Source organism: Leptodactylus fuscus (genome assembly GCF_031893055.1).
Source record: "Leptodactylus fuscus isolate aLepFus1 chromosome 2 unlocalized genomic scaffold, aLepFus1.hap2 SUPER_2_unloc_1, whole genome shotgun sequence".
Lineage (NCBI taxonomy): Eukaryota > Metazoa > Chordata > Amphibia > Anura > Leptodactylidae > Leptodactylus > Leptodactylus fuscus.
Genome location: NW_027439802.1, coordinates 545714 through 615665, shown reverse-complemented (window position 1 = coordinate 615665; position 69952 = coordinate 545714). Strand labels below are relative to the sequence as shown.

At 51.5% G+C, this 69952-nt stretch overlaps 2 protein-coding genes across 2 annotated transcripts; one reads left to right on the top strand and one right to left on the bottom strand.

The window, feature by feature from the left end:
- Positions 1-27083: 27083 nt before the first annotated feature.
- On the top strand, positions 27084-47668 carry TPP1 (tripeptidyl peptidase 1). Its single transcript, XM_075261156.1, has 13 exons — positions 27084-27168; positions 29215-29295; positions 33363-33502; positions 37012-37162; positions 37497-37618; positions 39273-39451; positions 41065-41263; positions 41441-41629; positions 42704-42776; positions 42877-42997; positions 43080-43238; positions 46192-46326; positions 46845-47668. The coding sequence occupies exons 1-13, from the start codon at positions 27158-27160 to the stop codon at positions 46977-46979; spliced, it is 1695 nt and encodes a 564-aa protein (XP_075117257.1). The 5' UTR covers positions 27084-27157; the 3' UTR covers positions 46980-47668.
- A 2926-nt stretch (positions 47669-50594) lies between these two features.
- ILK (integrin linked kinase) lies at positions 50595-65244 on the bottom strand. Its single transcript, XM_075261141.1, has 5 exons — positions 65118-65244; positions 61486-61607; positions 61042-61141; positions 52331-52461; positions 50595-52249 (listed from the first exon to the last, which is right to left on the bottom strand). The coding sequence occupies exons 1-5, from the start codon at positions 65158-65160 to the stop codon at positions 52100-52102; spliced, it is 546 nt and encodes a 181-aa protein (XP_075117242.1). The 5' UTR covers positions 65161-65244; the 3' UTR covers positions 50595-52099.
- Between the last annotated feature and the right edge of the window lie 4708 nt (positions 65245-69952).

Here is a 69952-nt window from a genome sequence, read left to right as displayed (position 1 = left end):
GTTTATTCTGACGGGTTTACACAATACCATTAACACAGGTGACTTTATTTATTTAATTTTTCTTCCTCCCTCTAATTTTTCTTTCCACTTTCCATAGGTTTTCTTTAATATATATATATATGCTTTATACCAAGTTCGGCAAAGTTTGGTTTTAATGGTTGGATTATGTCTTTGTGGTTTCTGTATGTTCATTGAAATGTATCATTGTGTTATTCAGTTCAGCTGTTTAGTCACCGCTTGTGGAGCCAGAAAGGAGGAGGTTTTACCCAGCACAATTGACTATGACTAAGATAGCTTGACTATCGAAACGCGTCAGTCTCATTTTTGCCCGAGCGTGACTGGCGTTATACCATCCGTCACCATGATTTCTATGTCCACTTTCAAGCTGTAATTTTTAAAGAAAAGATATTTTTTCAAATAAAGAAGATTTGTTTTTATAAGGCATGCTGGATCCTCATCTGTTTGTATGCAATCATCAGTGTTTCACATTCCCAGCCGGGGGAATTCATTACGTGGACCCGTGCATCCGTTTATTATGTGAGTGTTCATATTGAAAAAGTTTTCCCTGCCATTATGTTTAAATGCATATTATAGACACATGGTTGTAAATCGGAGGCTGTATTTCCCTTCCCTCATTCCCTAATATGCATGATCTAATGATCAGACTATAATAGACGATACAAGACAGAGAGATGAGCGATCTAATGATCAGACTATAATAGACGATACAAGACAGAGAGATGAGCGATCTAATGATCAGACTATAATAGACGATACAAGACACAGAGATGAGCGATCTAATGATCAGACTATAATAGACGATACAAGACAGAGAGATGAGCGATCTAATGATCAGACTGTAATAGACGATACAAGACATAGAGATAAGCGATCTAATGATCAGACTATAATAGACGATACAAGACACAGAGATGAGCGATCTAATGATCAGACTATAATAGACAATACAAGACAGAGAGATGAGCGATCTAATGATCAGACTATAATAGACGATACAAGACACAGAGATGAGCGATCTAATGATCAGACTGTAATAGACGATACAAGACACAGAGATGAGCGATCTAATGATCAGACTATAATAGACGATACAAGACAGAGAGATGAGCGATCTAATGATCAGACTGTAATAGACGATACAAGACACAGAGATAAGCGATCTAATGATCAGACTATAATAGACGATACAAGACACAGAGATTAGCGATCTAATGATCAGACTATAATAGACAATACAAGACAGAGAGATGAGCGATCTAATGATCAGACTATAATAGACGATACAAGACACAGAGATGAGCGATCTAATGATCAGACTGTAATAGACGATACAAGACACAGAGATGAGCGATCTAATGATCAGACTATAATAGACGATACAAGACACAGAGATGAGCGATCTAATGATCAGACAATAATAGACGATACAAGACACAGAGATGAGCGATCTAATGATCAGACTATAATAGACGATACAAGACACAGAGATGAGCGATCTAATGATCAGACTATAATAGACGATACAAGACATAGAGATGAGTGATCTAATGATCAGACTATAATAGACGATACAAGACACAGAGATGAGCGATCTAATGATCAGACTATAATAGACGATACAAGACATAGAGATGAGTGATCTAATGATCAGACTATAATAGACGATACAAGACAGAGAGATGAGCGATCTAATGATCAGACTATAATAGACGATACAAGACAGAGAGATGAGCGATCTAATGATCAGACTATAATAGACGATACAAGACACAGAGATGAGCGATCTAATGATCAGACTATAATAGACGATACAAGACAGAGAGATGAGCGATCTAATGATCAGACTGTAATAGACGATACAAGACATAGAGATAAGCGATCTAATGATCAGACTATAATAGACGATACAAGACACAGAGATGAGCGATCTAATGATCAGACTATAATAGACAATACAAGACAGAGAGATGAGCGATCTAATGATCAGACTATAATAGACGATACAAGACACAGAGATGAGCGATCTAATGATCAGACTGTAATAGACGATACAAGACACAGAGATGAGCGATCTAATGATCAGACTATAATAGACGATACAAGACAGAGAGATGAGCGATCTAATGATCAGACTGTAATAGACGATACAAGACACAGAGATAAGCGATCTAATGATCAGACTATAATAGACGATACAAGACACAGAGATGAGCGATCTAATGATCAGACTATAATAGACAATACAAGACAGAGAGATGAGCGATCTAATGATCAGACTATAATAGACGATACAAGACACAGAGATGAGCGATCTAATGATCAGACTGTAATAGACGATACAAGACACAGAGATGAGCGATCTAATGATCAGACTATAATAGACGATACAAGACACAGAGATGAGCGATCTAATGATCAGACAATAATAGACGATACAAGACACAGAGATGAGCGATCTAATGATCAGACTATAATAGACGATACAAGACACAGAGATGAGCAATCTAATGATCAGACTATAATAGACGATACAAGACACAGAGATGAGCGATCTAATGATCAGACTGTAATAGACGATACAAGACATAGAGATGAGCGATCTAATCATCAGACTATAATAGACGATACAAGACACAGAGATGAACGATCTAATGATCAGACTATAATAGACGATACAAGACAGAGAGATGAGCGATCTAATCATCAGACTATAATAGACGATACAAGACACAGAGATGAGCGATCTAATCATCAGACTATAATAGACGATACAAGACACAGAGATGAGCGATCTAATGATCAGACTGTAATAGACGATACAAGACATAGAGATGATCGATCTAATGATCAGACTATAATAGACGATACAAGACACAGAGATGAGCGATCTAATGATCAGACTGTAATAGACGATACAAGACACAGAGATGAGCGATCTAATGATCAGACTGTAATAGACGATACAAGACAGAGAGATGAGCGATCTAATGATCAGACTGTAATAGACGATACAAGACAGAGAGATGAGCGATCTAATGATCAGACTGTAATAGACGATACAAGACACAGAGATGAGCGATCTAATGATCAGACTATAATAGACGATACAAGACACAGAGATGAGCGATCTAATGATCAGACTGTAATAGACGATACAAGACACAGAGATGAGCGATCTAATGATCATACTGTAATAGACGATACAAGACACAGAGATGAGCGATCTAATGATCAGACTATAATAGACGATACAAGACAGAGAGATGAGCGATCTAATGATCAGACTGTAATAGACGATACAAGACATAGAGATGAGGAATCTAATGATCAGACTATAATAGACGATACAAGACACAGAGATGAGCGATCTAATGATCAGACTATAATAGATGATACAAGACACAGAGATGAGCGATCTAATGATCAGACTATAATAGACGATACAAGACATAGAGATGAGCGATCTAATGATCAGACTATAATAGACGATACAAGATATAGAGATAAGCGATCTAATGATCAGACTATAATAGACGATACAAGACATAGAGATGAGCGATCTAATAATCAGACAGTAATAGATGATACAAGACATAGAGATGAGCGATCTAATGATCAGCCTATAATAGACGATACAAGACACAGAGATGAGCGATCTAATGATCAGACTGTAATAGACGATACAAGACATAGAGATGAACGATCTAATAATCAGACTATAATAGAAGATACAAGACTCAGAGATGAGCGATCTAATGATCAGACTATAATAGACGATACAAGACACAGAGATGATCGATCTAATGATCAGACTATAATAGACGATACAAGACACAGAGATGAGCGATCTAATGATCAGACTATAATAGACGATACAAGACATAGAGATGAGCGATCTAATGATTAGACTATAATAGACGATACAAGACACAGAGATGAGCGATCTAATGATCAGACTATAATATACGATACAAGACACAGAGATGAGCGATCTAATGATCAGACTATAATAGACGATACAAGACATAGAGATGAGCGATCTAATGATCAGACTATAATAGACGATACAAGACTCAGAGATGAGCGATCTAATGATCAGACTATAATAGACGATACAAGACTCAGAGATGAGCGATCTAATGATCAGACTGTAATAGACGATACAAGACACAGAGATGAGCGATCTAATGATCAGACTCTAATAGACGATACAAGACTCAGAGATGAGCGATCTAATGATCAGACTGTAATAGACGATACAAGACACAGAGATGAGCGATCTAATGATCAGACTATAATAGACGATACAAGACATAGAGATGAGCGATCTAATGATCAGGCTATAATAGACGATACAAGACACAGAGATGAGCGATCTAATGATCAGACTATAATAGACGATACAAGACACAGAGATGAGCGATCTAATGATCAGACTGTCAGTCTGCTGAGCGGTGTATCTAATCTTATGTGTCAGTCTGTCTGCTGAGCAGTGTATCTAATCTTATGTGTCAGTCTGTCTGCTGAGCAGTGTATCTAATCCCATTATCACCGGAGGTCTCTCTTGTACTCACTTGTAGTCTGGTGGTCGAGGTCTCGGTGCCGCCTCTCTCCTCTCTCAGGTTTCTGTGTTGTCAGGTTGTCAGGACTCTTGTACTTGGTGTCAGTGCAATAACTGAAGCTTTTCCTTCTATTCATCAGTAACTAAGGAGTCGAGTTACTGGAAGGAACAAAAGCCCCTCCAGGTGACACCTCCGCACATCACACATCAGCGCTCTCCTGACAACACCCGTACATAGGCTGTCACCACATGGAGGGTCACGCACCAAAGAGACAGCCCCTACCTGTCATCACTAAAGAGACAGCCCCTACCTGTCACCACCAAAGAGACAGCCCCTACCTGTCACCACCAAAGAGACAGCCCCTACCTGTCACCACCAAAGAGACAGCCCCTACCTGTCACCACCAAAGAGACAGCCCCTACCTGTCACCACTATAGACACAGCCCCACCTGTCACCACTAAAGAGACAGCCCCTACCTGTCACCACTAAAGAGACAGTCCCCACCTGTCATCACTAAAGAGACAGCCCCTACCTGTTATCACCAGCCCCCCCTCATATGTCATCACTGAAGAGACAGCATCCACCTGTCATCATCAGAGATAGTCCCTCCCCTGTCATCACCAAAGAGACAGCTAATCACCTGTCATCACCAGAGATATCCCCTCCCCTGTCAATACAAAAGAGACTGCCCCTCACCTGTGCTGTCCTAATAGACCACCCCTCACCTGTGCTGTCCTAATAGACCTCCCCTCAGCTGTGCGGACCTAATAGACCGCCCCTCACCTGTGCTGTCCTAATAGACCTCCCCTCACCTGTGCTGTCCTAATAGACTGCCCCTCACCTGTGCTGTACTAATAGACCACCCCTCACCTGTGCTGTCCTAATAGACCACCCCTCACCTGTGCTGTACTAATAGACTGCCCCTCACCTGTACTGTCCTAATAGACCACCCCTCACCTGTGCTGTACTAATAGACTGCCCCTCACCTGTGCTGTCCTAATAGACCTCCCCTCAGCTGTGCTGTCCTAATAGACCTCCCCTCACCTGTGCTGTCCTAATAGACCGCCCCTCACCTGTGCTGTCCTAATAGACCGCCCCTCACCTGTGCTGTCCTAATAGACCGCCCCTCACCTGTGCTGTCCTAATAGACCTCCCCTCACCTGTGCTGTCCTAATAGACCTCCCCTCACCTGTGCTGTCCTAATAGACTGCCCCTCACCTGTGCTGTACTAATAGACCACCCCTCACCTGTGCTGTCCTAATAGACCACCCCTCACCTGTGCTGACCTAATAGACCTCCCCTCACCTGTACTGTCCTAATAGACCACCCCTCACCTGTGCTGTACTAATAGACCGCCCCTCGACTGTGCTGTCCTAATAGACCACCCCTCACCTGTGCTGTACTAATAGACCACCCCTCACCTGTGCTATCCTAATAGACCTCCCCTCACCTGTGCTGACCTAAAGACCACCACTCACCTGTGCTGTCCTAATAGACCTCCCCTCACCTGTACTGTCCTAATAGACCACCCCTCACCTGTGCTGTACTAATAGACTGCCCCTCACCTGTGCTGTCCTAATAGACCTCCCCTCACCTGTGCTGTCCTAATAGACCTCCCCTCACCTGTGCTGTCCTAATAGAACACCCCTCACCTGTGCTGACCTAATAGACCTCCCCTCACCTGTGCTGTGCGAAAAGACCGCCCCTCACCTGTGCTGTCTTAATCGACCGCCCCTCACCTGTGCTGACCTAATAGACCACCCCTCCCCTGTGCTGACCTAATAGACCGCCCCTCATCTGTGCTGACCTAATAGACCGCCCCTCACCTGTGCTGTGCTAAAAGACCACCCCTTACCTGTGCTGACCTAATAGACCGCCCCTCCCCTGTGCTGACCTAATAGACCGCCCCTCATCTGTGCTGACCTAATAGACCGCCCCTCACCTGTGCTGTATTAATTGACCACCCCTCACCTGTGCTGACCTAATAGACCGCCCCTCACCTGTGCTGTCCTAATACACTGCCCCTCACCTGTGCTGACCTAATAGACCGCCCCTCACCTGTGCTGTCCTAATAGACCGCCCCTCACCTGTGCTGTACTAATAGACCGCCCCACACCTGTGCTGTCGTAACAGACCTCCCCTCACCTGTGCTGACCTAATAGACCTCCCCTCACCTGTGCTGACCTAATAGACCGCCCCTAACCTGTGTTGACCTAATAGACTTCCCCTCACATGTGCTGTCCTAGCAGACCGCCCCTTACCTGTGCAGTGCTAATAGACCGCCCCTCACCTGTGCTGTACTAATAGACCACCCCTCACTTGGGCTGACCTAATAGACTGCCCCTCACCTGTGCTGTCCTAATAGACCTCCCCTCACCTGTGCTGACCTAATAGACTGCCCCTCACCTGTGCTGTCCTAATAGACCGCCCCTCACCTGTGCTGACCTAATAGACCACCCCTCACCTGTGCTGACCTAATAGACCACCCCTCACCTATGCTGTCCTAATAGACCTCCCCTCACCTGTGCTGTCCTAATAGACCGCCCCTCATCTGTGCTGTCCTAATAGACCGCCCCACACCTGTCCTGTCGTAACAGACCTCCCCTCACCTATGCTGACCTAATAGACCACCCCTCACCTGTGCTGACCTAATAGTCCACCCCTCACCTGTGCTGACCTAAAGACCACCCCTCACCTGTGCTGTCCTAATAGACCGCCCCTCAGCTGTGCTGACCTAATAGACCGCCCCTAACCTGTGTTGACCTAATAGACTGCCCCTCACATGTGCTGTCCTAGCAGACCGCCCCTTACCTGTGCAGTGCTAATAGACCACCCCTCTGCTGTGCTGTACTAATAGACCGCCCCTCATCTATGCTGTACTAATAGACCGCCCCTCACATGTGCTGTCCTAGTAGACTGCCCCTCACTTGGGCTGACCTAATAGACTGCCCCTCACCTGTGCTGTCCTAATAGACCGCCCCTCACCTGTGCTGACCTAATAGACCACCCCTCACCTGTGCTGACCTAATAGACCACCCCTCACCTGTGCTGTCCTAATAGACCGCCCCTAACCTGTGCTGACCTAATAGACCACCCCTCGACTGTGCTGTCCTAATAGACCACCCCTCACCTGTGCTGTCCTAATAGACCACCCCTCACCTGTGTTGACCTAAAGACCACCCCTCATCTGTGCGGACCTAATAGACCGCCCCTAACCTGTGTTGACCTAATAGACTGCCCTTCACATGTGCTATCCTAGCAGACCGCCCCTTACCTGTGCAGTGCTAATAGACTGCCCCTCTGCTGTGCTGTGCTAATAGACTGCCCCTCACCTGTGCTGTACTAATAGACCACCCCTCACCTGTGCTGTACTAATAGACCACCCCTCACTTGTGCTGTCCTAATAGAACACCCCTCAGCTGTGCTGTACTAATAGACCACCCCTCACTTGTGCTGTCCTAATAGAACACCCCTCACCTGTACTGTCCTAATAGACCGCCCCTCAGCTGTTTTGTCCTAATAGACCACCCCTCACCTGTGCTGTCCTAATACACCACCCATCACCTGTACTCTCCTAATAGACCGCCCCTCACCTGCGCTGTGCGAAAAGACCTCCCCTCACCTGTGCTGTCTTAATCGACCGCCCCTCACCTGTGCTGACCTAATAGACCGCCCCTCACCTGTGCTGTGCTAAAAGACCGCCCCTCCCCTGTGCTGACCTAATAGACTGCCCCTCACCTGTGCTGTGCTAAAAGACCGCCCCTCACCTGTGCTGACCTAATAGACTGCTCCTGACCTGTGCTGACCTAATAGACCGCCCCTCATCTGTGCTGACCTAATAGGCCGCCCCTCACCTGTGCTGACCTAATAGACCTCCCCTCACCTCTGCTTTAATAATTGACCGCCCCTCACTTATGCTGTGCTAATAGACCACCCCTCACCTGTGCTGTCCTAATAGACCGCCCCTCATCTGTGATGTCCTCATAGACCGCCCCTCACCTGTGCTGTATTAATTGACCACCCCTCACCTGTGCTGACCTAATAGACCGCCCCTCACCTGCGCTGTACTAATAGATCGCCCCACACCTGTGCTGTCCTAATAGACCTCCCCCCACCTGTGTTCACCTAATAGACCTCCCCTCACCTGTGCTGTCCTAAAAGACCGCCCCTCACCTGTGCTGTACTAATAGACCACCCCTCACCTGTGCTGTCCTAATAGACCACCCCTCACCTGTGCTGTCCTAAAAGACCGCCCCTCAGCTGTGCGGACCTAATAGACCGCCCCTAACCTGTGTTGACCTAATAGACTGCCCCTCACATGTGCTGTCCTAGCAGACTGCCCCTTACCTGTGCAGTGCTAATAGACCGCCCCTCTGCTGTGCTGTACTAATAGACCGCCCCTCATCTATGCTGTACTAATAGACCACCCCTCACATGTGCTGTCCTAGTAGACTGCCCCTCACTTGGGCTGACCTAATAGACTGCCCCTCACCTGTGCTGTCCTAATAGACCTCCCCTCACCTGTGCTGACCTAATAGACTGCCCCTCACCTGTGCTGTCCTAATAGACCACCCCTCACCTGTGCTGACCTAATAGACCACCCCTCACCTGTGCTGACCTAATAGACCACCCCTCACCTGTGCTGTCCTAATAGACCTCCCCTCACCTGTGCTGTCCTAATAGACCGCCCCTCAACTGTGCTGTCCTAATAGACCGCCCCTCTGCTGTGCTGTACTAATAGACCGCCACTCACCTGTGCTGTCCTAATAGACCACCCCTCACCTGTGCTGTCCTAATAGACCTCCCCTCACCTGTGTTCACCTAATAGACCACCACTCACCTGTGCTGTCCTAATAGACCTCCCCTCACCTGTGCTGACCTAATAGACCACCCCTCACCTGTGCTGACCTAATAGTCCACCCCTCACCTGTACTGTCCTAATAGACTTCCCCTCACCTGTGCTGACCTAATAGACTGCCCCTCACCTGTGCTGTCCTAATAGACCACCCCTCACCTGTGCTGACCTAATAGACCACCCCTCACCTGTGCTGACCTAATAGACCACCCCTCACCTGTGCTGACCTAATAGACCACCCCTCACCTGTGCTGACCTAATAGACCACCCCTCACCTGTGCTGTCCTAATAGACTTCCCCACACCTGTGCTGACCTAATAGACTGCCCCTCACCTGTGCTGTCCTAATAGACCACCCCTCACCTGTGCTGACCTAATAGACCACCCCTCACCTGTGCTGACCTAATAGACCACCCCTCACCTGTGCTGTCCTAATAGACCTCCCCTCACCTGTGCTGACCTAATAGACCACCCCTCACCTGTGCTGACCTAATAGTCCACCCCTCACCTGTGCTGACCTAATAGACTTCCCCTCACCTGTGCTGACCTAATAGACTGCCCCTCACCTGTGCTGACCTAATAGTCCACCCCTCACCTGTACTGTCCTAATAGACCTCCCCTCACCTGTACTGTCCTAATAGACTTCCCCTCACCTGTGCTGACCTAATAGACTGCCCCTCACCTGTGCTGACCTAATAGTCCACCCCTCACCTGTACTGTCCTAATAGACCTCCCCTCACCTGTGCTGACCTAATAGACTGCCCCTCACCTGTGCTGTCCTAATAGACCACCCCTCACCTGTGCTGACCTAATAGACCACCCCTCACCTGTGCTGACCTAATAGACCACCCCTCACCTGTGCTGTCATAATAGACCTCCCCTCACCTGTGCTGTCCTAATAGACCGCCCCTCGACTGTGCTGTCCTAATAGACCGCCCCTCTGCTGTGCTGTACTAATAGACCGCCACTCACCTGTGCTGTCCTAATAGACCTCCCCTCACCTGTGTTCACCTAATAGACCACCACTCACCTGTGCTGTCCTAATAGACCTCCCCTCACCTGTGCTGACCTAATAGACCACCCCTCACCTGTGCTGACCTAATAGTCCACCCCTCACCTGTACTGTCCTAATAGACTTCCCCTCAGCTGTGCGGACCTAATAGACCGCCCCTCACCTGTGTTGACCTAATAGACTGCCCCTCACATGTGCTGTCCTAATAGACCGCCCCTAACCTGTGCTGACCTAATAGACCACCCCTCGACTGTGCTGTCCTAATAGACCACCCCTCACCTGTGCTGTCCTAATAGACCACCCCTCACCTGTGTTGACCTAAAGACCACCCCTCATCTGTGCGGACCTAATAGACCGCCCCTAACCTGTGTTGACCTAATAGACTGCCCTTCACATGTGCTATCCTAGCAGACCGCCCCTTACCTGTGCAGTGCTAATAGACTGCCCCTCTGCTGTGCTGTGCTAATAGACCGCCCCTCACCTGTACAGTCCTAATAGACCACCCCTCACCTGTGCTGTACTAATAGACCACCCCTCACCTGTGCTGTACTAATAGACCGCCCCTCACCTGTACTGTCCTAATAGACCTCCCCTCACTTGTGCTGTCCTAATAGAACACCCCTCACCTGTACTGTCCTAATAGACCGCCCCTCAGCTGTTTTGTCCTAATAGACCACCCCTCACCTATGCTGTCCTAATACACCACCCATCACCTGTACTCTCCTAATAGACCACCCCTCACCTGCGCTGTGCGAAAAGACCTCCCCTCACCTGTGCTGTCTTAATCGACCGCCCCTCACCTGTGCTGACCTAATAGACCGCCCCTCACCTGTGCTGTGCTAAAAGACCGCCCCTCCCCTGTGCTGACCTAATAGACCGCCCCTCACCTGTGCTGTGCTAAAAGACCGCCCCTCACCTGTGCTGACCTAATAGACCGCCCCTCACCTGTGCTGTGCTAAAAGACCGCCCCTCACCTGTGCTGACCTAATAGACTGCTCCTGACCTGTGCTGACCTAATAGACCGCCCCTCATCTGTGCTGACCTAATAGGCCGCCCCTCACCTGTGATGTATTAATAGACCACCCCTCACCTGTGCTGACCTAATAGACCACCCCTCAACTGTGCTGACCTAATAGACCTCCCCTCACCTCTGCTTTAATAATTGACCGCCCCTCACTTATGCTGTGCTAATAGACCTCCCCTCACCTGTGCTGTCCTAATAGACCGCCCCTCACCTGTGATGTCCTCATAGACCGCCCCTCACCTGTGCTGTATTAATTGACCACCCCTCACCTGTGCTGACCTAATAGACCACCCCTCACCTGTGCTGTACTAATAGACCACCCCTCACCTGTGCTGTCCTAATAGACCGCCCCTCACCTGTGATGTCCTCATAGACCGCCCCTCACCTGTGCTGTATTAATTGACCACCCCTCACCTGTGCTGACCTAATAGACCACCCCTCACCTGTGCTGTCCTAATAGACCTCCCCCCACCTGTGTTCACCTAATAGACCTCCCCTCACCTGTGCTGTCCTAAAAGACCGCCCCTCACCTGTGCTGTACTAATAGACCGCCCCACACCTGTGCTGTCGTAACAGACCTCCCCTCACCTGTGCTGTCCTAATAGACCGCCCCTCATCTGTGCTGTCCTAATAGACCACCCCTCACCTGTGCTGACCTAATAGTCCGCCCCTCACCTGTACTGACCTAAAGACCACCCCTCACCTGTGCTGTCCTAAAAGACCGCCCCTCAGCTGTGCGGACCTAATAGACCGCCCCTAACCTGTGTTGACCTAATAGACTGCCCCTCACATGTGCTGTCCTAGCAGACTGCCCCTTACCTGTGCAGTGCTAATAGACCGCCCCTCTGCTGTGCTGTACTAATAGACCGCCCCTCATCTATGCTGTACTAATAGACCACCCCTCACATGTGCTGTCCTAGTAGACTGCCCCTCACTTGGGCTGACCTAATCGACTGCCCCTCACCTGTGCTGTCCTAATAGACCTCCCCTCACCTGTGCTGACCTAATAGACTGCCCCTCACCTGTGCTGTCCTAATAGACCACCCCTCACCTGTGCTGACCTAATAGACCACCCCTCACCTGTGCTGACCTAATAGACCACCCCTCACCTGTGCTGTCCTAATAGACCTCCCCTCACCTGTGCTGTCCTAATAGACCGCCCCTCAACTGTGCTGTCCTAATAGACCGCCCCTCTGCTGTGCTGAACTAATAGACCGCCACTCACCTGTGCTGTCCTAATAGACCACCCCTCACCTGTGCTGTCCTAATAGACCTCCCCTCAACTGTGTTCACCTAATAGACCACCACTCACCTGTGCTGTCCTAATAGACCTCCCCTCACCTGTGCTGACCTAATAGACCACCCCTCACCTGTGCTGACCTAATAGTCCACCCCTCACCTGTACTGTCCTAATAGACTTCCCCTCAGCTGTGCGGACCTAATAGACCGCCCCTCACCTGTGCTGACCTAATAGACTGCCCCTCACCTGTGCTGTCCTAATAGACCACCCCTCACCTGTGCTGACCTAATAGACCACCCCTCACCTGTGCTGACCTAATAGACCACCCCTCACCTGTGCTGTCCTAATAGACCTCCCCTCACCTGTGCTGACCTAATAGACCACCCCTCACCTGTGCTGACCTAATAGTCCACCCCTCACCTGTACTGTCCTAATAGACTTCCCTTAACCTGTGCTGTCCTAATAGACCTCCCCTCACCTGTGCTGACCTAATAGACTGCCCCTCACCTGTGCTGTCCTAATAGACCACCCCTCATATATGCTGTACTAATAGACCGCCCCTCACATGTGCTGTCCTAGTAGACTGCCCCTCACTTGGGCTGACCTAATAGACTGCCCCTCACCTGTGCTGTCCTAATAGACCTCCCCTCACCTGTGCTGACCTAATAGACTGCCCCTCACCTGTGCTGTCCTAATAGACCGCCCCTCACCTGTGCTGACCTAATAGACCACCCCTCACCTGTGCTGACCTAATAGACCACCCCTCACCTATGCTGTCCTAATAGACCACCCCTCACCTGTGTTGACCTAAAGACCACCCCTCAGCTGTGCGGACCTAATAGACCGCCCCTAACCTGTGTTGACCTAATAGACTGCCCCTCACATGTGCTATCCTAGCAGACCGCCCCTTACCTGTGCAGTGCTAATAGACCGCCCCTCTGCTGTGCTGTGCTAATAGACCGCCCCTCACCTGTACTGTCCTAATAGACCACCCCTCACCTGTGCTGTACTAATAGACCACCCCTCACCTGTGCTGTACTAATAGACCGCCCCTCACATGTACTGTCCTAATAGACCTCCCCTCACTTGTGCTGTCCTAATAGAACACCCCTCACCTGTACTGTCCTAATAGACCTCCCCTCACTTGTGCTGTCCTAATAGACCACCCCTTACCTGTGCTGACCTAATAGACCGCCCCTCAGCTGTTTTGTCCTAATAGACCACCCCTCACCTGTGCTGTCCTAATACACCACCCATCACCTGTACTCTCCTAATAGACCACCCCTCACCTGTGCTGTGCGAAAAGACCTCCCCTCACCTGTGCTGTCTTAATCAACCGCCCCTCACCTGTGCTGACCTAATAGACCGCCCCTCACCTGTGCTGTGCTAAAAGACCGCCCCTCACCTGTGCTGACCTAATAGACTGCTCCTGACCTGTGCTGACCTAATAGACCGCCCCTCATCTGTGCTGACCTAATAGGCCGCCCCTCACCTGTGATGTATTAATAGACCACCCCTCACCTGTGCTGACCTAATAGACCACCCCTCACCTGTGCTGACCTAATAGACCTCCCCTCACCTCTGCTTTAATAATTGACCGCCCCTCACTTATGCTGTGCTAATAGACCACCCCTCACCTGTGCTGTCCTAATAGACCGCCCCTCACCTGTGACGTCCTCATAGACCGCCCCTCACCTGTGCTGTATTAATTGACCACCTCTCACCTGTGCTGACCTAATAGACCGCCCCTCACCTGCGCTGTACTAATAGATCGCCCCACACCTGTGCTGTCCTAATAGACCTCCCCCCACCTGTGTTCACCTAATAGACCGCCCCTCACCTGTGCTGTCCTAATAGACCGCCCCTCACCTGTGCTGACCTAATAGACCGCCCCTCATCTGTGCTGACCTAATAGGCCGCCCCTCACCTGTGATGTATTAATAGACCACCCCTCACCTGTGCTGACCTAATAGACCTCCCCTCACCTGTGCTGACCTAATAGACCTCCCCTCACCTGTGCTGTCCTAATAGACTGCCCCTCACCTGTGCTGTCCTAATAGACCGCCCCTCCCCTGTGCTGTCCTAATAGACCTCCCCTCACCTCTGCTTTAATAATTGACTGCCCCTCACTTATGCTGTGCTAATAGACCACCCCTCACCTGTGATGTCCTAATAGACCGCCCCTCACCTGTGATGTCCTCATAGACCGCCCCTCCCCTGTGCTGTCCTAATAGACCTCCCCTCACCTCTGCTTTAATAATTGACTGCCCCTCACTTATGCTGTGCTAATAGACCACCCCTCACCTGTGATGTCCTAATAGACCGCCCCTCACCTGTGATGTCCTCATAGACCGCCCCTCACCTGTGCTGACCTAATAGACCGCCCCTCACCTGTGCTGACCTAATAGACCACCCCTCACCTGTGCTGACCTAATAGACCTCCCCTCACCTGTGCTGACCTAATAGACCACCCCTATCCTGTGCTGTACTAATCGACCACCCCTCAGCTGTGCGGACCTAATATACTGCCCCTCACCTGTGCTGTCCTAATAGACCACCCCTCACCTGTGCTGTCGTAATAGACTGTCCCTCACCTGTGCTGACCTAATAGACCACCCCTCATCTGTGCTGTCCTAATAGACCACCCCTCACCTGTGCTTTTCTAATAGACCGCCCCTCTGCTGTGCTGTGCAAATAGACCGCCCCTCACCTGTGCTGACCTAATAGACCGCCCCTCTGCTGTGCTGTGCAAATAGACCGCCCCTCACCTGTGCTGACCTAATAGACCGCCCCTCTGCTGTGCTGTCCTAATAGACCGCCCCTCACTTGTGCTGTCCTAATAGACCTCCCCTCATCTGTGCTGTACTAATAGACCGCCCCTCACCTGTGCTGTACTAATAGACCGCCCCTCACCTGTGCTGTCCTAATAGACCGCCCCTCATCTGTGCTGACCTAATAGACCACCCCTCACCTGTGCTGTCCTAATAGACCTCCCCTCACCTGTGTTCACCTAATAGACCCCCACTCACCTGTGCTGACCTAATAGACCACACCTCACCTGTGCTGTCCTAATAGACCGCCCCTCATCTGTGCTGACCTAATAGACCACCCCTCACCTGTGCTGTCCTAATAGACCTCCCCTCACCTGTGTTCACCTAATAGACCACCACTCACCTGTGCTGTCCTAATAGACCGCCCCTCACCTGTGCTGTCCTAATAGACCGCCCCTCACCTGTGCTGTACTAATAGACCGCCCCACACCTGTCCTGTCGTAACAGACCTCCCCTCACCTGTGCTGACCTAATAGACCACCCCTCACCTGTGCTGACCTAATAGTCCGCCCCTCACCTGTGCTGACCTAAAGACCACCCCTCACCTGTGCTGACCTAATAGACCGCCTCTCAGCTGTGCGGACCTAATAGACCGCCCCTAACCTGTGTTGACCTAATATACTGCCCCTCACATGTGCTGTCCTAGCAGACCGCCCCTTACCTGTGCAGTGCTAATAGACCTCCCCTCACCTGTGCTGTACTAATGGACCGCCCCTCATCTATGCTGTACTAATAGACCGCCCCTCACATGTGCTGTCCTAGTAGACTGCCCCTCACTTGGGCTGACCTAATAGACTGCCCCTCACCTGTGCTGTCCTAATAGACCTCCCCTCACCTGTGCTGTCCTAATAGACTGCCCCTCACCTGTGCTGTCCTAATAGACCGCCCCTCACCTGTGCTGACCTAATAGACCACCCCTCACCTGTGCTGACCTAATAGACCACCCCTCACCTGTGCTGTCCTAATAGACCACCCCTCGACTGTGCTGTCCTAATCGACCACCCCTCACCTATGCTGTCCTAATAGACCACCCCTCACCTGTGTTGACCTAAAGACCACCCCTCAGCTGTGCGGACCTAATAGACCGCCCCTAACCTGTGTTGACCTAATAGACTGCCCCTCATCTGTTCTGTCCTAATAGACCGCCCCTCACCTGTGCTGTCCTAATAGACCGCCCCTCACCTGTACTGTCCTAATAGACCACCCCTCACCTGTGCTGTACTAATAGACCACCCCTCACCTGTGCTGTACTAATAGACCGCCCCTCACCTGTACTGTCCTAATAGACCGCCCCTCAGCTGTTTTGTCCTAATAGACCACCCCTCACCTGTGCTGTGCGAAAAGACCTCCCCTCACCTGTGCTGTCTTAATCGACCGCCCCTCACCTGTGCTGACCTAATAGACCGCCCCTCACCTGTGCTGTGCTAAAAGACCGCCCCTCCCCTGTGCTGACCTAATAGACTGCCCCTCACCTGTGCTGTGCTAAAAGACCGCCCCTCACCTGTGCTGACCTAATAGACTGCTCCTGACCTGTGCTGACCTAATAGACCGCCCCTCCCCTGTGCTGACCTAATAGACTGCCCCTCACCTGTGCTGTGCTAAAAGACCGCCCCTCACCTGTGCTGACCTAATAGACTGCTCCTGACCTGTGCTGACCTAATAGACCGCCCCTCCCCTGTGCTGACCTAATAGACTGCCCCTCACCTGTGCTGTGCTAAAAGACCGCCCCTCACCTGTGCTGACCTAATAGACTGCTCCTGACCTGTGCTGACCTAATAGACCTCCCCTCACCTGTGATGTATTAATAGACCACCCCTCACCTGTGCTGACCTAATAGACCACTCCTCAACTGTGCTGACCTAATAGACCTCCCCTCACCTCTGCTTTAATAATTGACTGCCCCTCACTTATGCTGTGCTAATAGACCACCCGTCACCTGTGCTGACCTAATAGACCACCCCTCACCTGTGCTGACCTAATAGACCTCCCCTCACCGGTGCTGTCCTAATAGATTGCCCCTCACCTGTGCTGACCTAATAGACCACCCCTATCCTGTGCTGTGCTAATAGACAGCCCCTCACTTGTGCTGACCTAATAGACCGCCCCTCACCTGTGCTGTCGTAATAGACTGTCCCTCACCTGTGCTGACCTAATAGACCTCCCCTCACCTTTGCTGTCCTAATAGACCACCCCTCATCTGTGCTGTCCTAATAGACCACCCCTCACCTGTGCTTTTCTAATAGACCGCCCCTCTGCTGTGCTGTGCAAATAGACCGCCCCTCACCTGTGCTGACCTAATAGACCGCCCCTCTGCTGTGCTGTGCAAATAGACCGCCCCTCACCTGTGCTGACCTAATAGACCGCCCCTCACTTGTGCTGTCCTAATAGACCGTCCCTCACCTGTGCTGTGCTAAAAGACCGCCCCTCACCTGTGCTGACCTAATAGACCGCCCCTCACTTGTGCTGTCCTAATAGACCGCCCCTCTGCTGTGCTGTGCAAATAGACCGCCCCTCACCTGTGCTGACCTAATAGACCGCCCCTCCCCTGTGCTGACCTAATAGACTGCCCCTCACCTGTGCTGTGCTAAAAGACCGTCCCTCACCTGTGCTGTCCTAATAGACCGCCCCTTATCTGTGCTGTCCTAATAGACCGCCCCTCACTTGTGCTGTGCTAAAAGACTGCCCCTCACCTGTGCTGACCTAATAGACCGCCCCTCATTTGTGCTGTTCTAAAAGACCACCCCTCACCTGTGCTGACCTAATAGACTGCCCCTCATCTGTGCTGACCTAATAGACCGCCCCTCACCTGTGCTGTACTAATAGACCACCCCTCACCTGTGCTGACCTAATAGACCGCCCCTCACCTGTGCTGTACTAATAGACCACCCCTCACCTGTGCTGTCCTAATAGACCGCCCCTCACTTGTGCTGTCCTAATAGACCACCCCTCACTTGTGCTGTTCTAAAAGACCACCCCTCACCTGTGCTGACCTAATAGACTGCCCCTCATCTGTGCTGTCCTAATAGACCGCCCCTCATCTGTGCTGACCTAATAGACCGCCCCTCACCTGTGCTGTACTAATAGACCACCCCTCACCTGTGCTGTACTAATAGACCGCCCCTCACTTGTGCTGTCCTAATAGACCGCCCCTCATCTGTGCTGTACTAATAGACCGCCCCTCACCTGTGCTGTCCTAATAGACCGCCCCTAACCTGTGCTGTTCTAATAGACCGCCCCTCATCTGTCCTGTCCTAATAGACCGCCCCTCACCTGTGCTGTCCTAATAGACCACCCCTCACCTGTGCTTTTCTAATAGACCGCCCCTCACTTGTGCTGTCCTAATAGACCGCCCCTCACCTGTGCTGTCCTAATAGACCGCCCCTCACTTGTGCTGTCCTAATAGACCGCCCCTCACCTGTGCTGTCCTAATAGACCGCCCCTAACCTGTGCTGTTCTAATAGACCGCCCCTCATCTGTCCTGTCCTAATAGACCGCCCCTCACCTGTGCTGTCCTAATAGACCACCCCTCACCTGTGCTTTTCTAATAGACCGCCCCTCACTTGTGCTGTCCTAATAGACCGCCCCTCACCTGTGCTGTCCTAATAGACCGCCCCTTATCTGTGGTGTCCTAATAGACCGCCCCTCACTTGTGCTGTCCTAATAGACCGCCCCTCACCTGTGCTGTCCTAATAGACCGCCCCTTATCTGTGGTGTCCTAATAGACCGCCCCTCACCTGTGCTGTCCTAATAGACCGCCCCTCACCTGTGCTGTCCTATTAGACCGCCCCTTATCTGTGGTGTCCTAATAGACCGCCCCTCACCTGTGCTGTCCTAATAGACCGCCCCTTATCTTTGGTGTCCTAATAGACCGCCCCTCACTTGTGCTGTCCTAATAGACCGCCCCTTATCTGTGGTGTCCTAATAGACCTTCCCTCACCTGTGCTGACCTAATAGACCGCCCCTCACTTGTGCTATGCTAAAAGACTGCCCCTCACCTGTGCTGACCTAATAGACTGTCCCTCACCTGTGCTGTCCTAATAGACCACCCCTCACCTGTGCAGTGCTAATAGACCACCCCTCACCTGTGCTGTCCTAATAGACCGCCCCTAACCTGTGCTGTTCTAATAGACCGCCCCTCATCTGTCCTGTCCTAATAGACCGCCCCTCACCTGTGCTGTCCTAATAGACCACCCCTCACCTGTGCTTTTCTAATAGACCGCCCCTCACTTGTGCTGTCCTAATAGACCGCCCCTCACCTGTGCTGTCCTAATAGACCGCCCCTCACTTGTGCTGTCCTAATAGACCGCCCCTCATCTGTGCTGTACTAATAGACCGCCCCTCACCTGTGCTGTCCTAATAGACCGCCCCTAACCTGTGCTGTTCTAATAGACCGCCCCTCATCTGTCCTGTCCTAATAGACCGCCCCTCACCTGTGCTGTCCTAATAGACCACCCCTCACCTGTGCTTTTCTAATAGACCGCCCCTCACTTGTGCTGTCCTAATAGACCGCCCCTCACCTGTGCTGTCCTAATAGACCGCCCCTTATCTGTGGTGTCCTAATAGACCGCCCCTCACTTGTGCTGTCCTAATAGACCGCCCCTCACCTGTGCTGTCCTAATAGACCGCCCCTCATCTGTGCTGACCTAATAGGCCGCCCCTCACCTGTGCTGTCCTAATAGACCGCCCCTCACCTGTGCTGTCCTATTAGACCGCCCCTTATCTGTGGTGTCCTAATAGACCGCCCCTCACCTGTGCTGTCCTAATAGACCGCCCCTCACCTGTGCTGTCCTATTAGACCGCCCCTTATCTGTGGTGTCCTAATAGACCGCCCCTCACCTGTGCTGTCCTAATAGACCGCCCCTTATCTTTGGTGTCCTAATAGACCGCCCCTCACTTGTGCTGTCCTAATAGACCGCCCCTTATCTGTGGTGTCCTAATAGACCTTCCCTCACCTGTGCTGACCTAATAGACCGCCCCTCACTTGTGCTATGCTAAAAGACTGCCCCTCACCTGTGCTGACCTAATAGACTGTCCCTCACCTGTGCTGTCCTAATAGACCACCCCTCACCTGTGCAGTGCTAATAGACCGCCCCTCACCTGTGCTGTACTACTAGACGGCCTCTCACCTGTGCTGTACTAATAGACCACCTCTCACCTGTGCTGACCTAATTGACCGCCCCTCACCTGTGCTGACCTAATAGACCGCCCCTCACCTGTGCTGACCTAATAGACTTCCCCTTTCCACCACCATTACTCTTCTGTCACTACTACTACCACCACCATGTCTACAATATATATATATATATATATATATATATATATATATATATATATAGGCATTATTTATATATCCCGGATATGGCAGTATTTTTTATATACCCAGTATATGGGACCATTATATGTATCTACAAGATAAAGCAGCAATATTTATATATCCAGGATATGGCGGTGTTATTTGTATCTGCAGGATATTGTGGCATTATTTATATACCCAGTATATGGCAGCATCATTTATGTACCCAGGATATGGCGCTATTATGTGTATCTGCAGTATATGGCAGCGTCATTTATATATTCAGTGTATGGCAGCATTATTTTTATACCCAGTATATGGCGACATTATTTATATACCCAGGATATGGCGACATTATTTATATACCCAGGATATGGCTGCATTGTTTATATACCCAGGATATGGCGGCATTGTTTATATACCCAGGATATGGCGGCATTGTTTATATACCCAGGATATGGCGGCATTATTTATATACCCAGGTTATGGCAGCTTTATTTATATACCCAGTATATGGCAGCATTATTTATATACCCAATATATGGCCCCATTATTTATATACCCAGGATATAGCAGTATTATTCATATACCCAGGATATTTTCCAAATTGTTTATATACCCAGGATATGGCGGCATTATTTATATACCCAGGATATGGTGACATTATTTATATACCCAGGATATGGCGGCATTATTTATATACCCAGGATATGGCGGCATTGTTTATATACCCAGGATATGGCGGAATTGTTTATATACCCAGGATATGGCGGCATTATTTATATACCCAGGATATGGCGACATTATTTATATACCCAGGATATGGCGACATTATTTATATACCCAGGATATGGCTGCATTGTTTAAATACCCAGGATATGGCGGCATTGTTTATATACCCAGGATATGGCGGCATTGTTTATATACCCAGGATATGGCGGCATTATTTATATACCCAGGTTATGGCAGCTTTATTTATATACCCAGTATATGGCAGCATTATTTATATACCCAGTATATGGCCCCATTATTTATATACCCAGGATATGGCAGTATTATTTATATACCCAGTATATGGCAGCATTATTTATATACCCAATATATGGCCCCATTATTTATATACCCAGGATATGGCGGCATTTTTTATATACCCAGGATATGGCAGCATTATTTATATACCCAGGATATGGTGACATTATTTATATACCCAGGATATGGCGGCATTGTTTATATACCCAGGATATGGCGGCATTATTTATATACCCAGGATATGGCGGCATTGTTTATATACCCAGAATATGGCGGAATTGTTTATATACCCAGTATTAAGGCAGCATTATTTATTTACCCAGTATATGGCCCATTATTTATATACCCAGTAAATGGCGGCATTATTTATATACCCAGGATATGGCGACATTATTTTTATACCCAGGATATAGCAGTATTATTTATATACCCAGTATATGGCAGCATTATTTATATACCCAGGATATGGCAGCATTATTTATATACCCAGGATATGGCGGTATTATTTATATACCCAGTATATGGCCCCTTTATTTATATACCCAGGATATGGCAGTATTATTTATATACCCAGGATATGGCAGTATTATTTATATACCCAGTATATGGCAGCTTTATTTATATACCCAGGATATAGCAGTATTATTTATATACCCAGTATATGGCAGCATTATTTATATACCAAGTATATGGCCCCATTATTTATATACCCAGGATATGGCAGCATTATTTATATACCCAGGATATGGCGGTATTATTTATATACCCAGTATATGGCCCCTTTATTTATATACCCAGGATATGGCAGTATTATTTATATACCCAGTATATGGCAGCTTTATTTATATACCCAGGATATGGCAGTATTATTTATATACCCAGGATATGGCAGCTTTATTTACATACCCAGAATATGGCAGCATTATTTATATACCAAGTATATGGCGGCATTATTTATATACCCAGTATTATGGCAGCATTATTTATTTACCCAGTATATGGCCCCATTATTTATATACCCAGTAAATGGCGGCATTATTTATATACCCAGGATATGGCGACATTATTTTTATACCCAGGATATAGCAGTATTATTTATATACCCAGTATATGGCAGCATTATTTATATACCAAGTATATGGCCCCATTATTTATATACCCAGGATATGGCAGCATTATTTATATACCCAGGATATGGCGGTATTATTTATATACCCAGTATATGGCCCCTTTATTTATATACCCAGGATATGGCAGTATTATTTATATACCCAGTATATGGCAGCTTTATTTATATACCCAGGATATGGCAGTATTATTTATATACCCAGGATATGGCAGTATTATTTATATACCCATATATGGCAGCTTTATTTATATACCCAGGATATAGCAGTATTATTTATATACCCAGTATATGGCAGCATTATTTATATACCAAGTATATGGCCCCATTATTTATATACCCAGGATATGGCAGCATTATTTATATACCCAGGATATGGCGGTATTATTTATATACCCAGTATATGGCCCCTTTATTTATATACCCAGGATATGGCAGTATTATTTATATACCCAGGATATGGCAGCTTTATTTACATACCCAGTATATGGCAGCATTATTTATATACCAAGTATATGGCGGCATTATTTATATACCCGGTATATGGCGGCATTATTTATATACCCAGGTTATGGCAGCTTTATTTATATACCCAGGATATGGCGGCATTATTTATATACCCAGGATATGGCGGCATTATTTATATACCCAGGATATGGCGGCATTATTTATATACCGAGGATATGGCAGTATTATTTATATACCCAGGATATGGCGGCATTATTTATATACCCAGGATATGGCGGCATTATTTATATACCCAGGATATGGCGGCATTATTTATATACCCAGGATATGGCGGCATTGTTTATATACCCAGGATATGGCAGCATTATTTAAATACCCAGTATAAGGCAGCTTTATTTATATACCCAGGATATGGCGGCATTATTTATATACCGAGGATATGGCAGTATTATTTATATACCCAGGATATGGCGGCATTATTTATATACCCAGGATATGGCGGCATTATTTATATACCCAGGATATGGCGGCATTATTTATATACCCAGGATATGGCGGCATTGTTTATATACCCAGGATATGGCAGCATTATTTAAATACCCAGTATAAGGCAGCATTATTTATATACCCAGGATATGGCGGCATTGTTTATATACCCAGTATATGGCGGCATTATTTATATACCCAGGATATGGCGGCATTATTTATATACCCAGGATATGGCGGCATTATTTATATCTATAGATTTCTGTGTCATTGCTCTGGTCTACCCCGGATTATTACAGCGGGGTGTGTGAGCCTTTATTCTGCCGTCACCATCATCCATCACAAGGATCCTGAGGCCCCGCTGTAGTAATGAGGAGACTGTACTCAGAGACCAGGTGCAGAGTCCTGACCTTCTAGGATAGGAGAAGGTCACATGACCCGAGGAAGGCTCCGCCCCCACCTGTCATCACAAAGTCACAAGACTCCGAGATATATATATATAGTGACAATGATACTCGTGACTGTTCACACCCTGCAAAGTGACAGCCCAGGTCGCCATCATTATATCATCTGACTGCAGAGGTCAGCAGAGTCCTCGTACTACTGCGCACCCTATATAACCCTGTATATAGTGTATAGGGGTCCTGTGATATATAGAGGATATATATAGTCATGTGACATAACCCTGTATATAGTGTATAGGGGTCCTGTGATATATAGAGGATATATAAGGTCCTGTGATATATAAAGTATATAGTGTATAGGGGTCCTGTGATATATAAAGTATATATAAGGGCATGTGATATATAGAGTATATAAGGTCCTGTGACATAACCCTGTATATAGTGTATAGGGGTCCTGTGATATATAAAGTATATAGTGTATAGGGGTCCTGTGATATATAGAGGATATATAAGGGCATGTGACATAACCCTGTATATAGTGTATAGGGGTCCTGTGATATATAGAGGATATATAAGGGCATGTAACATAACCCTGTATATAGTGTATAGGGGTCCTGTGATATAGAGTATATATACAGTCATGTGACATAACCCTGTATATAGTGTATAGGGGTCCTGTGATATATAGAGGATATATAAGGTCCTGTGATATATAAAGTATATAGTGTATAGGGGTCCTGTGATATATAGAGGATATATAAGGTCCTGTGACATAACCCTGTATATAGTGTATAGGGGTCCTGTGATATATAGAGGATATATAAGGTCCTGTGATATATAAAGTATATAGTGTATAGGGGTCCTGTGATATATAGAGGATATATACAGTCATGTGACATAACCCTGTATATAGTGTATAGGGGTCCTGTGATATATAAAGTATATAGTGTATAGGGGTCCTGTGATATATAGAGGATGTATAAGGGCATGTGACATAACCCTGTATATAGTGTATAGGGGTCCTGTGATATATAGAGGATATATACAGTCATGTGATATAACCCTGTATATAGTGTATAGGGGTCCTGTGATATATAGAGGATATATACAGTCATGTGACATAACCCTGTATATAGTGTATAGGGGTCCTGTGATATATAGAGGATATATAAGGGCATGTGACATAACCCTGTATATAGTGTATAGGGGTCCTGTGATATAGAGTATATATACAGTCATGTGATATAACCCTGTATATAGTGTATAGGGGTCCTGTGATATATAGAGGATATATACAGTCATGTGACATAACCCTGTATATAGTGTATAGGGGTCCTGTGATATATAGAGGATATATACAGTCATGTGACATAACCCTGTATATAGTGTATAGGGGTCCTGTGATATATAGAGGATATATAAGGGCATGTGACATAACCCTGTATATAGTGTATAGGGGTCCTGTGATATATAGAGGATATATAAGGGCATGTGATATAACCCTGTATATAGTGTATAGGGGTCCTGTGATATATAGAGGATATATAAGGGCATGTGATATAACCCTGTATATAGTGTATAGGGGTCCTGTGATATATAGAGGATATATACAGTCATGTGACATAACCCTGTATATAGTGTATAGGGGTCCTGTGATATATAGAGGATATATAAGGGCATGTGATATAACCCTGTATATAGTGTATAGGGGTCCTGTGATATATAGAGGATATATACAGTCATGTGACATAACCCTGTATATAGTGTATAGGGGTCCTGTGATATATAGAGGATATATAAGGGCATGTGACATAACCCTGTATATAGTGTATAGGGGTCCTGTGATATATAGAGGATATATAAGGGCATGTGACATAACCCTGTATATAGTGTATAGGGGTCCTGTGATATATAGAGGATATATAAGGGCATGTGATATAACCCTGTATATAGTGTATAGGGGTCCTGTGATATATAGAGGATATATAAGGGCATGTGATATAACCCTGTATATAGTGTATAGGGGTCCTGTGATATATAGAGGATATATACAGTCATGTGACATAACCCTGTATATAGTGTATAGGGGTCCTGTGATATATAGAGGATATATAAGGGCATGTGATATAACCCTGTATATAGTGTATAGGGGTCCTGTGATATATAGAGGATATATACAGTCATGTGACATAACCCTGTATATAGTGTATAGGGGTCCTGTGATATATAGAGGATATATAAGGGCATGTGACATAACCCTGTATATAGTGTATAGGGGTCCTGTGATATATAGAGGATATATAAGGGCATGTGACATAACCCTGTATATAGTGTATAGGGGTCCTGTGATATATAGAGGATATATAAGGGCATGTGATATAACCCTGTATATAGTGTATAGGGGTCCTGTGATATATAGAGGATATATAAGGGCATGTGATATAACCCTGTATATAGTGTATAGGGGTCCTGTGATATATAGAGGATATATACAGTCATGTGACATAACCCTGTATATAGTGTATAGGGGTCCTGTGATATATAGAGGATATATAAGGGCATGTGACATAACCCTGTATATAGTGTATAGGGGTCCTGTGATATATAGAGGATATATAAGGGCATGTGATATAACCCTGTATATAGTGTATAGGGGTCCTGTATACAGAGTCTTGTGATTACTGTGCAGGACAGGCGGGGGAGGGGAGGACAGTCAGCTGACAGTCACATGACTCACACCCAAAAGGGAGGGGACAGAGGACACAGATACAATGTAACAGGCTGACAATCTGCAGAGAGCGGCGACATGGAGCGCAGGTAACAATGTAACTAATGTGTCTGTCCATGTCTACAAACACAAGGGGCCCCGAGAGAGGAGTGTGGCCCCCGGTATCATAGTGTCCTAGGAGGAGGAGATGTGTGGCCCCCGGTATCATAGTGTCCTAGGAGGAGGAGATGTGTGGCCCCCGGTATCATAGTGTCCTAGGAGGAGGAGATGCGTGGCCCCCGGTATCATAGTGTCCTAGGAGGAGGAGATGTGTGGCCCCCGGTATCATAGTGTCCTAGGAGGAGGAGATGCGTGGCCTCCGGTATCATAGTGTCCTAGGAGGAGATGTGTGGCCCCCGGTATCATAGTGTCCTAGGAGGAGGAGATGTGTGGCCCCCGGTATCATAGTGTCCTAGGAGGAGGAGATGTGTGGCCCCCGGTATCATAGTGTCCTAGGAGGAGGAGATGTGTGGCCCCCGGTATCATAGTGTCCTAGGAGGAGGAGATGTGTGGCCCCCGGTATCATAGTGTCCTAGGAGGAGGAGATGCGTGGCCCCCGGTATCATAGTGTCCTAGGAGGAGGAGATGTGTGGCCCCCGGTATCATAGTGTCCTAGGAGGAGGAGATGCGTGGCCCCCGGTATCATAGTGTCCTAGGAGGAGGAGATGTGTGGCCCCCGGTATCATAGTGTCCTAGGAGGAGGAGATGTGTGGCCCCCGGTATCATAGTGTCCTAGGAGGAGGAGATGTGTGGCCCCCGGTATCATAGTGTCCTAGGAGGAGGAGATGTGTGGCCCCCGGTATCATAGTGTCCTAGGAGGAGATGTGTGGCCCCCGGTATCATAGTGTCCTAGGAGGAGGAGATGTGTGGCCCCCGGTATCATAGTGTCCTAGGAGGAGGAGATGTGTGGCCCCCGGTATCATAGTGTCCTAGGAGGAGGAGATGCGTGGCCCCCGGTATCATAGTGTCCTAGGAGGAGATGCGTGGCCTCCGGTATCATAGTGTCCTAGGAGGAGGAGATGTGTGGCCCCCGGTATCATAGTGTCCTAGGAGGAGGAGATGTGTGGCCCCCGGTATCATAGTGTCCTAGGAGGAGGAGATGTGTGGCCCCCGGTATCATAGTGTCCTAGGAGGAGGAGATGCGTGGCCCCCGGTATCATAGTGTCCTAGGAGGAGGAGATGTGTGGCCCCCGGTATCATAGTGTCCTAGGAGGAGGAGATGCGTGGCCCCCGGTATCATAGTGTCCTAGGAGGAGGAGATGTGTGGCCCCCGGTATCATAGTGTCCTAGGAGGAGGAGATGTGTGGCCCCCGGTATCATAGTGTCCTAGGAGGAGGAGATGTGTGGCCCCCGGTATCATAGTGTCCTAGGAGGAGGAGATGTGTGGCCCCCGGTATCATAGTGTCCTAGGAGGAGGAGATGTGTGGCCCCCGGTATCATAGTGTCCTAGGAGGAGATGCGTGGCCCCCGGTATCATAGTGTCCTAGGAGGAGGAGATGTGTGGCCCCCGGTATCATAGTGTCCTAGGAGGAGATGTGTGGCCCCCGGTATCATAGTGTCCTAGGAGGAGATGCGTGGCCTCCGGTATCATAGTGTCCTAGGAGGAGGAGATGTGTGGCCCCCGGTATCATAGTGTCCTAGGAGGAGATGTGTGGCCCCCGGTATCATAGTGTCCTAGGAGGAGATGTGTGGCCCCCGGTATCATAGTGTCCTAGGAGGAGGAGATGTGTGGCCCCCGGTATCATAGTGTCCTAGGAGGAGATGCGTGGCCCCCGGTATCATAGTGTCCTAGGAGGAGATGTGTGGCCCCCGGTATCATAGTGTCCTAGGAGGAGATGCGTGGCCTCCGGTATCATAGTGTCCTAGGAGGAGATGCGTGGCCCCCGGTATCATAGTGTCCTAGGAGGAGATGTGTGGCCCCCGGTATCATAGTGTCCTAGGAGGAGATGTGTGGCCCCCGGTATCATAGTGTCCTAGGAGGAGGAGATGTGTGGCCCCCGGTATCATAGTGTGGCCCCCGGTATCATAGTGTGGCCCCCGGTATGACCATGTTGCCGGACATTTCTACGTCCTTACAATGTTCTGCTCCTGAGCAGGTTCTTTCTCTTCGTTCTCGTTGGGATTAAACTGAACATCGCAGAATGTGGATTCTACCCGGAGCCCGACCAAAGTCTCAGGTCAGTGCTGCCCCCCAGTGTAAGCATGGTGCAGTGACTATCCTCTGTATACCTGTACACGATAGTATATACACAGCCCTGACTATCCTCTGTATACCTGTACATGATAGTATATACACAGCCCTGACTATCCTCTGTATACCTGTACACGATAGTATATACACAGCCCTGACTATCCTCTGTATACCTGTACATGATAGTATATACACAGCTCTGACTATCCTCTGTATACCTGTACATACTAGTATATACACAGCCCTGACTATCCTCTGTATACCTGTACATGATAGTATATACACAGCCCTGACTATCCTCTGTATACCTGTACATGATAGTATATACACAGCCCTGACTATCCTCTGTATACCTGTACATGATAGTATATACACAGCCCTGACTATCCTCTGTATACCTGTACATGATAGTATATACACAGCCCTGACTATCCTCTGTATACCTGTACACGATAGTATATACACAGCCCTGACTATCCTCTGTATACCTGTACATACTAGTATATACACAGCCCTGACTATCCTCTGTATACCTGTACATGATAGTATATACACAGCCCTGACTATCCTCTGTATACCTGTACATGATAGTATATACACAGCCCTGACTATCCTCTGTATACCTGTACATGATAGTATATACACAGCCCTGACTATCCTCTGTATACCTGTACATGATAGTATATACACAGCCCTGACTATCCTCTGTATACCTGTACATGATAGTATATACACAGCCCTGACTATCCTCTGTATACCTGTACATGATAGTATATACACAGCCCTGACTATCCTCTGTATACCTGTATATGATAGTATATACACAGCCCTGACTATCCTCTGTATACCTGTACACGATAGTATATACACAGCCCTGACTATCCTCTGTATACCTGTACACGATAGTATATACACAGCCCTGACTATCCTCTGTATACCTGTACATACTAGTATATACACAGCCCTGACTATCCTCTGTATACCTGTACATACTAGTATATACACAGCCCTGACTATCCTCTGTATACCTGTACATGATAGTATATACACAGCCCTGACTATCCTCTGTATACCTGTACATGATAGTATATACACAGCCCTGACTATCCTCTGTATACCTGTACATGATAGTATATACACAGCCCTGACTATCCTCTGTATACCTGTACATGATAGTATATACACAGCCCTGACTATCCTCTGTATACCTGTATATGATAGTATATACACAGCCCTGACTATCCTCTGTATACCTGTACACGATAGTATATACACAGCCCTGACTATCCTCTGTATACCTGTACATGATAGTATATACACAGCCCTGACTATCCTCTGTATACCTGTACATGATAGTATATACACAGCCCTGACTATCCTCTGTATACCTGTACATACTAGTATATACACAGCCCTGACTATCCTCTGTATACCTGTACATACTAGTATATACACAGCCCTGACTATCCTCTGTATACCTGTACACGATAGTATATACACAGCCCTGACTATCCTCTGTATACCTGTACATGATAGTATACACACAGCCCTGACTATCCTCTGTATACCTGTACATGATAGTATATACACAGCCCTGACTATCCTCTGTATACCTGTACATGATAGTATATACACAGCCCTGACTATCCTCTGTATACCTGTACACGATAGTATATACACAGCCCTGACTATCCTCTGTATACCTGTACATACTAGTATATACACAGCCCTGACTATCCTCTGTATACCTGTACATGATAGTATATACACAGCCCTGACTATCCTCTGTATACCTGTACACGATAGTATATACACAGCCCTGACTATCCTCTGTATACCTGTACATGATAGTATATACACAGCCCTGACTATCCTCTGTATACCTGTACATACTAGTATATACACAGCCCTGACTATCCTCTGTATACCTGTACATGATAGTATATACACAGCCCTGACTATCCTCTGTATACCTGTACACGATAGTATATACACAGCCCTGACTATCCTCTGTATACCTGTACATGATAGTATATACACAGCCCTGACTATCCTCTGTATACCTGTACACGATAGTATATACACAGCCCTGACTATCCTCTGTATACCTGTACATGATAGTATATACACAGCCCTGACTATCCTCTGTATACCTGTACACGATAGTATATACACAGCCCTGACTATCCTCTGTATACCTGTACACGATAGTATATACACAGCCCTGACTATCCTCTGTATACCTGTACATGATAGTATATACACAGCCCTGACTATCCTCTGTATACCTGTACATGATAGTATATACACAGCCCTGACTATCCTCTGTATACCTGTACATGATAGTATATACACAGCCCTGACTATCCTCTGTATACCTGTACACGATAGTATATACACAGCCCTGACTATCCTCTGTATACCTGTACATACTAGTATATACACAGCCCTGACTATCCTCTGTATACCTGTACATGATAGTATATACACAGCCCTGACTATCCTCTGTATACCTGTACACGATAGTATATACACAGCCCTGACTATCCTCTGTATACCTGTACATGATAGTATATACACAGCCCTGACTATCCTCTGTATACCTGTACACGATAGTATATACACAGCCCTGACTATCCTCTGTATACCTGTACATACTAGTATATACACAGCCCTGACTATCCTCTGTATACCTGTACATGATAGTATATACACAGCCCTGACTATCCTCTGTATACCTGTACATGATAGTATATACACAGCCCTGACTATCCTCTGTATACCTGTATATGATAGTATATACACAGCCCTGACTATCCTCTGTATACCTGTACATGATAGTATATACACAGCCCTGACTATCCTCTGTATACCTGTACATGATAGTATATACACAGCCCTGACTATCCTCTGTATACCTGTACATGATAGTATATACACAGCCCTGACTATCCTCTGTATACCTGTACACGATAGTATATACACAGCCCTGACTATCCTCTGTATACCTGTACACGATAGTATATACACAGCCCTGACTATCCTCTGTATACCTGTACACGATAGTATATACACAGCCCTGACTATCCTCTGTATACCTGTACATGATAGTATATACACAGCCCTGACTATCCTCTGTATACCTGTACATGATAGTATATACACAGCCCTGACTATCCTCTGTATACCTGTACATGATAGTATATACACAGCCCTGACTATCCTCTGTATACCTGTACATGATAGTATATACACAGCCCTGACTATCCTCTGTATACCTGTACATACTAGTATATACACAGCCCTGACTATCCTCTGTATACCTGTACATGATAGTATATACACAGCCCTGACTATCCTCTGTATACCTGTACATGATAGTATATACACAGCCCTGACTATCCTCTGTATACCTGTACATACTAGTATATACACAGCCCTGACTATCCTCTGTATACCTGTACACGATAGTATATACACAGCCCTGACTATCCTCTGTATACCTGTACATAATAGTATATACACAGCCCTGACTATCCTCTGTATACCTGTACATGATAGTATATACACAGCCCTGACTATCCTCTGTATACCTGTACATACTAGTATATACACAGCCCTGACTATCCTCTGTATACCTGTACATGATAGTATATACACAGCCCTGACTATCCTCTGTATACCTGTACATGATAGTATATACACAGCCCTGACTATCCTCTGTATACCTGTACATACTAGTATATACACAGCCCTGACTATCCTCTGTATACCTGTACATGATAGTATATACACAGCCCTGACTATCCTCTGTATACCTGTACACGATAGTATATACACAGCCCTGACTATCCTCTGTATACCTGTACATGATAGTATATACACAGCCCTGACTATCCTCTGTATACCTGTACATAATAGTATATACACAGCCCTGACTATCCTCTGTATACCTGTACATAATAGTATACATATATACCACTGTGACTATCCTGGTACCTTCCCTCCACCCCAGTCTCGTCTTCCTGAGTATTAACCCTTTGTCTCCTGTAGGGTCCCTGATGGGTGGCTTCCCGCACAACGTCTCTCCCGCACTGACCCCGTCATCCTGACCTTTGCTCTAAGGCAGCAGAATGTGAAAAAGTTGGAAGCCCTTGTGAATGTGCTGTCGGACCCCGATTCCCCCCACTATGGTAATGAGCGGCCCCCACTATGGTGATGGGCGACCCCCACTATGGTGATGGGCGGCCCCCACTATGGTGATGGGCGACCCCCACTATGGTAATGAGCGGCCCCCACTATGGTGATGGATTACCCCCACTATGGGCTGCTGTCACCCTACACTCCCTTGTTATGGCCATCCCAGTGTTCCGGCTGCTGTCACCATACACTCCCTTGTTATGGCCATCCCAGTGTTCCGGCTGCTGTCACCATACACTCCCTTGTTATGGCCATCCCAGTGTTCCGGCTGCTGTCACCATACACTCCCTTGTTATGGCCATCCCAGTGTTCCGGCTGCTGTCACCATACACTCCCTTGTTATGGCCATCCCAGTGTTCCGGCTGCTGTCACCATACACTCCCTTGTTATGGCCATCCCAGTGTTCTGGCTGCTGTCACCATACACTCCCTTGTTATGGCCATCCCAATGTTCCGGCTGTTGTCACCATACACTCCCTTGTTATGGCCATCCCAGTGTTCCGGCTGCTGTCACCATACACTCCCTTGTTATGGCCATCCCAGTGTTCCGGTTGCTGTCACCATACACTCCCTTGTTATGGCCATCCCAGTGTTCCGGCTGCTGTCACCATACACTCCCTTGTGTTCGTTGTCCCATTGTTCCGGTTGCTGTCACCATACACTCCCTTGTTATGGCCATCCCAGTGTTCCGGCTGCTGTCACCATACACTCCCTTGTTATGGCCATCCCAGTGTTCCGGCTGCTGTCACCATACACTCCCTTGTTATGGCCATCCCAGTGTTCTGGCTGCTGTCACCATACACTCCCTTGTTATGGCCATCCCAATGTTCCGGCTGTTGTCACCATACACTCCCTTGTTATGGCCATCCCAGTGTTCCGGCTGCTGTCACCATACACTCCCTTGTTATGGCCATCCCAGTGTTCCGGTTGCTGTCACCATACACTCCCTTGTTATGGCCATCCCAGTGTTCTGGCTGTTGTCACCATACACTCCCTTGTTATGGCCATCCCAATGTTCCGGCTGTTGTCACCATACACTCCCTTGTTATGGCCATCCCAGTGTTCTGGCTGCTGTCACCATACACTCCCTTGTTATGGCCATCCCAGTGTTCCGGCTGCTGTCACCATACACTCCCTTGTTATGGCCATCCCAGTGTTCCGGTTGCTGTCACCCTACACTCCCTTGTTGTGGCCATCCCAGTGTTCCAGCTGTTGTCACCATACACTCCCTTGTTGTGGCCATCCCAGTGTTCCGGCTGTTGTCACCATACACTCCCTTGTTATGGCCATCCCAGTGTTCCGGCTGCTGTCACCCTACACTCCCTTGTTATGGCCATCCCAGTGTTCCGGTTGCTGTCACCATACACTCCCTTGTTATGGCCATCCCAGTGTTCCGGCTGCTGTCACCATACACTCCCTTGTGTTCGTTGTCCCATTGTTCTGGTTGCTGTCACCATACACTCCCTTGTTATGGCCATCCCAGTGTTCCGGCTGCTGTCACCATACACTCCCTTGTGTTCGTTGTCCCATTGTTCTGGTTGCTGTCACCATACACTCCCTTGTTATGGCCATCCCAATGTTCCGGCTGTTGTCACCATACACTCCCTTGTTATGGCCATCCCAGTGTTCCGGCTGCTGTCACCATACACTCATTTGTTATGGCCATCCCAATGTTCCGGCTGTTGTCACCATACACTCCCTTGTTATGGCCATCCCAGTGTTCTGGTTGCTGTCACCATACACTCCCTTGTGTTCGTTGTCCCATTGTTCTGGTTGCTGTCACCATACACTCCCTTGTTATGGCCATCCCAGTGTTCTGGCTGCTGTCACCATACACTCCCTTGTTATGGCCATCCTAGTGTTCCGGTTGCTGTCACCATACACTCCCTTGTGTTCGTTGTCCCATTGTTCCGGTTGCTGTCACCATACACTCCCTTGTTATGGCCATCCCAGTGTTCTGGCTGCTGTCACCATACACTCCCTTGTTATGGCCATCCCAGTGTTCCGGCTGCTGTCACCATACACTCCCTTGTGATGGACGTCCCAGTGTTCCGGCTGTTGTCACCATACACTCCCTTCTTATGGCCATCCCAATGTTCCAGCTGTTGTCACCATACACTCCCTTATTGTGGCCATCCCAGTGTTCCGGCTGTTGTCACCATACACTCCCTTATTGTGGCCATCCCAGTGTTCCGGCTGTTGTCACCATACACTCCCTTGTTATGACCATCCCAGTGTTCCGGCTGCTGTCACCATACACTCCCTTATTGTGGCCATCCCAGTGTTCGGCTGTTATCACCATACACTCCCTTATTGTGGCCATCCCATTGTTCCGGTTGCTGTCACCTTACACTCCCTTATTGTGGCCATCCCAGTGTTCCGGCTGCCGTCACCCTACACTCCCTTGTTATGGCCATCCCATTGTTCCGGTTGCTGTCACCATACACTCCCTTATTGTGGCCATCCCATTGTTCCGGTTGCTGTCACCTTACACTCCCTTATTGTGGCCATCCCAGTGTTCCGGCTGCCGTCACCCTACACTCCCTTGTTATGGCCATCCCATTGTTCCGGTTGCTGTCACCATACACTCCCTTGTTATGGCCATCCCAGTGTTCCGGTTGCTGTCACCATACACTCCCTTGTTATGGCCATCCCATTGTTCCGGTTGCTGTCACCATACACTCCCTTGTTATGGCCATCCCAGTGTTCCGGTTGCTGTCACCCTACACTCCCTTCTTATGGCCATCCCAGTGTTCCGGCTGCCGTCACCCTACACTCCCTTGTTATGGCCATCCCATTGTTCCGGCTGCCGTCACCCTACACTCCCTTCTTATGGCCATCCCAGTGTTCCGGCTGCCGTCACCCTACACTCCCTTGTTATGGCCATCCCATTGTTCCGGTTGCTGTCACCTTACACTCCCTTATTGTGGCCATCCCAGTGTTCCGGCTGCCGTCACCCTACACTCCCTTGTTATGGCCATCCCATTGTTCCGGTTGCTGTCACCCTACACTCCCTTGTTATGGCCATCCCATTGTTCCGGTTGCTGTCACCCTACACTCCCTTCTTATGGCCATCCCATTGTTCCGGTTGCTGTCACCATACACTCCCTTCTTATGGCCATCCCAGTGTTCCGGCTGTTGTCACCATACACTCCCTTGTTATGGCCATCCCAGTGTTCCGGCTGCCGTCACCCTACACTCCCTTGTTATGGCCATCCCATTGTTCCGGTTGCTGTCACCTTACACTCCCTTATTGTGGCCATCCCATTGTTCCGGCTGCCGTCACCCTACACTCCCTTGTTATGGCCATCCCAGTGTTCCGGCTGCCGTCACCCTACACTCCCTTGTTATGGCCATCCCAGTGTTCCGGCTGCCGTCACCCTACACTCCCTTGTTATGGCCATCCCATTGTTCCGGTTGCTGTCACCATACACTCCCACATAACATCTCTGGACCTTCGCTGCACAATGTGTAAATGGCGTCTTCTCTGGTGTCCTCTGCAGGTTTGTTCCTGTCCCTGGAGGAGCTCCGATCCCTCGTACAGCCATCAGATGAAACGATGAGAACCGTCAGGACGTGGCTGGAGAAACACGGAATCCTGAATTGTGATAGTATTGTGACCGGAGATTTCTTACAGTGCCAAACAGATGCCAGGTCAGCCCTGTGCCAGGGTCACCCTGTGGGTAGTGGGCGCTAGACAGGATAGAAGGGAAGGGTCATGCAGTAAGTCCTGTAATGACCTGAGGTAGTATGTACCATACAGATGGACAGTGGCCCCGCAGCCATAGAGGGTGGGGGGTGGGGCTTGGGGTTTTGGCTATGCTGCCCAATCTATGGTCCACTCCTTACAAGACGCACGGGGGCACTGATGGATATAAGAAGGAAAACTCTGAAGAGGAAGGTACAATGAGAATGAGCCCCCCCAACCACGGCCCTCGAGGGGCAGCCCAAAACCTACTCATCACATTATCTCCACCTCCTGTTACAGAACGGCAGAGGAACTCCTGCCCGGAGCCCGACTGGTCCGATACCTGAAGGGAGACAAGAGCATAGTCAGGTCTCGCTCCCCGTACTCGCTGGATCCAGACGTGGCCCCGCACATCGACTTCGGTAAGTTACTGGGGAGAAAAACTGATGAATGGAGGGAGGAGAGACTGTCACCCGTCACTGAGGAGGATAGACTGTCACTGAGGATAGACTGTCACCTGTCACTGAGGAGGATAGACTGTCACCTGTCACTGTACAGGGGAGGATAGAGGGTCACCTGTCACTGAGGAGGATAGACGGTCACCTGTCACTGTACAGGGGGAGGATAGATGGTTACCTGTCACTGAGGAGGAGGATAGACGGTCACCTGTCACTGTACAGGAGGAGGATAGACTGTCACCCGTCACTGAGGAGGATAGACTGTCACCTGTCACTGTACAGGGGGAGGATAGACGGTCACCTGTCACTGTACAGGGGAGGATAGAGGGTCACCTGTCACTGAGGAGGATAGACTGTCACCTGTCACTGTACAGGGGGAGGATAGATGGTCACCTGTCACTGTACAGGGGAGGATAGACGGTTACCTGTCACTGAGGAGGATAGACTGTCACCTGTCACTGTACAGGAGGAGGATAGACTGTCACCCGTCACTGAGGAGGATAGACTGTCACCTGTCACTGTACAGGAGGATAGACTGTCACCCGTCACTGAGGAGGATAGACTGTCACCCGTCACTGTACAGGAGGATAGACTGTCACCCGTCACTGAGGAGGATAGACGGTCACCTGTCACTGTATACGGGGAGGATAGACTGTCACCCGTCACTGAGGAGGATAGACTGTCACCTGTCACTGTACAGGAGGAGGATAGACTGTCACCCGTCACTGAGGAGGATAGACTGTCACCTGTCACTGTACAGGGGGAGGATAGACGGTCACCTGTCACTGTACAGGGGAGGATAGAGGGTCACCTGTCACTGAGGAGGATAGACTGTCACCTGTCACTGTACAGGGGGAGGATAGATGGTCACCTGTCACTGTACAGGGGAGGATAGACGGTTACCTGTCACTGAGGAGGATAGACTGTCACCTGTCACTGTACAGGAGGAGGATAGACTGTCACCCGTCACTGAGGAGGATAGACTGTCACCTGTCACTGTACAGGAGGATAGACTGTCACCCGTCACTGAGGAGGATAGACTGTCACCCGTCACTGTACAGGAGGATAGACTGTCACCCGTCACTGAGGAGGATAGACGGTCACCTGTCACTGTATACGGGGAGGATAGACTGTCACCCGTCACTGAGGAGGATAGACTGTCACCTGTCACTGTACAGGAGGAGGATAGACTGTCACCCGTCACTGAGGAGGATAGACTGTCACCTGTCACTGTACAGGAGGATAGACTGTCACCCGTCACTGAGGAGGATAGACTGTCACCCGTCACTGTACAGGAGGATAGACTGTCACCCGTCACTGAGGAGGATAGACGGTCACCTGTCACTGTATACGGGGAGGATAGACTGTCACCCGTCACTGAGGAGGATAGACTGTCACCCGTCACTGTACAGGAGGATAGACTGTCACCCGTCACTGAGGAGGATAGACGGTCACCTGTCACTGAGGAGGATAGACTGTCACCCGTCACTGTATACGGGGAGGATAGACTGTCACCTGTCACTGTATACGGGGAGGATAGACGGTCACATATATAGACACAGACAGGATTGGTGGTATATATGGATATTTGCATATCTTTCACCCTGTCTCTTTTCAGTTGGGGGACTTCATCGATTTCCAAAAGAGCGGGAAGTACTAAGACGAGCAAAGGGCAAGCAGTATGAAGTGACCGCAGGGTTTCACATGGGCGTCACCCCATCTGTCTTACGTCAAAGATACAACCTGTCCGCCAGTGACGTCGGGACCCATCCGAACAACAGCCAGGCCTGTGCTCAGGTATCTATGTCCTCCATACTTACTCCCTGACCAGATAAGATAAGATAATCCTGTAATAGTCGCACAGTGCGGATACTCAGCATGTTACAGCAGCCTAGTAATACAGGTACAGGATAATACACAGCAATATATTACAGGACACACAGACTGAGGAGAGAAGATATACCAGGAGGCCATAGCAGCTAAGGAGGAGAAGAAGAAAGAAGGAAGACATTCATAGTCATTAGTTCTCTGTGTGGAGTGTCTGCGCTTGGTCTGATGTAGATTATACAGCCTGGTCGCGGTTGGAAGGAAGGACCTGCGATAGCTCCTTCTCAAACTTGGGGTGAAGCAGACGGTCGCTTACAGTGCTGCCAAGTCCCATCAGGGTCCCATACATGGGGTGGGATTTGTTCTCCAGCATGGAGGTCACCACGGACAGTCTCCTTCTGTCACCCACCACCTGTACTGGGTCCAAGGGGCTCCCCAGGACAGAGCTGGCCCTCCTGATCAGCCTGACAAGTCTATTTCTGTCCCTGGCTGGTATACAGCGCCCCCAGCAGGCCACACCGAAAAAGATGGCTGAAGCAACCACAGAGTTGAAGAAGGCCCTAAGAAGTGTCCCCTGGACCCCCGGCCCTCAGCCTCCTGAGCAGGTAGAGTCTGCTGTGGCCCTTTCTGTGCAGCGCCTCCAGGTGATCAGCCCAGTCTAGTTTATTGTTGAGGATCATGCCCAGATACTTATAGGTCCTGACTATCTCAATACATGTCCCCTGGATCTCCACCGGGGTCGGGGCACCTCTCCGCTTGCTAAAGTCCACCACCATCTCCTTGGTCTTCCCAGCATTAATCCTGAGCTGGTTCCGCTGGCCCCAGTCCACACAGTCCCGGTATAAGTCTCTGTATTCCCTATCGTCGCCATCAGTGATAAGGCCGACTATAGCAGAGTCATCGGAGGACTTCTGTAAGTAACAGCTGGAGGAGTTGTGCCTAAAGTCAGCCGTGTACAGTGTGAAGAGAAATGGGGCAAGAACTGTACCTTGTGGTGCCCCCGTACTACAGATCACAGTGTCGGACACACCGTCCTGGGCTCTCACATACTGAGGGTGGGTTGTCAGCTAGTCTAGGATCCAGTAGGACAGGTGATGGTCCTTCCACCAAAGTTCAGCTTCTCCTTCAGTAGCCCTGGCTGAATGGTGTTGAACGCACTGGAGAAATCAAAGAACATTATTCTCAAAGTGTTCCCGGGTTTCTCCAGGTGAGAGAGATGAGGTCCAGCTCATCACTAAAGCTGAACAGTAAGCAGAGTGGACACGAGCCACACGGGACAATATACACGGCCGGACAATGTCCACTGCTCACAATACAGAGGCTGGTGACAGTATTGTCTGCGCTGAGATCAGAGGAGAAGAAAGTTCCATGTAGGAGATCTCCCGATAGGGTTAGGTCGGCCTTCCTCTACTACCAGGATGTCACAAGTATAAGAACGACCAATGTTTGATCCTAGTATAGATGGACCCCCTTTGATCTCATGAAATATGATGTAGTCCTAATAAATCTATGGACACTTTGGGTGTGACTGACAGACCGGCCAGGGCGGTCACAGTCTCCTATATTGATGGCTTTCTTCTCAGTTTTTAGAGCAGTATTTCCATCCTGCCGACCTCTCAGAGTTTATGACCCTATTTGGAAAAAGTTTTGATCACCACCTGGAGGTGGACCATGTGGTTGGGGACCAGGGAGGAGGACGGGCCGGACTGGAGGCCAGCCTAGATGTGGAGTACATCATGAGTATGGGGGCCAACATCTCCACCTGGGTGTTCAGCAACCCTGGTAAGTCCATTGTGGGTCTCCTACTTTGAGCTCATGTTTTTGGGCGTCACTAGACAAACCTTATGGAACAGTTTTTGTGCAGATTATCACTAAATCTGAAGACTCCTCCAAGCCCATGTGTAGCATCTATTCAATGTCTACGGTAGACAGGGCCACTAATGTGCTGGATCTTCACAGGTCGCCATGAGTCCCAGGAACCATTCTTAGACTGGATTCTACTGCTGAGTAACATGTCCTCCATCCCCTGGATCCATACCATCAGTTATGGCGATGATGAGGACAGTCTGTCTGTGGCTTATATGCAAAGAATCAATGTGGAGTTCATGAAGGCGGCTGCTCGGGGCCTCACAATCCTATTTGCATCAGGTAACCAAACACTACGGGTTGTACTACAACTCTCATCATATGTGGAGTCTCGTGTAGTGAGGTAGCCATCATGAAGAGACCATTAAACAGGCACCAGGTGACACAGAGGAGTAATATGGCAGCTTGGGCTCTTCTCCACCTCTATCTTTGCAGTGGAGTGAGGATTGGCTCAGTGGTCCTTGTTTGTCTGTAATGCTCTGCAGGCCTGAAATGTTCTGCTGATAGTCTAGGCAAGCAGGAAACCAGGGCGGAGGTGCCACAAAGGCATGCCACCACTTGTAGGACATGCACCTGACAGGCAGGGAAGACATAAGTCACTGTTCACACTGTTGGACACCTTCAGCCGGTGCAGCTCATCCTGAGCTTTGGGAGGTTTTTGGAAGCCGGATCTCACGATACCTTTTGATAACTGGAATGGAGATGTTGCACCGCCGAGGTTGTGTGTTGCGCTCTTGTGCAGCAAACCACCGGTGCCAGGGGTTGACCAGGTTACCTAAGAGGGGGTGGGGCACAATATTTAGGACACTGTGGTTGCGAGTGGAGCTTGTACAGTTGTCAGGAGAGGAGCGGCTTGCTAATTGGAGGTCTCCACGCATGGCCTGGTCTGCACATTAGCACCCCTGACTCGATAGGGCTCCAATCGTTGCTTGCATGGCACCAGCTGAATTGCAGGGTCTGCTTGTTGCTGTAGCACATACTGTCTTGGTACAGAAGTTACATCAAGGGCCCGGTGTCTCCCGTTTGTGAGAGGGGTGGTGTGGCCAGGTGGGTGCCATATTGTGCACCATTCCACCAGTGGTGCAGCCCCTCTGAAGCCCCTATCCCCGGCCGTGCTCCAGCTTACACCTCTGCAGTCAGTGAGATCCTGATGACCTTATCTACTTATTGCACGTAGTCCTCGGTAAGACCTCACAAATCTCCGTCCACATCACTATTATAGGACATGTGACCTGATGATATCAATACTGCAGACACAAACGCTGCGGTACCCGAATGGTTAAATAATTCCGGGCTCCTCGGGATACGTGGCTTCTAATAATTCTGTTTATGACAAGTTTTCTGATCATTTTCCAGGCGATGACGGCGCCGGATGCAGACAAGTCTCTAAGGACAGAAATGTTTTCCGTCCCAGTTTCCCGGCATCCAGGTGAGCGGGCGGTGACTGCCGTACAGGCCAGGTATACAGTGGCACCCCCACCAGACTGGGGTCCATGTGCCCATCCTGACCCAACTTTTTCTCTTCACAGCCCGTATGTGACTACCGTCGGTGGAACATCTTTTAAGAATCCTTTCCAGGTTACGTACGAGGTGACCGACTACATCAGCGGGGGAGGATTCAGCAATGTTTTTCCTATGCCTGACTACCAGGTAAGGTGCCCCGATGTCGCGGACCCGGTAGCTCATTGATGAGATGTTGTACGATTCATCCTCCTCCTCCTATATCCTGAAGGTTTCTGCAGTATCAGAGTATTTCACGTCATCAGTGAAGATGCCACCAGAGAGTTACTACAACCGCAGCGGACGGGCATACCCCGATGTGGCAGCTCTGTCTGACAACTACTGGGTGGTAACTAATCGTGTTCCAATACCTTGGGTGTCAGGAACCTCTGTAAGTATCTACAGACAGACCTTCCATTCATATCATGCTCAGGTTTGTGTCAGGTTTTGTGTTTAGAAAAGATGTGGGAATGTCAGTGGGGCCTCCACCCTCCAAACCACGGCCCGTGCCCCTGTCATGCTTGTGCAGAGTTCTCTACCTTCCAGTATTTACTTCCTACACCTCCATTACTATGAGTATGTCAGCAGAGCTGACCACCAACCTGAGGCGAGGTCACAGAGGAAGGCGGAGCTGACCATCAACCTGAGGTGAGGTCACAGAGGAAGGCGGAGCTGACCACCAACCTGAGGTGAGATCACAGAGGAAGGCGGAGCTGACCACCAACCTGAGGTGAGGTCACAGAGGAAGGTGGAGCTGACCACCAACCTGAGGCGAGGTCACAGAGGAAGGCGGAGCTGACCATCAACCTGAGGTGAGGTCACAGAGGAAGGCGGAGCTGACCACCAACCTGAGGTGAAGTCACAGAGGAAGGCGGAGCTGACCACCAACCTGAGGCGAAGTCAGAGGAAGGCGGAGCTGACCACCAACCTGAGGCGAGGTCACAGAGGAAGGTGGAGCTGACTACCAACCTGAGCCGAGGTCATAGAGGAAGGTGGAGCTGACCACCAACCTGAGGCGAGGTCACAGAGGAAGGTGGAGCTGACTACCAACCTGGGGCGAGGTCATAGAGGAAGGCGGAGCTGACCACCAACCTGAGGTGAGCTCACAGCTGACCACCAACCTGAGGCGAGGTCACAGAGGAAGGCGGAGCTGACCACCAACCTGAGGCGAGGTCACAGAGGAAGGCGGAGCTGACCACCAACCTGAGGCGAGGTCACAGAGGAAGGCGGAGCTGACCACCAACCTGAGGCGAGGTCACAGCTGACCACCAACCTGAGGCAAGGTCATAGAGGAAGGCGGAGCTGACCACCAACCTGAGGTGAGGTCACGGAGGAAGGCGGAGCTGACCACCAACCTGAGGCGAGGTCACAGCTGACCACCAACCTGAGGCGAGGTCACAGCTGACCACCAACCTGAGGCGAGGTCACAGCTGACCACCAACCTGAGGCAAGGTCATAGAGGAAGGCGGAGCTGACCACCAACCTGAGGCGAGGTCACAGCTGACCACCAACCTGAGGCAAGGTCATAGAGGAAGGCGGAGCTGACCACCAACCTGAGGCGAGGTCACAGAGGAAGGCGGAGCTGACCACCAACCTGAGGCGAGGTCACAGAGGAAGGCGGAGCTGACCACCAACCTGAGGCGAGGTCACAGCTGACCACCAACCTGAGGCAAGGTCATAGAGGAAGGCGGAGCTGACCACCAACCTGAGGCGAGGTCACAGCTGAGCACCAACCTGAGGCGAGGTCACAGCTGAGCACCAACCTGAGGCGAGGTCACAGCTGACCACCAACCTGAGGCGAGGTCACAGCTGACCACCAACCTGAGGCGAGCTCACAGCTGACCACCAACCTGAGGCGAGCTCACAGCTGACCACCAACCTGAGGCGAGGTCACAGAGGAAGGCGGAGCTGACCACCAACCTGAGGCGAGGTCACAGCTGACCACCAATCTGAGGCGAGGTCACAAAGGAAGGCAAAGCTGACCACCAACCTGAGGCGAGGTCACAGAGGAAGGCGGAGCTGACCACCAACCTGAGGCGAGGTCACAGAGGAAGGCAGAGCTGACCACCAACCTGAGGCGAGGTCACAGCTGACCACCAACCTGAGGCAAGGTCATAGAGGAAGGCGGAGCTGACCACCAACCTGAGGCGAGGTCATAGAGGAAGGCAGAGCTGACCACCAACCTGAGGTGAGGTCACAAAGGAAGGCGAAGCTGACCACCAACCTGAGGCAAGGTCACATCTGACCACCAACCTGAGGCGAGGTCACAGAGGAAGGCGGAGCTGACCACCAACCTGAGGCGAGGTCATAGAGGAAGGCAGAGCTGACCACCAACCTGAGGCGAGGTCACAGCTGACCACCAACCTGAGGCGAGGTCACAGAGGAAGGCGGAGCTGACCACCAACCTGAGGCGAGGTCACAGCTGAGCACCAACCTGAGGCGAGGTCACAGCTGACCACCAACCTGAGGCGAGGTCACAGCTGACCACCAACCTGAGGCGAGGTCACAGCTGACCACCAACCTGAGGCGAGCTCACAGCTGACCACCAACCTGAGGCGAGCTCACAGCTGACCACCAACCTGAGGCGAGGTCACAGAGGAAGGCGGAGCTGACCACCAACCTGAGGCGAGGTCACAGCTGACCACCAATCTGAGGCGAGGTCACAAAGGAAGGCAAAGCTGACCACCAACCTGAGGCGAGGTCACAGCTGACCACCAACCTGAGGCGAGGTCACAGAGGAAGGCGGAGCTGACCACCAACCTGAGGCAAGGTCACAGCTGACCACCAATCTGAGGCGAGGTCACGGAGGAAGGCGGAGCTGACCACGAATCTGAGGCGAGGTCACAAAGGAAGGCGAAGCTGACCACCAACCTGAGGCAAGGTCACAGCTGACCACCAACCTGAGGCGAGGTCACAGAGGAAGGCGGAGCTGTATGTCCATTGATATCTCATCTGACAGTGAAGCAAGGTGGCGTCTTCTAGATATGACATTCTCTACATCCAGTACATCTCCTCCTACATCTCCTGCGTGTCCATGAGCTCCTCTACATTCAGGGATGTCTTCTACATCTCCTGGGTATCCACGATGACCTGCACACGTCTACTGTTGGCATCTTCTGGACATCTGTGAGCTCCTCTACAGTCGGTGATGCCTCCCATGTGTTTGGTGTACAGCCCCCTGATCGGTGCAGACCTCCAAGGTCCAGTCTGTGGCCAGTATTGATGGGCAGTGGTGCTGTCGGTAGGGAGTGGGTTGCGGCAGCGCGAGGTTCTCATCCATGGTAGTTTGCTGTTTGTCCGGTGTATGATGACATCACTGTCCTCTGTATTATGTCACACTTTAGGCCTCCACTCCCGTGTTTGGTGGAATTCTCGCTCTGATTAATGACCAGCGAATAAAGAAAGGTCTCTCCCCATTGGGTTTCCTAAACCCTGCCTTGTATCGTCTACGTGGGAATGGCACTGAAGCCTTGTATGATGTAAGTTGTGGGATTTCTTTATTGGGGTTACCACTTGTAAGACGTGTTCATGTGTGTCCAGTAGGGCCCATAGGTGGTGCCTGACCTCATGGTCTCTATAGCATGCTGCCCTTGGTCATGTAAGACTGATGGCCGCTCCGCAGATAAAGGACTTGGATCAGATTTACAAACATTTCCAGAAATCCACCTGCCCCTCATCCCCACCCCCATTCACCAGAGCAGATTCTCAGTTCCAGGATTTCTTCAGCTTCTTAATATTCTCCTACAAATTTTGGCCATTCCCTCAGTGGGTCTCCTTGGTGTCACTACAATGAAGGGTCATCCACCACCACGTGATCTCGGCAGCCAGGTCCTAATGCAGTGGTCAGAAGCCATAGGAGACCTCATGGACCAGGAATGGTTCAGAATTTTAACATTTGGAAGAGTTTACCATTGGTTTTCTAAGCTGATCCTTCTGTGGCTTGATCCCAGGTTTGATCTCCCTAGTGACACCTTCTACCTTCTCCTCTCACCCGCAGGTCACTGAAGGATGTCACATCTCTTGCTTTGATGATGTGGTCCTAGCACAAGGTTTCTGTGCATCTCCCAGCTGGGACCCAGTGACCGGCTGGGGGACACCCAACTACCCGGAGCTCCTGAAGTCATTACTGTGAATGTCCCCTCCAGAGGCCATCAGGAACCAAAGACGAAAAACAATTGGGCATGATAATTATGTGGTGATGACATTGTCCTGGTGAAATGACCGATATGGACAGCGGCAGATGTGAGAGGGGCGGACGGGTTTCCATGATGGTTTGTAAAGGGCCTGTAGACATAACCAGGTCCATCCCACCTCATAAGGTGCTGCATAAAATATCCTATACTTGGCTGAGAACAAGTCAATCTCCTCCAAAAACAAAATCCACACCCCACACCTCCCCCAACCGATTTCAGTAGGTGTGACCTGATCCTGGGACACCCTACTCCATTCACTCCGTCCATGGCAGCCTACCCCATCAATGCCACCATTCTCCTCCATCTGAATTATTATCCCAGCCTCCCCTCCATTGACCTGGACCTTATAATGGTCTCTAGGCACGTCAGGGGTCACGTGTTCCCGTATACTTGCCGGCGCCCCTTACATCTGGACAGATTCCTGGTGGGTCTCAGGATTCTCCTTGATGCTTTCGCTGATCTCAGGGAGTGCAGGTATGCACCTTATAGCGGCACTATATACTTTCTGAATATGAGCCTATGAACTCCAACAGCTGTATGTGGGACGAGGGTGGCCAAGCCTAGAAATCGAACCGCACAACTCTCTGGCTTCTTGGGTTCGATTCTAATAAATGTTTGATTTCTTACACTTTGCAGCTTATTCTTCTGTTACTATAGTCTTTGCACTGGTGAGACCGACGTACCACAAGGACCAGCATTCCTCCACCTTCTCTACATGTTCCCAGGCTTCGCCATGGTGGTGACATTAACCCCGATATTGCTTTTATTATAGAACATCACCAGTGGAGAAGCCCCGGCCATTATAATGGAGGGCACCCCGATGCCAATGCTGCTCCACTGTGGCACCAAAACTATGGGGGGGTGCAGGGCACAGAGGTCAGGTGAATAGTACCATTAGCTACTGGGGATGTCCAAGCAAAAATGGACACCCAAATTACTTTTTAAATTGGGCGGGGGTGAAGAGAAAATAATAAAATCATACTCTCCTTCCCTTGGTGCCTCAAAGCCTCCCCCCATGGTCCGGCCTGTAGAAGTATCTGCCTCATGTCATCACTGAGGCCAATCAGAGGAAGGGGATCCGGGACGGTACAACCGGCAAGAAAGGACCGGGCCACACTGGGGACACGTCAGGAGATGGAGGGGTTTTTTCGGATTTTACCTCCCCCAGCCTATTTTAAAAATAATTTATTTGCTTGGAGAATCTCTTTAAGGCTGAGCAGATTACACGTGTGCTAGTCCTAAACCGAGTCCTCACAGGGCGGTGAGCAGAGACATCAAGAGGAGATCATTGGAACAGGTGGGGGTCACATAAAAGGGAGGGGAGGTCATCGGAACATGATGGGGGGGTCACTTAGAAGAGAGGGGAGGTCATCGGAACATGATGGGGGGTCACATAGAAGAGAGGGGAGGTCATCGGAACATGATGGGGTCACATAGAAGAGAGGGGAGGTCACTTAGAAGGGAGGGGAGATCATCGGAACATGATGGGGGTCACATAGAAGAGAGGGAAGATCATCGGAACATGATGGGGGTCACAGAAGAGAGGGGAGATCATCGGAACAGTTAGGGGTCAAGTAGAAGGGAGGGGAGATCATCGGAACAGGCTGGGGGTCACGTAGAAAGGAGGGAAGATCATCGGAACATGATGGGGGTCACATAGAAGAGAGGGGAGGTCATCGGAACAGGCTGGGGGTCACGTAGAAGAGAGGGGAGGTCATCGGAACATGATGGGGTCACATAGAAGTGGGGGGAGGTCACTTAGAAGGGAGGGGAGATCATCGGAACATGATGGGGGTCACATAGAAGAGAGGGAAGATCATCGGAACATGATGGGGGTCACATAGAAGAGAGGGGAGATCATCGGAACAGTTAGGGGTCAAGTAGAAGGGAGGGGAGATCATCAGAATAATATGGGGGCCACGTAGAAGGAAGAGGAGTTCATCAGAACAGGTGGGGAGGGGGTCACATAGAAGAGAGGGTAGATTATCGGAACATGATGGGGGTCAAGTAGATGAGAACAGAGATCATCGGAACAGGTGGGCGTCACATACAAGAGAGATTATCGGAACAGGTGGGCGTCACATACAAGAGAGATTATCGGAACAGGTGGGCGTCACATACAAGAGAGATTATCGGAACAGGTGGGCGTCACATACAAGAGAGATTATCGGAACAGGTGGGCGTCACATACAAGAGAGATTATCGGAACAGGTGGGCGTCACATACAAGAGAGATTATCGGAACAGGTGTGGGGGGGGGGGTCACATAGAAGGGAGAAAAGATCATTGGAACAGACAAGGCACCCCTAAAATGAGAGGGGAGAACAGGGGGTAACACAGAGAAGAGTAGAGTTCAGTAGAGAACATTTTATAAAGAAGGGAGATGTCACCAAAGGAGGACGCCCATCATCATCATCATCAGGAGGACGCCCATGAACTGAACACTGGCAAGTTCAGGAATGGTTCAAGGTTGGTAGTCTAAAACCAGGCTGTCCATTAGGTGCCACCTTATATAGAGACACCATCTTCGCCTGATCTGGAGGGGAGCCAATTTACTGCGAAGTGGAAAAACCGTATTCCTCCCCCCGCCTAGATCCCCCTCCTACATTATGAGCACTGCCATGTATTTGGGGTTTCCGATGTCCAATCCTCTCCCCTTGCTCTCCGCCCTTCCATTCATTACCAATTTTTGTATGAGCAGAGTCCAGAACTCCTTCTGTTTATAGAACCACAAGTGTAATCCTGTCTAATCTGTGGGGCAGTGTCACCAAGGACACTTATCCCCTATCCACCGCACCCCATGAGTCTCAGCTCACACCGCGTGTGGATGAAGTGGTGCTGAACGCCCGGACTTTACGCCATTCATTGCCAAGAGTCAGGAGCAGAGGCCGAGTGTGAACACTATTCAAGGAACCTTCTGCGCAACGGAGGATCAACTCTGACACCTATTCCTCCTGCACAGGGAAAACTGCAACTGGAGGGTGCGGTGCTACAGCGCCCCACTGCTAGAGCAACCGTACAGCGACTCCTCGCCTGCAATCAGATGTCACTTCTGGGTAACAGTCAGTCCTTTTGGGTCCGTCTTATGGGGCCTACAGCGCCCCACCCCCAGGAGCGGCCCCTCCACAATGAGTTATTCTCCCTTTTTGCGTCATTGGTGAGGTCTCTGTGGATTTTCACTTTCTTGTGCTGAATGACGGAGCCCTCAGTGTCAGGATCATCTGGGGCCCAGGCCAGGGGGTTGACACTCCAGCGCGGGGTCTGCTCTCATTCCTCACATACAAGTTTCATCCTTAGTATCTTCAGACTTGTTCGTGTCCACGCACCGCTGACCTGAAGCGGCAGGACACCAAGACCTGGAGCTCTGACATTCCAGGAGGGATCCTACAGGCTCCACAACATCATCTTCACCCGGGAAGACCAAGAACTGAACCTTCTGGTGACCGGGGAATAAGTGGATGGGAAACCTGCTGGGACGTGGAGCACAGAGAAGACAAACCTCACACGATGGAACCAAACATGATGAAGACGCAGCAGGCGGAGAGGTTTGGTAGAATATTTATTAAGCTATCACAAGGTGCGCGGGGTTAATTTATATATAAAAAATACATTTCTGTCCTCCTGCGGAGGGGAGGAGAAGATCCGAGCACCGTCCTCCCGCCCCGCCAGGGTATAATACATGTGATAGTGATACGCAGTGAGAGATATATATATATATTATATACACTGATAGACTTATACATGGCAGAGCAGACATTAGACAGATGGGTGGCAGCAAAGGATGAAGATCGGGCTTCTTAATACAGTGCACTGCCCAAGGCACAGAGTGACGCCCCCACCGAGGGCACGACATGCAGAGCTTCATGGAAAGCCAGTGCACAGCTATTCTGTCCCCCCTCCCCCGGGCTCTAAAGCACAACGAAATATCAGGGACCGATCCCAACAACGTCCTGACCGAAGAGCGTCCATAGAACGCCACTGACCCCGGCTGTCACCGGACTGGAGCCGACACCTAGGATGGCCTAGAGCCGGCACACAACAGTCCACAGCAGCCAGAACGGAGGCCGACGTGATCAAAACACACAAAATACACCCAGAAATGTCACGGATCAAACTGGCAAATATCGGCCCTTGGTCCCTGCTGGGGGCCACATATATCCTCCTGGGAAAAACAAAAAAAATACTGATATCAGGATGAAGATGCAAAAGACACTGCCGTCAACCAGAGAATATGCCACGAGACTGATGTGTCGTACCACAGGGAGAGAGGCCTGTGTGGCCCCCAGCGCTGACAGAGGCCTGTGTGGCCCCCAGCGCTGACAGAGGCCTGTGTGGCCCCCAGCGCTGACAGAGGCCTGTGTGGCCCCCAGCGCTGACAGAGGCCTGTGTGGCCCCCAGCGCTGACAGAGGCCTGTGTGGCCCCCAGCGCTGACAGAGGCCTGTGTGGCCCCCAGCGCTGACAGAGGCCTGTGTGGCCCCCAGCGCTGACAGAGGCCTGTGTGGCCCCCAGCGCTGACAGAGGCCTGTGTGGCCCCCAGCGCTGACAGAGGCCTGTGTGGCCCCCAGCGCTGACAGAGGCCTGTGTGGCCCCCAGCGCTGACAGAGGCCTGTGTGGCCCCCAGCGCTGACAGAGGCCTGTGTGGCCCCCAGTGCTGACAGAGGCCTGTGTGGCCCCCAGTGCTGACAGAGGCCTGTGTGGCCCCCAGTGCTGACAGAGGCCTGTGTGGCCCCCAGCGCTGACAGAGGCCTGTGTGGCCCCCAGCGCTGACAGAGGCCTGTGTGGCCCCCAGTGCTGACAGAGGCCTGAATACTGCTATTACATGGGAGAGGCCACATGTGACATTCATGTATGTGGCCTCCAGTGATAGATCGGTGCATCCCATGTCACCACAGAGCGGGGCCACAGCTTCCCAGAAGGCACTTGGTTGTTAAGCAGCTCTAGGGTTGCAGAGGACAGGGGTGGGAACAAGCTGCTGTTGGCGTCAGTGGCTGAAGGTGGTCTCCTCTTGGTGGGTCGTGCGGTGGCTTTGCATAGTCAGGATGGGACACGGCACAGACGGTTACTTGTCCTGCATCTTCTCCAGGATGGGCACAATCATGTCAAACTTGGGTCTCTTAGCAGGATCCTCGTTCATACAGATCTTCATGAGCTTGCAGATGTGCGGAGAGATCCCAGGAGGAATAGTGGGGCGCAGACCCTCGAGAGAGACCTACGACATAATGAGAGTGTCAGCGCATCCCACACAGGCCCAATGAGACCACGACCTCCTGGTGGACGAGCCGCGACCTACCTTCATACCAATCTCCATGTTTGATAGATCTGCAAAAGGAACCTCTCGAGTCACCAACTCCCACAGCAGAACGGCGAAGCTCCACATGTCGGCCGAGCGACGGTTAATGTCCTCCGGACGTTTCTGCAGAGCTGAGAAGAGCAGACGTTACCTCAGCAGGACACGTCTCCTCCAGAGCTGCGCTCATTATATTACACCCTGGTCACATCTAGGTCAAAGGATTTCATTACATGCTGTCAAAAATACACAACCAAGCGTGGAGCACGTGGTAGCATTCCTCCAGAACAGAGGAGGGAAACAGCAGTGTGAACAAAGCCTTAACAGAAAGTGACAGACGGGAGGACACGAGGGGGCACCACACGATATAGAGACAGATGGGAGGACACGAGGGGGCACCACATGATATAGAGACAGTCGGGAGGACACGAGGGGGCACCACATGATATAGAGACAGACGGGAGGACACACCACACTATATAGAGACAGACGGGAGGACACGAGGGGGCACCACACGATATAGAGACAGACGGGAGGACACGAGGGGGCACCACATGATATAGACACAGACGGGAGGACACGAGGGGGCACCACATGATATAGAGACAGACGGGAGGACACACCACACTATATAGAGACAGACGGGAGGACACGAGGGGGCACCACATGATATAGAGACAGACGGGAGGACACGAGGGGGCACCACATGATATAGAGACAGACGGGAGGACACGAGGGGGCACCACATGATATAGAGACAGACGGGAGGACACGAGGGGGCACCACATGATATAGACACAGACGGGAGGACACGAGGGGGCACCACATGATATAGAGACAGACGGGAGGACACGAGGGGGCACCACATGATATAGAGACAGACGGGAGGACACGAGGGGGCACCACATGATATAGAGACAGACGGGAGGACACGAGGGGGCACCACATGATATAGAGACAGACGGGAGGACACGGAGGGGGTACCACACGATATAGAGACAGACGGGAGGACACGAGGGGGCACCACACGATATAGAGACAGACGGGAGGACACGAGGGGGCACCACATGATATAGAGACAGACGGGAGGACACGAGGGGGCACCACATGATATAGAGACAGACGGGAGGACACGAGGGGGCACCACATGATATAGAGACAGACGGGAGGACACGAGGGGGCACCACATGATATAGAGACAGACGGGAGGACACGAGGGGGCACCACATGATATAGACACAGACGGGAGGACACGAGGGGGCACCACATGATATAGAGACAGACGGGAGGACACGAGGGGGCACCACATGATATAGAGACAGACGGGAGGACACGAGGGGGCACCACATGATATAGAGACAGACGGGAGGACACGAGGGGGCACCACATGATATAGAGACAGACGGGAGGACACGGAGGGGGTACCACACGATATAGAGACAGACGGGAGGACACGAGGGGGCACCACATGATATAGAGACAGACGGGAGGACACGAGGGGGCACCACATGATATAGAGACAGACGGGAGGACACGAGGGGGCACCACACGATATAGAGACAGACGGGAGGACACGAGGGGGCACCACATGATATAGAGACAGACGGGAGGACACGAGGGGGCACCACATGATATAGAGACAGACGGGAGGACACGAGGGGGCACCACATGATATAGAGACAGACGGGAGGACACGGAGGGGGTACCACACGATATAGAGACAGACGGGAGGACACGAGGGGGCACCACATGATATAGAGACAGACGGGAGGACACACCACACTATATAGAGACAGACGGGAGGACACGAGGGGGCACCACACGATAGAGAGACAGACGGGAGGACACGAGGGGGCACCACATGATATAGAGACAGACGGGAGGACACACCACACTATATAGAGACAGACGGGAGGACACGAGGGGGCACCACACGATATAGATTCAGATGGGAGGACACGAGGGGGCACCACACGATATAGAGACAGACGGGAGGACACGAGGGGGCACCACATGATATAGAGACAGACGGGAGGACACACCACACTATATAGAGACAGACGGGAGGACACGAGGGGGCACCAGACTATATAGAGACAGACGGGAGGACACGGAGGGGGTACCACACGATATAGAGACAGACGGGAGGACACGAGGGGGCACCACACGATATAGAGACAGACGGGAGGACACGAGGGGGCACCACATGATATAGAGACAGACGGGAGGACACGAGGGGGCACCACATGATATAGAGACAGACGGGAGGACACGAGGGGGCACCACATGATATAGAGACAGACGGGAGGACACGAGGGGGCACCACATGATATAGAGACAGACGGGAGGACACGAGGGGGCACCACACGATATAGAGACAGACGGGAGGACACACCACACTATATAGAGACAGACGGGAGGACACGAGGGGGCACCACACGATATAGAGACAGACGGGAGGACACGAGGGGGCACCACATGATATAGAGACAGACGGGAGGACACGGAGGGGGTACCACACGATATAGAGACAGACGGGAGGACACGAGGGGGCACCACATGATATAGAGACAGACGGGAGGACACACCACACTATATAGAGACAGACGGGAGGACACGAGGGGGCACCACACGATATAGAGACAGACGGGAGGACACGAGGGGGCACCACATGATATAGAGACAGACGGGAGGACACGAGGGGGCACCACATGATATAGAGACAGACGGGAGGACACGGAGGGGGTACCACACGATATAGAGACAGACGGGAGGACACGAGGGGGCACCACATGATATAGAGACAGACGGGAGGACACGAGGGGGCACCACATGATATAGAGACAGACGGGAGGACACACCACACTATATAGAGACAGACGGGAGGACACGAGGGGGCACCACACGATATAGAGACAGATGGGAGGACACGAGGGGGCACCACACGATATAGAGACAGACGGGAGGACACGAGGGGGCACCACATGATATAGAGACAGACGGGAGGACACACCACACTATATAGAGACAGACGGGAGGACACGAGGGGGCACCAGACTATATAGAGACAGACGGGAGGACACGGAGGGGGTACCACACGATATAGAGACAGACGGGAGGACACGAGGGGGCACCACACGATATAGAGACAGACGGGAGGACACGAGGGGGCACCACATGATATAGAGACAGACGGGAGGACACGAGGGGGCACCACATGATATAGAGACAGACGGGAGGACACGAGGGGGCACCACATGATATAGAGACAGACGGGAGGACACGAGGGGGCACCACATGATATAGAGACAGACGGGAGGACACGAGGGGGCACCACACGATATAGAGACAGACGGGAGGACACACCACACTATATAGAGACAGACGGGAGGACACGAGGGGGCACCACACGATATAGAGACAGACGGGAGGACACGAGGGGGCACCACATGATATAGAGACAGACGGGAGGACACACCACACTATATAGAGACAGACGGGAGGACACGAGGGGGCACCACACGATATAGAGACAGACGGGAGGACACGAGGGGGCACCACATGATATAGAGACAGACGGGAGGACACGAGGGGGCACCACATGATATAGAGACAGACGGGAGGACACGAGGGGGCACCACATGATATAGAGACAGACGGGAGGACACGAGGGGGCACCACATGATATAGAGACAGACGGGAGGACACGGAGGGGGTACCACACGATATAGAGACAGACGGGAGGACACGAGGGGGCACCACATGATATAGAGACAGACGGGAGGACACACCACACTATATAGAGACAGACGGGAGGACACGAGGGGGCACCACACGATAGAGAGACAGACGGGAGGACACGAGGGGGCACCACATGATATAGAGACAGACGGGAGGACACACCACACTATATAGAGACAGACGGGAGGACACGAGGGGGCACCACACGATATAGAGACAGATGGGAGGACACGAGGGGGCACCACACGATATAGAGACAGACGGGAGGACACGAGGGGGCACCACATGATATAGAGACAGACGGGAGGACACACCACACTATATAGAGACAGACGGGAGGACACGAGGGGGCACCAGACTATATAGAGACAGACGGGAGGACACGGAGGGGGTACCACACGATATAGAGACAGACGGGAGGACACGAGGGGGCACCACACGATATAGAGACAGACGGGAGGACACGAGGGGGCACCACATGATATAGAGACAGACGGGAGGACACGAGGGGGCACCACATGATATAGAGACAGACGGGAGGACACGAGGGGGCACCACATGATATAGAGACAGACGGGAGGACACGAGGGGGCACCACATGATATAGAGACAGACGGGAGGACACGAGGGGGCACCACACGATATAGAGACAGACGGGAGGACACACCACACTATATAGAGACAGACGGGAGGACACGAGGGGGCACCACACGATATAGAGACAGACGGGAGGACACGAGGGGGCACCACATGATATAGAGACAGACGGGAGGACACACCACACTATATAGAGACAGACGGGAGGACACGAGGGGGCACCACACGATATAGAGACAGACGGGAGGACACGAGGGGGCACCACACGATATAGAGACAGATGGGAGGACACGAAGGGGCACCACACGATATAGAGACAGACGGGAGGACACGAGGGGGCACCACACGATATAGAGACAGATGGGAGGACACGAGGGGGCACCACACGATATAGAGACAGATGGGAGGACACGAGGGGGCACCACACGATATAGAGACAGACGGGAGGACACGAGGGGGCACCACACGATAGAGAGACAGACGGGAGGACACGAGGGGGCACCACATGATATAGAGACAGACGGGAGGACACGAGGGGGCACCACACGATAAAGAGACAGACGGGAGGACACGAGGGGGCACCACATGATATAGAGACAGACGGGAGGACACGAGGGGGCACCACATGATATAGAGACAGATGGGAGGACACGAGGGGGCACCACACTATATAGAGACAGACGGGAGGACACGAGGGGGCACCACACGATATAGAGACAGACAGGAGGACACGAGGGGGCACCACACGATATAGAGACAGACGGGAGGACACGAAGGGGCACCACACGATATAGAGACAGACGGGAGGACACACCACACTATATAGAGACAGACGGGAGGACACGAGGGGGCACCACACGATATAGAGACAGACGGGAGGACACGAGGGGGCACCACACGATATAGAGACAGACGGGAGGACACTCCACACTATATAGAGACAGACGGGAGGACACGAGGGGGCACCACATGATATAGAGACAGACGGGAGGACACACCACACTATATAGAGACAGACGGGAGGACACGAGGGGGCACCACACGATATAGAGACAGACGGGAGGACACGAGGGGGCACCACACGATATAGAGACAGATGGGAGGACATGAAGGGGCACCACACGATATAGAGACAGACGGGAGGACACGAGGGGGCACCACATGATATAGAGACAGACGGGAGGACACGGAGGGGGTACCACACGATATAGAGACAGACGGGAGGACACGAGGGGGCACCACATGATATAGAGACAGACGGGAGGACACGAGGGGGCACCACATGATATAGAGACAGACGGGAGGACACGAGGGGGCACCACATGATATAGAGACAGATGGGAGGACACGAGGGGGCACCACACGATATAGAGACAGATGGGAGGACACGAGGGGGCACCACACGATATAGAGACAGACGGGAGGACACGAGGGGGCACCACACGATATAGAGACAGATGGGAGGACACGAAGGGGCACCACACTATATAGAGACAGACGGGAGGACACGAGGGGGCACCACATGATATAGAGACAGACGGGAGGACACACCACACTATATAGAGACAGACGGGAGGACACGAGGGGGCACCACACAATATAGAGACAGACGGGAGGACACGAGGGGGCACCACATGATATAGAGACAGACGGGAGGACACGAGGGGGCACCACACGATATAGAGACAGATGGGAGGACACGAGGGGGCACCACACGATAGAGAGACAGACGGGAGGACACAAGGGGGCACCACATGATATAGAGACAGACGGGAGGACACACCACACTATATAGAGACAGACGGGAGGACACGAGGGGGCACCACACGATATAGAGACAGACGGGAGGACACGAGGGGGCACCACATGATATAGAGACAGACGGGAGGACACACCACACTATATAGAGACAGACGGGAGGACACGAGGGGGCACCACATGATATAGAGACAGATGGGAGGACACGAGGGGGCACCACACGATATAGAGACAGACGGGAGGACACGAGGGGGCACCACACGATATAGAGACAGACGGGAGGACACGAGGGGGCACCACACGATAGAGAGACAGACGGGAGGACACGAGGGGGCACCACATGATATAGAGACAGATGGGAGGACACGAGGGGGCACCACACGATAGAGAGACAGACGGGAGGACACGAGGGGGCACCACATGATATAGAGACAGACGGGAGGACACACCACACTATATAGAGACAGACGGGAGGACACGAGGGGGCACCACACGATATAGAGACAGATGGTAGGACACGAAGGGGCACCACACGATATAGAGACAGACGGGAGGACACGAGGGGGCACCACACGATATAGAGACAGACGGGAGGACACGAGGGGGCACCACACGATATAGAGACAGATGGGAGGACACGAAGGGGCACCACACGATATAGAGACAGATGGGAGGACACGAGGGGGCACCACATGATATAGAGACAGATGGGAGGACACGAGGGGGCACCACACGATAGAGAGACAGACAGGAGGACACGAGGGGGCACCACATGATATAGAGACAGATGGGAGGACACACCACACTATATAGAGACAGACGGGAGGACACGAGGGGGCACCACACGATATAGAGACAGACGGGAGGACACGAGGGGGCACCACATGATATAGAGACAGACGGGAGGACACACCACACTATATAGAGACAGACGGGAGGACACGAGGGGGCACCACACGATATAGAGACAGATGGGAGGACACGAAGGGGCACCACACGATATAGAGACAGACGGGAGGACACGAGGGGGCACCACACGATATAGAGACAGATGGGAGGACACGAGGGGGCACCACACGATATAGAGACAGATGGGAGGACACGAGGGGGCACCACACGATATAGAGACAGATGGGAGGACACAGAGGGGGCACCACACGATATAGAGACAGACGGGAGGACACGAGGGGGCACCACACGATAGAGAGACAGACGGGAGGACACGAGGGGGCACCACACGATATACAGACAGATGGGAGGACACGAGGGGGCACCACACGATATAGAGACAGATGGGAGGACACGAGGGGGCACCACACGATATAGAGACAGATGGGAGGACACGAGTGGGCACCACACAATATAGAGTCAGACGGGAGGACACGAGGGGGCACCACACGATATAGAGACAGACGGGAGGACACGAGGGTGCACCACACAATATAGTCAGACGGGAGGACACGAGGGGGCACCACACAATATAGAGACAGATGAAAGGAGGGAGGACACAGAGGGGGCACCACACAATATGGAGACAGAAGGGAGGACACGAGGGAGCAACACACGATATAGAGACAGACGGGAGGACACGAGGGGGCACTACACGATATAGAGTCAGAAGGGAGGACACAGAGGGGGCACCACACGATATAGAGTCAGAAGGGAGGACACAGAGGGGGCACCACACAATATGGAGACAGATGGGAGGACACGGAGGGACGCCACACGATATGGAGACTAGAGGAAGGAGGACACGGAGGGGGCAACACACAATATGGAGACAGATGGGAGGACACGGAGGGGACACCACACCATATGGAGACAGATGGGAGGAGACAGATGGGAGGACACGAGGGGGCACCACACAATATAGTCAGACGGGAGGACACGAGGGGGCACCACACAATATAGAGTCAGACGGGAGGACACGAGGGGGCACCACACGATATAGAGACAGACGGGAGGACACGAGGGGGCACCACACAATATAGTCAGACGGGAGGACACGAGGGGGCACCACACAATATAGAGTCAGACGGGAGGACATGAGGGGGCACCACACAATATAGAGACAGATGAAAGGAGGGAGGACACAGAGGGGGCACCACACAATATGGAGACAGAAGGGAGGACACGAGGGAGCAACACACGATATAGAGACAGACGGGAGGACACGAGGGGGCACTACACGATATAGAGTCAGACGGGAGGACACGAGGGGGCACCACACAATATAGAGTCAGAAGGGAGGACACAGAGGGGGCACCACACAATATGGAGACAGATGGGAGGACACGGAGGGACGCCACACGATATGGAGACTAGAGGAAGGAGGACACGGAGGGGGCACCACACAATATGGAGACAGATGGGAGGACACGGAGGGGACACCACACCATATGGAGACAGATGGGAGGAGGAAGGACACGCAGGGGGCACCACATGATACGGAGACTAGAGGAGGGAGGACACTGAGGGGGCTCCACATGATACGGAAACTAGAGGAGGGAGGACATGGAGGGGGCACCGCACGATATGGAGACAGACGTGAGGACAAGGAGGGGGCAGCAGACAATAAGAAGACAAGAGAGGAGAATTATGTCCAAGGTAAATGTTACCTTCTGGGGCAACCCAAGCAGGGCAGTACATCCGTCCCGGACACTGGAAGGAAAGCTTCACATCTGCCATGCTTATACGAGCCGTCATATCTTCATCAATCTGCAGTGGGCAAGTTGAGAAGATTTATCTCTGTCTACTCATCTATGATATCACATGTTCAGGAAACGGTAGAGACAGAGAAGATCCTTCACTGGACAGTAATGGGAAAGTCATTTTCTCCATCACTGCTGAGATACCGTCACTCGCCTAAGCCTTGCTGGCTCCCAGGACAAAGTGCCCCCTTCTGGCTTCTGTCAGGCTGCATGTAGGTCATGGTCTGATCTGTATCACATATTACAGCGGGTAGAAAACACGTGGATGGTGAATCCACCAGATCACATTGGTAATGATCACTACAGGTCTTTGGACATGAACAATGACACTACAGGAGGATGGTCACTCACCATAACACTGCGACTGTTCAAGTAATGGCGAGGAATGAGAGGCTCCAGTGTGTGGAGGAAGGCCATGCCGCGGGCAATGTCCAGGGCAAACTTCACTGCTTGGCACTGGTCAACCACCAGATCTGTGAGGAGAAGGCATGATCATGAGGAAACAGGAGCACAACACTCCCGGCACAACACAACCGCCCAACAGGACCACAACACTCCCGGCACAACCGCCCAAAAGGACCACAACACTCCCAGCACAACACAACCGCCCAACAGGACCACAACACTCCCGGCACAACCGCCCAACAGGACCACAACACAACAGCCCAAGAGGACCACAACACACGCAGCACAACACAACGGCCCACAGGACCACAACACTCCCGGCACAACCGCCCAACAGGACCACAACCCGCCCAAGAGGACCACAACACACCCAGCACAACACAACCGCCCAACAGGACCACAACACACCCGGTACAGCACAACCACCCAACAGGACGGCAATACACCCAACAGGAGCATAACACACCCAGCACAGCACAACCACCCAACAGGACCACAACACACCCGGCTCAGCACAACCACCCAACAGGACCACAACACACCCAGCTCAGCACAACCGCCCAACAGGACCACAACACACCCGGCTCAGCACAACCACCCAACAGGACCACAACACAACCAGCACAGCACAACCGCCCAACAGGAACACAACACACCCAACAGGACCACAACCCGCCCAACAGGACCACAACACACCCCGGACAGCACAACCACCCAACAAGACCACAACACACCTGGCACAGCACAACCACCCAACAGGAGCACAACACACCTGGTATAGCACAACCACCCAACAGGACCACAACACACCCAACAGGACCACAACCCGCCCAAAAGGAGCACAACACACCCGTCACAGCACAACCACCCAACAGGACCACAACACACCCCGGACAGCACAACCACCCAACAAGACCACAACACACCTGGCACAGCACAACCACCCAACAGGAGCACAACACACCTGGTATAGCACAACCACCCAACAGGACCACAACACACCCAACAGGACCACAACCCGCCCAAAAGGAGCACAACACACCCGTCACAGCACAACCACCCAACAGGACCACAACACACCCGTCACAGCACAACCGCCCAACAGGACCACAACCCGCCCAACAGGAGCACAACACACCCAGCACAGCACAACCGCCCAACAGAAACACAACACACCCAGCACAGCACAACCACCGAACAGGAGCACAACACACCCGGCTAAGCACAACCACCCAACAGGAGCACAACAAACCCAACAGGACCACAACCCGCCCAACAGGAGCACAACACACCCAGCACAGTACAACCACCCAACAGGAGCACAACACACCCGATATAGCACAACCACCCAACAGGAGCACAACACACCCAGCACAGCACAACCACCCAACAGGAGCACAACACACCCGATATAGCACAACCGCCCAATAGGACCACAACACACCCAGCACAGCACAACCACCCAACAGGAGCACAACACACCCGATATAGCACAACCGCCCAATAGGACCACAACACACCCAGCACAGCACAACCGCCCAACAGGAGCACAACACACCCGATATAGCACAACCGCCCAAAAGGACCACAACACACCCAGCACAGCACAACCGCCCAACAGGAGCACAACACACCCGGCTCAGCACAACCACCCAACAGGACCACAGCACACCCAGCACAGCACAACCACCCAACAGGAGCACAACACACCCGATATAGCACAACCGCCCAACAGGACCACAACACACCCAGCACAGCACAACCGCCCAACAGGAGCACAACACACCCGATATAGCACAACCGCCCAACAGGACCACAACACACCCAGCACAGCACAACCACCCAACAGGAGCACAACACACCCAGCACAGCACAACCACCCAACAGGAGCACAACACACCCGATATAGCACAACCACCCAACAGGACCACAACACACCCAGCACAGCACAACCGCCCAACAGGAGCACAACACACCCGGCTCAGCACAACCACCCAACAGGAGCACAACACACCCAGGACAGCACAACCACCCAACAGGACCACAACACACCTGGCACAGCACAATCACCCAACAGGACCACAACACACCCAGCTCAGCACAATCACCCAACAGTACCACAACACACCCAGCACAGCACAACCACCCAACAGAACCACAACACACCCGGCTCAGCACAACCACCCAACAGGACCACAACACACCCAGCTCAGCACAATCACCCAACAGGAGCACAACACACCCAGCACAGCACAACCACCCAACAGGAGCACAACACACCCGATATAGCACAACCGCCCAACAGGACCACAACACACCCAGCACAGCACAACCGCCCAACAGGAGCACAACACACCCGATATAGCACAACCGCCCAACAGGACCACAACACACCCAGCACAGCACAACCACCCAACAGGAGCACAACACACCCAGCACAGCACAACCACCCAACAGGAGCACAACACACCCGGCTCAGCACAACCACCCAACAGGAGAACAACACACCCAGGACAGCACAACCACCCAACAGGACCACAACACACCCGATATAGCACAACCGCCCAACAGGACCACAACACACCCAGCACAGCACAACCGCCCAACAGGAGCACAACACACCCGGCTCAGCACAACCACCCAACAGGAGCACAACACACCCAGGACAGCACAACCACCCAACAGGACCACAACACACCTGGCACAGCACAATCACCCAACAGTACCACAACACAACCGGTATAGCACAATCACCCAACAGGACCACAACACACCCAGCTCAGCACAACCACCCAACAGGAGCACAACACACCCGATATAGCACAACCGCCCAACAGGAGCACAACACACCCGGCTCAGCACAACCACCCAACAGGAGCACAAGACACCCAGGACAGCACAACCACCCAACAGTACCACAACACACCTGGCACAGCACAATCACCCAACAGTACCACAACACACCCGGTATAGCACAATCACCCAACAGGACCACAACACACCCAGCTCAGCACACACACCCAGGACAGCACAACCACCCAACAGGACCACAACACACCTGGCACAGCACAACCACCCAACAGGACCACAACACACCTGGCACAGCACAACTGCCCAACAGGACCACAACACACCTGGCACAGCACAACCGCCCAACAGGACCACAACACACCTGGCACAGCACAACCACCCAACAGGACCACAACACACCTGGCACAGCACAACTGCCCAACAGGACCACAACACACCCAGCACAACTGCCCAACAGGACCACAACACACCCAGCTCAGCACAATCACCCAACAGGAGCACAACACACCCAGCTCAGCACAATCACCCAACAGGAGCACAACACACCCGGTACAGTACAACCACCCAACAGGACCACAAAACCACATCACATTTCCTGCTCCTTCCTGCTGCCTAATCAGCCCCGAGCAGGGGGCACCGCATATCCGCCCGCCATGACCACAACATGGTCCTGACACTGTCCAGCTGCTATCCAGAGACATGAGGTCCCCTCTGGTCACCGTCCATATCTCTCTACCCGCATAGTCCAAACAGAGCCCCCTACTCACTGGTCCCCTCATGCAGAACGTTGTACAGAGATCCGTAAGGCATCCAGTGTGTAATGAGCACAGGGTGAGGGGCCGGAGGAGACTGACAGGCACCCAAAACCGGGAGGACATTGGGATGGGAAAAGATCCTGAGAGAGACAAGCAAAGAAAAGGATTAAGGTGTGAGAGCGGCAGAGTAATGTCACCGCCATACAACAACCCCAGCTGAGTAGTGTACCAAAGCTCCCCATGTAGGACTTACCCCCCGCTGAGTAGTGTACCACAGCTCCCCATGTAGGACTTACCCCCCGCTGAGTAGTGTACCACAGCTCCCCATGTAGGACTTACCCCCCGCTGAGTAGTGTACCACAGCTCCCCATGTAGGACTTACCCCCCGCTGAGTAGTGTACCACAGCCCCCCATGTAGGACTTACCCCCCGCTGAGTAGTGTACCACAGCCCCCCATGTAGGACTTACCCCCCGCTGAGTAGTGTACCACAGCTCCCCATGTAGGACTTACCCCCCGCTGAGTAGTGTACCACAGCTCCCCATGTAGGACTTACCCCCCCGCTGAGTAGTGTACCACAGCCCCCCATGTAGGACTTACCCCCCGCTGAGTAGTGTACCACAGCCCCCCATGTAGGACTTACCCCCCGCTGAGTAGTGTACCACAGCCCCCCATGTAGGACTTACCCCCCGCTGAGTAGTGTACCACAGCTCCCCATGTAGGACTTACCCCCCGCTGAGTAGTGTACCACAGCTCCGCATGTAGGACTTACCCCCCGCTGAGTAGTGTACCACAGCTCCCCATGTAGGACTTACCCCCCGCTGAGTAGTGTACCACAGCCCCCCATGTAGGACTTACCCCCCGCTGAGTAGTGTACCACAGCTCCCCATGTAGGACTTACCCCCCCGCTGAGTAGTGTACCACAGCCCCCCATGTAGGACTTACCCCCCGCTGAGTAGTGTACCACAGCTCCCCATGTAGGACTTACCCCCCGCTGAGTAGTGTACCACAGCTCCCCATGTAGGACTTACCCCCCGCTGAGTAGTGTACCACAGCTCCGCATGTAGGACTTACCCCCCGCTGAGTAGTGTACCACAGCTCCCCATGTAGGACTTACCCCCCGCTGAGTAGTGTACCACAGCCCCCCATGTAGGACTTACCCCCCGCTGAGTAGTGTACCACAGCTCCCCATGTAGGACTTACCCCCCCGCTGAGTAGTGTACCACAGCCCCCCATGTAGGACTTACCCCCCGCTGAGTAGTGTACCACAGCTCCCCATGTAGGACTTACCCCCCGCTGAGTAGTGTACCACAGCTCCCCATGTAGGACTTACCCCCCGCTGAGTAGTGTACCACAGCCCCCCATGTAGGACTTACCCCCCGCTGAGTAGTGTACCACAGCCCCCCATGTAGGACTTACCCCCCCGCTGAGTAGTGTACCACAGCTCCCCATGTAGGACTTACCCCCCGCTGAGTAGTGTACCACAGCCCCCCATGTAGGACTTACCCCCCGCTGAGTAGTGTACCACAGCTCCCCATGTAGGACTTACCCCCCGCTGAGTAGTGTACCACAGCTCCCCATGTAGGACTTACCCCCCGCTGAGTAGTGTACCACAGCCCCCCATGTAGGACTTACCCCCCGCTGAGTAGTGTACCACAGCTCCCCATGTAGGACTTACCCCCCGCTGAGTAGTGTACCACAGCTCCCCATGTAGGACTTACCCCCCGCTGAGTAGTGTACCACAGCCCCCCATGTAGGACTTACCCCCCGCTGAGTAGTGTACCACAGCTCCGCATGTAGGACTTACCCCCCCGCTGAGTAGTGTACCACAGCTCCCCATGTAGGACTTACCCCCCGCTGAGTAGTGTACCACAGCTCCCCATGTAGGACTTACCCCCCGCTGAGTAGTGTACCACAGCTCCCCATGTAGGACTTACCCCCCGCTGAGTAGTGTACCACAGCTCCGCATGTAGGACTTACCCCCCCGCTGAGTAGTGTACCACAGCTCCCCATGTAGGACTTACCCCCCGCTGAGTAGTGTACCACAGCTCCGCATGTAGGACTTACCCCCCCCGCTGAGTAGTGTACCACAGCTCCCCATGTAGGACTTACCCCCCGCTGAGTAGTGTACCACAGCTCCCCATGTAGGACTTACCCCCCGCTGAGTAGTGTACCACAGCCCCCCATGTAGGACTTACCCCCGCTGAGTAGTGTACCACAGCTCCCCATGTAGGACTTACCCCCCGCTGAGTAGTGTACCACAGCCCCCCATGTAGGACTTACCCCCCGCTGAGTAGTGTACCACAGCTCCCCATGTAGGACTTACCCCCCGCTGAGTAGTGTACCACAGCTCCCCATGTAGGACTTACCCCCCGCTGAGTAGTGTACCACAGCTCCCCATGTAGGACTTACCCCCCGCTGAGTAGTGTACCACAGCTCCCCATGTAGGACTTACCCCCCGCTGAGTAGTGTACCACAGCCCCCCATGTAGGACTTACCCCCCGCTGAGTAGTGTACCACAGCCCCCCATGTAGGACTTACCCCCGCTGAGTAGTGTACCACAGCTCCCCATGTAGGACTTACCCCCCCGCTGAGTAGTGTACCACAGCCCCCCATGTAGGACTTACCCCCCGCTGAGTAGTGTACCACAGCCCCCCATGTAGGACTTACCCCCGCTGAGTAGTGTACCACAGCTCCCCATGTAGGACTTACCCCCCGCTGAGTAGTGTACCACAGCCCCCCATGTAGGACTTACCCCCCGCTGAGTAGTGTACCACAGCCCCCCCATGTAGGACTTACCCCCCGCTGAGTAGTGTACCACAGCCCCCCCATGTAGGACTTACCCCCCCGCTGAGTAGTGTACCACAGCTCCCCATGTAGGACTTACCCCCCGCTGAGTAGTGTACCACAGCCCCCCATGTAGGACTTACCCCCCGCTGAGTAGTGTACCACAGCCCCCCATGTAGGACTTACCCCCCCGCTGAGTAGTGTACCACAGCCCCCCATGTAGGACTTACCCCCCGCTGAGTAGTGTACCACAGCTCCGCATGTAGGACTTACCCCCCGCTGAGTAGTGTACCACAGCTCCCCCATGTAGGACTTACCCCCCGCTGAGTAGTGTACCACAGCTCCCCATGTAGGACTTACCCCCCCCTGAGTAGTGTACCACAGCTCCCCATGTAGGACTTACCCCCCGCTGAGTAGTGTACCACAGCTCCCCATGTAGGACTTACCCCCCGCTGAGTAGTGTACCACAGCTCCCCATGTAGGACTTACCCCCCGCTGAGTAGTGTACCACAGCTCCGCATGTAGGACTTACCCCCCGCTGAGTAGTGTACCACAGCTCCCCATGTAGGACTTACCCCCCCCCCCGCTGAGTAGTGTACCACAGCTCCGCATGTAGGACTTACCCCCCGCTGAGTAGTGTACCACAGCTCCGCATGTAGGACTTACCCCCCGCTGAGTAGTGTACCACAGCCCCCCATGTAGGACTTACCCCCCGCTGAGTAGTGTACCACAGCTCCCCATGTAGGACTTACCCCCCGCTGAGTAGTGTACCACAGCCCCCCATGTAGGACTTACCCCCCGCTGAGTAGTGTACCACAGCCCCCCATGTAGGACTTACCCCCCGCTGAGTAGTGTACCACAGCTCCCCATGTAGGACTTACCCCCCCGCTGAGTAGTGTACCACAGCCCCCCATGTAGGACTTACCCCCCGCTGAGTAGTGTACCACAGCCCCCCATGTAGGACTTACCCCCCGCTGAGTAGTGTACCACAGCTCCCCATGTAGGACTTACCCCCCGCTGAGTAGTGTACCACAGCCCCCCATGTAGGACTTACCCCCCGCTGAGTAGTGTACCACAGCCCCCCCATGTAGGACTTACCCCCCGCTGAGTAGTGTACCACAGCCCCCCCATGTAGGACTTACCCCCCCGCTGAGTAGTGTACCACAGCTCCCCATGTAGGACTTACCCCCCGCTGAGTAGTGTACCACAGCCCCCCATGTAGGACTTACCCCCCGCTGAGTAGTGTACCACAGCCCCCCATGTAGGACTTACCCCCCCGCTGAGTAGTGTACCACAGCCCCCCATGTAGGACTTACCCCCCCGCTGAGTAGTGTACCACAGCTCCGCATGTAGGACTTACCCCCCGCTGAGTAGTGTACCACAGCTCCCCCATGTAGGACTTACCCCCCGCTGAGTAGTGTACCACAGCTCCCCATGTAGGACTTACCCCCCCCTGAGTAGTGTACCACAGCTCCCCATGTAGGACTTACCCCCCGCTGAGTAGTGTACCACAGCTCCCCATGTAGGACTTACCCCCCGCTGAGTAGTGTACCACAGCTCCCCATGTAGGACTTACCCCCCGCTGAGTAGTGTACCACAGCTCCGCATGTAGGACTTACCCCCCGCTGAGTAGTGTACCACAGCTCCCCATGTAGGACTTACCCCCCCCCCGCTGAGTAGTGTACCACAGCTCCCGCATGTAGGACTTACCCCCCGCTGAGTAGTGTACCACAGCTCCGCATGTAGGACTTACCCCCCGCTGAGTAGTGTACCACAGCTCCCCCATGTAGGACTTACCCCCCCGCTGAGTAGTGTACCACAGCTCCGCATGTAGGACTTACCCCCCCGCTGAGTAGTGTACCACAGCTCCCCATGTAGGACTTACCCCCCCGCTGAGTAGTGTACCACAGCCCCCCATGTAGGACTTACCCCCCGCTGAGTAGTGTACCACAGCTCCCCATGTAGGACTTACCCCCCGCTGAGTAGTGTACCACAGCTCCCCATGTAGGACTTACCCCCCGCTGAGTAGTGTACCACAGCCGCCCATGTAGGACTTACCCCC

Bases quoted from the DNA above. Each gene is read 5' to 3' on its own strand.
- ILK (XM_075261141.1), bottom strand. From the start codon at position 65,160: ATGCCTTACGGATCTCTGTACAACGTTCTGCATGAGGGGACCA. The intron at 61,142-61,485 runs GTGAGTGACCAT...TGCCCACTGCAG, and splicing joins TGAACAGTCGCAGTGTTATG to ATTGATGAAGATATGACGGC. The intron at 52,462-61,041 runs GTAACATTTACC...TGCTCTTCTCAG, and splicing joins TGCTTGGGTTGCCCCAGAAG to CTCTGCAGAAACGTCCGGAG.
- TPP1 (XM_075261156.1), top strand. The intron at 41,264-41,440 runs GTAAGTCCATTG...GGATCTTCACAG, and splicing joins CTGGGTGTTCAGCAACCCTG to GTCGCCATGAGTCCCAGGAA. The intron at 42,777-42,876 runs GTGAGCGGGCGG...TTCTCTTCACAG, and splicing joins CCCAGTTTCCCGGCATCCAG to CCCGTATGTGACTACCGTCG.